Raw genomic sequence first — 72,089 nt, forward strand, 5'->3', positions numbered from 1 at the left:
CCTTGGCAGTTACTGCAATCTCTGGTGGGAATTTCATGCCTTTTCCCAGCAGTAGTCTGGCTGGCCCATATCCCTCAGTATTACTACTGAGTATCCCTCACCTGGGGAAACGTGGCCACCTTTCCTTCAGACACAAAATCCCAGTAACCCTCAGGGATTTGTTTAACTTCATCTGCGCTCTCAGGAGTGCCCCAACAGGGATTCGCAGCCACAGTCAGAGCCAAAGTCTGGTCTGCTATGCTCTCAGACTGACTCCCAAGCCCTGCTCAGGGTTAATGTGCCCCAATAAATCCCACAGGTTTTTCCTGTAGCCACCAGTAGTTGGCCCGGACGTTTCCTACCTTCCAGCAGTTAAAACACACAGGCTTCTCGGCTTCACTTTTCAGTTCAGCACCAACCTTTTTATCCTGAGGAGGGCCCCCGGAATTTCCCTCTCTCCCATGGATGCTCAGTTTCCTATCATGCTCCCTCCCCTCTATCCTTCCCAGTTGGATGGGGGTGACTAGGGGAGGGTCTCTCCTGGAACAAGGGTTTGTAGATCAACTCATGATGGTCGGCCAGTGTGGCTACTTGCCTAGCCCCTGTGACTCCCTGCTCCTCTAGGTGTGTTCTAATTGGGAAGGGTAGAGACTTTTTAAACTCGTCAAGGAGAATTATTTCACAGAGGTTTTCGTAAGTGGCTTCTGTTTCAAGTGCCCGCTCCCACTGGTCAAAAGCAAGTTGCTTAATCCTTTCAAATTCCAGGTACGTCCGGTCAGGCCATTTCCTGAGGGTACGGAATTTCTGATGGTTCACCTTGGGCACTAACTGATATGCACTTAATATAGCCCTTTTTACCGCCTCATAGTCAGTGACACTTTCTTCAGGCAGGAGGGAGTAAACCTCGTGAGCCTTTCCTGAAAGCTTACTCTGTAGTAATAGAGACCACTGTTGGACTGGCCACTTGGACTGCTGTGCTAACTGTTCGAAAGACATAAAGAAGGCTTCCGCCTCTGCTTCATCAAATTTGGGGATTAGATGAGCAAACCAGGTTACCTCGATCCTCAAGTCTGAGCTAGTGGCTTCTTCAAGGCACCCAGCAGGATGCCTGCTCAGTTCAAGCTGTTTTAGTTGAAACTCCCTTTCCTCTCTCTCGAAATTCTCTCTTCCCTTCGTGCCCTTTCCTGAAATTCCCTTTCCTTTTCTGAAATTCTGCTTTCCACTTCACCAGTTTTAATCTCCCTACTGCTATGCTATCCCTTTCATTGTCCTCAATTTCCACCTGTGGACCATTGTCCACCCCTTTTAAAATTTCAGGATTTCTGGCTTTCGGCCGAAATTCAAATCCTAAACACCTCGCTAACTCTTTTAACTGTTTGAAGGACAGAACTTTTAGATCTTCCGAAGTAACTGCTGCTGGTTCTGCTAGAAAAGTACTGGCATCAAAAGTGGACATTTTAACACTTCAGTGGTATAGACTCAGGGCTGTTTTGCAGTTTCTAAAAAAATTGATTTCAAAAGGACAATTTACTTTACCCCTCTAATTCGTTTGTTTCGTCTGTGGGGGAAAAATATTCCAGACTCTGAGCCCCCAATTTGTTCAAATCCCAGACGAGCACTCCAATTTGTTACAACCAACCCCCAGGTGACGTTCCCCAAAGTTGTTGATCCAGGCGAGACCCCTCAATTTGTCACCGTCTGGCTGGGACACCCCCAAATTGTTATGCCCCAGGTGAGGCAGATGAACTGGCTCCCTGTCTTTATTCAGCCACCTTCTGTTGGGGGCAACAAGATTTAATCTAAAAAGGGTCCCTTTCGCAGATACCTTTTCCCCAGACCCAATCGATCTGGTTTTTAAGGAGCCAATTTGATCTAGAGTTAAAGATAAGAATAAGTTTATTAACTACTAAAGGGAAGAAAGGATAAAACACATGCATGGTCATACAGGTTAAAAGAAAGAATTTAGCTTGAAGTTAGTGAATATATTTTATATATAATATATATATATGTATATGGTAAACAGAACAGTCCTTGACTCATGGGGAGTAGGAGAATGAGCCATTGAGATTCGAGACTCCAACAGAATTGACCTCAGTAGGCGGTAGGTTGAGGTTCCAGAAGTGTTGACTTCGGTAGAGGGGGAGCGAGATCGGGATACCTGCAAAATGGTGATTTACAGGGGTAGTGTGTGTGGCTGTTACTTCCGAGTCAAACTTCCAGCACTTGCTCTCTGAGCACCCATCAACAGAGACACTGGGGCAGCTTTTCAGCTCACTTTTAACCCTTTCTTTGTATATTCTAAGTGGGAAGCGAATTCACAAATCCATCCAGGCATTGCTCACAGGATTTCTTGATGAGATGATACTCATCTCCCATTATCTCTACCGGAGAGAGCAATTAGTTTCTGGGCGTCTTTAGGAGCACCTTGTCTGTCAACAGGGTGGGGTTCCATTACCTCTTGGGGAGTCACCCTGCAGCATTCCAGCCAGTGGCTTGTGTGCATTTTTTAAAAACTCAGGTCCTGTTTTTAAAGTCCAATGTTTCCGGATGTAATGTGGTTTTTTTTTTCTTCATTATCATGACAGATACTCACCAAGAGTGCACTGGAATAATCAAGTCTAGGGGTAACAAAGGTATGGATGAGGGTTTCAGCTGCAGATGGGCGAAGACAGGGTCAAAGTCAGGTGACATAATGGAGGTGGAAATAAGAGTATCAGCAATGCATGTGGCTTGAAACTCGCCTTCAGGTCAAATATGATGCCAGAGTTACAAACTATCTAGTTCAGCCTCAGACAGGGGTAGAAACCTGCTTGAAGGAATTCACACATGGAAGTCTGAGAAATATGGGCACATATTTGGGGAGTGACAGCACATTCCAGGACTTTGGAGAGAAAAGGGGAGTTGGGATATGGGTGGTAGTTTGTGAGAAGGGTCAAAGGTTGGCTTTTTGAGGAGAAGGATGATGACTGCAGATTTGAAGGGGATCCAGTCTAGCCATCCTGGGAATAAAAATAGTACACATTTTGGCACAACTTGCAGTGTTATAAATGTGTTTTTTTTTAAAAACAGGACCGCAGCAAAATGGCCTTGGATTTATTCAATTTAAGTGCTAAAGATAATGATTAAACGGATAACTGATCATTTTCATCAACATGAATAAGACTACTGCCATTAATGTCAGCCAGAAACCAACGTGATTGCAAATGGAGCTTTAAGTGCAGAGTGAATAAGAGCACTTGTTGAAGGGATCTTGCATAAAGTGCAACTCTCTAAGGAACAGTGTTTCTCTCTCTCTCTCTTCTTGAGTCCCCCTCTCCTCAACCCCCGGTTACATTAAAGTTGAATAAATGTAGAAGAATGTTTGTTTCCAACCTGCCTTGCCCAGTACTATTAAATAGCTGCAAAGGGTCATTGAGTCTACACAAACTTCATTTTACAACATTTAAACTCAGAAGCAACTCAAATGAGTAGTATTCTTTTTAATTGACAAATAAGGTGAAATACACATAAAAGTTTACTACACGCTAAATCCCAGGATAAATGTACCGAAGAAAGGATAAAGCGAATGAAAACTTCACTTTAATGTAATACCATGGAGACATTTACCATTACATACAAATTAAGCAGACTGAATACATAAAATAAATAACTTCTATAAAATATCTAACTTTTGAGTTACAGATTAATGCTCAACAAAAGTGATCTACAAATGATAATTGTATTTATTGACATATTTATAAACAATTGTAGAAATAACAAAAGGCAATAAAACTGAACACAATAGTTTCTAAAACAGCAAATCCAAAAAAATTCTTGTGAACCAGCCAGAAATTGAATTTGGCAAAAAGGCATTATAGGGATGCATGTCAGATTGGCAACTGACTATTCCATATTGCAATGTCTTAGTATTTGGTCCCAGTGGTAGACAAAGCTGCCTTTATTATTTTTACAATATATAAAAAAAAATGATGGGCCGCTTTAAATTAGCACTTTGTATAGAGTATTTCATTTGCACTAAAGTGCTTTGGGAATTTAGTAAGATGCTTGCTGTGATACTGTGAACATTATTAACAAGCGCATAAGTCACAGGAGCTTTTCTGCAGTCCGTCAATCAGATTAACCGGCTATACTGCAATGGGAAGGCAATTATCATATCCCTGTTCTGTATTAGCACAGCACTGATTAGGTGTCCAAACTTTTGAACTTCCAAACTGCTCATCTCCTACTTTCGTTGCTGCCTGCCCAAGGTGGAAATAACTGTCTACAGTATCTTCCCTACTATCAGCATTCATAAGCTTACTTTCGTAACATTTTATGTTCTGGACCACTATTAGGAAACCATCTACACAGACAAACATCACAATGATTTCATCTTAATAGCGGTCCAGATTAATCTAGTGCAAAGAAAATACCCTAGTGTTTATACAGGATAGGAGGACCCACAGCAATAAATTCTCAACTGACCCATTCATCTGCAATTGAAGTTCGCACATACACAGAATTGACCAGGTCTAGGGAAAAAATCCCATCTTCCATTTCACATTCATGTTTTATAAATTCAAGTAAAGCACATTGTTGCAAGCAGTGTGTCATTAGGATTTTTAGTAAAGCATACTGGTGGGCATGAGAAATTTTGATCCCATGTCCATTTAAACTGTACAATAATCGATTGCGTTCTTCCAAATGTAGTTTTCCCTCCAGAATGCACTTGGAGCTTTATAACAGTGGAAAGTACAGATGTTGAAAGTTCAACTGACAAATCAAATGTACAGCACAACATTAATGCATCTTGGCTCAAGTGTAATTATTTTATAGTGGGCTCACACCAATGTGCTAAATAAGCCTTGTGACAACACTGATTGCATTATTGTTTTTCTTAGAGTGGAGGATTTTTTAAAAACTGGAACAGAAGGGAAAAGGCACCACTACTATCATGGCTTGAACATATTGGTACTGGATTTCTCGGCTATCACAACTACACATGAAAAAAATCACTCTCGACATACATCAATAGTGAAAATTAATTTATTTACTTGATCTGATGTTTATCAATTAAATTAGCATATGTGGGAAGCTACTATTGAAAAAACTGGTACACATTTTCCCTACAATATTTTGGTTTTTAAACCACATTTCCAGAGTAAAAAAGCAAATAGGTGAATTTATTAACAAGTTTAAAAATTAAGACAGCAAAAAATGTGGAATGTGATTTTGTATAATTTAACAGCAATTTAAATAAAAACTCAAAGCAGTACCAGCAGTTAATATAATGTTAAAAAAATCATTTTAATCCACACAGCATTTGCCTTGACATATATTGTATTTTTTAAAAAGGGGAACTTGAGCAAATAAAATAATTGGAGAAATTCCTACTTTAAATTCTTACACAACATTCATCTCATGAATACTGAAGTCTCAAATGATCTAGTGAACAGATAAATTATCCAAAAGGTTTTATGTTCAGTTCAGGCAGAAAAAAAAGACACAATCAATAATATTCTAAGCAACGTATTTCATTAATGGAGCAATAAGACTTCTCAATAAAGACAACAACATAACAATTGCAGGGCCTGCTTCTTCAGGGGTATCATAAACCCAATGTTCCTTTGGAATATAGTAGGTGAATTTTACTAAGTGATAGTTTCTTTGTATTCCTGGCTCTTAATTCACAGCACTTACATAGCACATATTTACAATAGGTACAATTAATTAGACTTCGATGAAATCTAATTTCTTTTACATATAATACATGAAATGAACACAGGTCGCCAGGAGTTCTTGTGCAGTCAAGCTAGAAATCCAGAAACCAACCATGAGTGTGAACTATGCCAGTAATGAAATGAGTGGTCTCAGGATTTTGTCTATATTCAAGCATACCATGGAGAAGGATGTTTGGAGTTAATCTAAATCTCTGCTCAAACTTAATTAAACTTAGAAATTAAGTGCGTGAAGAGGTCAGTTAGTGAAAAGATAACAGGGCTAAGGCTGTGGCTGAAACCAAAGTGACCACTTCTCTTTCATTAAAAATGTGCATGGAGTACAATTTCAGCTCATGGGACAGAATCATGATTGTCCCAATTCATTTAGTGAAATCACAATGAAGGGGAAAACAATGACAAAATGTCATAAGATCAAAACATCTGATACATGGCAGAAGGTTATTTGAAACTATGCATATTGAGGATTGCATGTGAAATGTGTTAAGTTTGCACTGCATCCCACGACTTTATGTTTTTGTGACCGCCCACAGAAGTTTCAAATTAATATTGGCTCTACATATGTCAAGATGCAACTTTTGACCAATTTCAACAAAAGTGAAATACCAAAATTATTTACCCACATACAAATACTAATGATGACAAGAAATCAGGTGAATTGTATTTTTTGCTCCACTCAGCAGCGCTCCTTTAGGCAGAATACAATAAAGCCATCATTTTAGCCCTTCACCTTAGTTCCGTAATCGCATGAACCCACTTCAGATAGATGCACCTGTGTCAATTGCTATCAGAGACAGTTTCACTTCAACATCAGTATTATTTGAAGCAGCATGTGAGTTCCAATTTACTGGTGTTTAGGCTACACTGGGAGAAGCTCACTGATTCAAACCTGCAAGCTCATAACCACAGACCATAAACTACACATATTTTTACAGTAATCTACACTGCTTATAGTACACCCTAGTATCATTGGTAATTGACCATTAAAAACTCCAACTCAAACGCTGATAATATAGAACCTTAATTGCTTATGGTGTGGATGGTTTGGCAAATGTAAAGGAGCAGAAATTAAGACTGTTGAGAATTTTTAATGGCATTTTTGATGTGTCTTGTCAAACTTCCTTTACACTCAGCAATACAACAAGTAGCCAGATTTTATGTTCATTAACAAGATTTCTAACTGGCCAGAAATTCCTGACAATGTTTGGTCTCTAAAGAAAAATAGGTTTCCGTGGTGAAGAAAAATCATGCAAAGAACTGGTTACATTAAAGAAACATTAAAACACAAACCACTGATGTATGAATTGCTTTTGCATATCCACACTGGTCCACCAAACCCAACATTCTGTAATGAAGAGTATTTTCACAGCCGAAACATAATTACATTTATCACACATGCAGTAGCTAGAGAAAGTTTTAATTTTCACCTTTGGGAAAACAATTAGGAAGGTACTAATTTCAGTCGGTATCTACCATGAAGTAGCTATTACTGGTCATACTCAGGGTATGACATTCATTTTGAGAAGCCAGAGTGATTATTGATGGGAAGTTATGAATTTAGCTCCCGGCAACTACTTACCTTGCCCTATCTAGCTCCACATTTATAACTCATAGTGTCTTCTAATGATAGCAATGAATTCCCCTATCTCACCCCCTCTCCAAAAAGAGGACTGTGCCCAGCGTTAGAAAGCTATTTTAAAAAAAATTCATTTATGGGATGTGGGCATTGCTGGCTAGGCCAGTATTGCCCATCCCTAATTACGCTTGAGAAGGTGGTGGTGAGCTGCCTTCTTGCATTGCTGCAGTCCATGTGTAGGTATACCCTCAGTGCTGTTACAGAGGGAGTTCCAGGTTTTTGATCCAGTGACAGTGAAGGAACGGTGATATACTCCTAAGTCAGGATGGTGAGTGGCTTGGAGGCAAACGTCCGGGTGGTGGTGTTCCCATGTATCTGCTGCCCTTATCCTTCTAGATGGTAGCGGTTGTGGGTTTGGAAGGTGTTGCCTAAGGAGCCTTGGTGAGTTTCTGCAGTGCATCTTGTAGATGATACACACTGCTGCCACTGTTTGTAGGTGGTGGAGGGAATGAATGTTTGTGGAAGGGGTGCCAATCAAGCAGGTTGCTTTGCCGTGGATGGTGTCAAGCTTCTTGAGTGTCATTGGAGCTGCACTCATCCAGGCAAGTGCAGAGTATTCCATCACACTCTTGACTTGCGCCTTATAGATGGTGGACAGGCTTTTGGGAGTTATGAGGTTGAGTTACTCGCCACAGGATGCCAAGCCTTTGACCTGCTCTTGTAGCCACAGTATTTATATGGCTAGTCCAGTTCAGTTTCTGGTCAATGGTAGCCCCCCCAGGATGTTGATAGTGATGAATTCAGCAATGGTAATGCCATTGAATGTCAAGGGACCATGGTTGGATTCTCTCTTCTTGGAGATGGTCGTTGCCTGGCACTTGTGTGGTGCATATGTTACTTGCCACTTGTCAGCCCAAGCCTGGATATTGTCCAGGGCTTGCTGCATTTGGACAGGGACTGCTTCAGTATCTGATGAGTCGTGAATGGTGCTGAAAATTTTGCAATCTTCAGTGAACATTCTCACTTCTAACCTTATGATGGAAGGAAGGTCATTGATAAAGCTGTTGAAGATGGTTGGGCCTAGGACACTACCCTGAGGAACTCCTGCTGTGATGTCCTGGATCTGAGATGATTGACCTCCAACAACCACAACCATCTTCCTTTTTGCTAGGTATGACTCCAACCAGTGAGAGTTTTCCCTTGACTGCCATTGACTCCAGTTTTGCTAGGGCTCCTTGATGTCACCTTTGGTCAAATGGGGCTTTGATGTCAAGGGCAGTCACTCTCACCTCTGAGTACAGCTCTTATGTCCATGTTTGAATCAAGGTTGTAATGAGGTCAGAAGCAGAGTGACCCTGGCATAACCCAAACTGAGCGTCAGTGAGCAGGTTATTGATAAGCAAGTGCCACTTGATAGCACTGTAGATGACCCCTTCCATTGCTTACCTGACGATCGAGAGTAGACTGATGGGGCTGTAACTTGACATTGCCGGGTAGATGCCAGTGCTATAGCTGTACTGGAACAGCTTGGCTAGGGGCACAGCAAGTTCTGGAGCACAAATTTTCAGTACTATTGCCAGAATAGTGTCAGGGCTCATGGCCATTAGGTTATTCAGTGCCTTCAGCCACTTCTTGATATCCCATGCAGAGAGTCAAATTGGGATCTGTGATGCTGGGGACCTCCAGAGGAGGCCAAGATGGATCATCCACTCGACACTTCTGGCTGAAGACTGTTGCAAATGTGTCAGCCTTACCTTTTGCACTGAGGTGCTCCTCCGTTATTGAGGAAGGGGATATTTGTGGAGCCTCCTCCTCCAATGAGGAGGTTGATTGCCCACCGCCATTCACAACTGGGTGTGGCAGGACTACAGAGCTTAGATCTGATTTATTGGTTGTGGAATCGCTTACTGCTTATGCCGTTTGGCATGCAAGTGGTCCTGCGAAGTAGCTTCACCAGGTTGACACTTCATTTTTAGGTATGCCTGGTGCTGCTCCTGGCATGCCCTCCTGCACTCTTCATTGAACCAGAGTTGATCCCCTGGCTTGGTAATAATGGTAGAGTGGGGGTTATGCTGGACCATGAGGTTACAGATTGTAGCTGAGTACAATTTTGCTGCTGCTGATGGCCCAGTCTTGAGTTGCTAGATCTGTTCGAAATCTATCCCATTTAGCACAGTGGTAGTGCCACACAATGCGATGGAGGGTATCCTCAATGTGAAGGCGGGACTTTGTCTCCACAACAACTGCGTGCTGGTCACTCCTACCAATGCTGTCATGGAAGATTATGGAAGATTTATAAAACTGAATGATTTTTAATATACTTAAAAGGATTACTTCCACTTTGAATGCTTAATATTGGCAAATGACTATGTAGCAAACTGATAAATACTAGACAATAAGCAAAAGGACACAAACATAGAGTGTGAGCAAGCTATTATTCAACTAAGCATAAAAATATCAGAACATTAAAGGACCCATGTTACAAAATCCTTCTAAGGGACTCAAGCTATTTAGCCAGTTTCAACTACCAGTGCCATTTGAGGGGAAAGAAAGACTGCAGACAAAATTTGCTGGCAAAGGATGAAACTGCATCTTAAGTTATGCTTTTCTGATGTGCAAGAACAATGGCCTTTTTCTTTAGATATTTTCAAATTATATTAATATATAATTTTCAACAATTTATATAGTGCCATTAATGCGGAAAAGCTTTCCATGGTGCTTTACAGAGAAATAATCAGACAAGAACTCACACTAAACCAAAAGTTTAATCAAAGAGGTTGATTTTAAGGAGATTCAAATCATTGAAATTTACAGTGCAGAAAGTGACCATTTGGCCCATCATGCCTGTGCTGGCTCTTTGAAAGAGCTATCCAATTAGTCCACTCCCCTGCACTTTCCCCATAGCCCTGCACATTCTTCTTTCCTAAATAAATGTTCAATTTCCTTTTGAAAGATGAGCCTGCAACCACACCTTTTCAGTTAGTGCATTACTGATTTTCACAACACACTGCATCACTGCATGAACAAAATTTTCATCTCTTCACTTAAAGGAGGAGAGAAAGGGTGAGGGAAGGAATTTCAGAGCACGGGACCTAGACAACTAAAGGCAGGGCTGCCAATGCTGAGGCATTGGAGCGGGAAGCACAAAATGCCTGCCAGAGGAATGTAGAGTTCAAGAGGACGGTGAGGCAAGTTGGAGGGCTAGAGGAGACTAGATAGATAGGGAAGGGTAAGACCAAGAAGGAATATAAACGTAAGAATAATAATTTTACTTTGGAGATGTCAAGGGTCCTGGAGTCATTGTGGGTTAGCAAGGATAGGGGTGAAAAGTAAGTGGGACCTGGTGCAGGAATATCATAAGTATGAATCTACATAACAGTACTATCTACTGCCCTGTGTCAGAGACAAATGCCTCACCAAAGTATGGCACAGCTCAAACTAATACACAAAGAATTAGAGGACAAATGATCTTCATTCAAAACAGTTGTGTTTTGAGGATGGACACAGGTCTGCACCTGCAGCTCCATTATTGGGTATGGTGGCTCTAATACCCTTGAGGAGGTAAAGACTAACCCAGCTGCAGAATGACAAATTGAAGAGAAAGTCATCCTGGGCTGATGTTGTACACATACTACAACTGAGGTCTGACAACAGGTCACCTGCTTACCCACCCACTCAGCCTGGAAATCACAATCACATGTGAAGATCTAGAGGAAGAAAATAAATGCAGTTTTAAAACAGAAATGAAAATAGGTTGAAAGAAGCTATGGGTTTGTTCAAATTGAGGTTATTGCTTGCATACATTTGGTACAGCAGCAACTCACAATAATATTCACAGCCGACTTACAATACCATCATTAATTGAACAATCTCTCCTCTTTCATCTCACCCGTGATACCATTAAATTAAAACGGGCAAATTTGAAAATGGGCTAATTCTGCTTCTAATTATGGCTGCTTTTGGGATACTCATTAAGGGCACAACCACAAACTAAATTCATGATCACTTATTTGGACTTGCACGCCTAGGTTAATGAAAGGGCAGAGTTAGGTGATGCCACAACTGCAGAGGGCGCACTCCATGCACATGCCGTTGCAGTGCCTGGGATATCACTGCCAACGATGTCCCAGGTAGTTGTCAGCATCAAAGATGGTGCAGGCCAAACACAGCCAGAAAAAAAATTACACCTTGAACTGGAAACTACAAACAATGCTATACCTTCTTCTCTAAAAAACACCTGCATTTTTTAAAATAAAAATTGCAATGTTTAAGCAGATTGAGTATCAGGTAATTATTGCAGGAGATCCATGTTGTATCTTTCCTAGGAAGCGTGCAGTGGGACAACGTGCAGGGAGTTTCCTCCGTGTTTAACTGGTGCTGTAAGTGCAGGAGAGGGGCAGCAAATGAGGTCTCCAGCAAGGGCACTGGAAAGGATGGTAAGGGCTCAGGCGAGAGGGAGGCACTGAGACCTCGGTGAAAGGCATCACAGGATGGCAGTCGGGAGGCAGTGAGTGAAGTGATAAGGGCTCAGACCAGCAGCGGACAGGATGGTGCAGATGCAAGCCATATTGCCACCACTGTCAACATGGGGTAAATCCAGGTTTGCGCCAGTGGACACTGCGTCAGGAGTTATAGTGTAACAGAAGAAATATTGATGAAGTGCACATAAAGTTAGTGTATGCAGTGATTGTGATTTTTGATTTTCTAGGCTCAAGTGGCTTATTAAACAATTTACATATGTAACAAAATATTTTTGCTGAGAAAAACTGAAGGAAGCTCAGCCTTTTCAGTGTTGAATGCAAAAGAAAGATGTGCAACTGTAAGAAAGAGTTTAAAACATAGAAAAAGTACAAGTTTGTAAAAAGTTGCCTTAGTCTACATCAAACTTCAGACATTTCCTTGGCAGATTAAGTATCCATTATGCACATTTGAGTCAGAAACTTTCATTCATATCTTGGATGTATTAAAAACCAGTAATGGTTTTTTTGCAAAATGGGAGTCAACGTTACCAGATTAATGTATTGAAAATAGTGTATATAGAGAAGACAGCAACACAATTACAAACACAAGCTTATAAAACTGGAATTAACTGGAACTTATGAAATATAACCAGCACATCAAGGCTCAACATTTCTAGCCCTTTTTAGAGCAATTTTAGATATGCCAATCAAAGTTTACTCCTGTAAATGGCCCCATTATGTACAGTAGTCATTTAATCATTTACATTTAGCTAATTTAATTAGAAAAAGTCTCATTGGCTCAATATTTTCCACTAGAATTTTGAACATTGGTCAGTTTTATCTTCTGAGGGTTAGCAATTAAGCTCGCAGTAACATTTGGAAATGAATTCAAGCAATTTTTTTTCTTTTAAATTGGCAGAAAGTGGTTTGTGTAAACTCTCCTGAATCCACAATGGTCAACTTGCTGTTGAGAGATACATGAATAAAAAGTGCACAGTGGAAGGCAACGTTGTGTAAAAATGCTCCAAGTCCTTTTCAGCCCTCGTACTGCTGTTGGTACCGTAAATTAAGCTCTCGCAGTTCCCGCTCTCGTACTCTCCGCGACTTGTTGGACTTTGTGGACCTACTAGATCTTGTGGACTGGGCTGACTTGGTGCTTTGGCATCGAGATGAAGCTCTCTTCAAAAGGTTCTGAGATATAGAGCGATGCAGGTTCTTCATAGAGGAGGAGGCTGCCATGCTTACTATCCAGGGGTGCTTCAAGGCCTGGCCCACAGTCAGTCTTTCACTGGGATCCACAGTAAGCAGTCGGTCTATAAAGTCCTTGGCTAGGTTTGAAACACTGGGCCATGGCTAAAAACAAAATAAGCAAAAAAACATAAAATCATTACAACTGCAGGATAAGTCTGACAAGCCACTAAAATTATATTAGCATTTTGATAAAATTAAAATAAGTCAACAATGAGAAGAGAGCACTGGATACTGGTGTGAGAAGAATACCAGGGCTGTTGGGGGGGGCCAGGGGGGTGGAGGTGGAAGGAGAGCATCAGGAAAAGCAAGATTTATGCAGTTACTCATGAAGTTTAATGAACATATAACATGCTTTGTTACTTAGGTGACAATTGAATGTTCATGAATGGACAAACAGCATAACATGAAATTGTACATGTACAAGGGAACAAAATTTCCGGTTAAAATATATTTTTCTCAGGAAAATGAACTATAGTGCTTGGTAGTACAGAACTTGAGTATTGCTGATAAAAGAGACATGTTGTCAAAGCTTTTCATCTTGCACTCATCAGCACAGACACAAAAATGCCAAATTTCAAAGGGAATACCAAATTATAGTGCATGAGAAAAGGGCTGCCAACCAATCAGCATTTCACAACATGGAATTCTGAGTGTTTTACTGCCATTTTGGACATCACGTTTCACAGTACAAATCAATTATTTTGTAAACTGTAAAACAATGCCCTTCTGTAGTATACTTAGCTTTGGGACATTTGTGTTGCAGAATTTGGTGTGAAGTTCTAGTTTTGGCGGTATTGGATACTTAGACCTTTACAAGGCTTTTTTAAAAATTAATGTACAACAACACTAATTACAACTACAATCTGTCAGTATTTCACAAAAGGAATGAAGTTTGGTAAATCATGAGTGGGTTCATTAAAAGGATGAAACAGTATTCATTTGTCTACATGTCTAAATAAGCCGAGTGGCCTACATAACAGTCTTCAACGCTAGTTTATTGTCTCAAACTCTGAGATACTATGACTCACCAAGGCTCCTTAGACAGCACGTTGCAAACTCATGACTACTACCACCTAGAACGACAAGGGCAGCAGATAGATGGGAACACCACCACCTGTAAGTTCCCCTCCAAGTCACTCGCCATCCGGACTTGGAAATATATCGCCATTCCTTCACTGTAGCTGGTTCAAAATCCTGGAACTCCCTTCCTAACGGCACTGCGGGTGTACCTACACCACATGGACTGCAGCAGTTCAAGAAGGCAGCTCACCACCACCTTCTCAAGGGCAACTAGGGATGGGCAATAAATGCTGGACCAGCCAGTGAAGCCCATATCGCGTGAATGAATAAAAAAAATATGCTACATGAATACAAATATTTGTTTTACACGTGTAATTCTGAAAAAAAAGACTTTTTCCCGCATTCACTCCCAAGCACTATAATGCCAAAACCTACAGACACACCAATTCTCTACATCAGAATGAACTATGATGCCGAGTGTGTGCAATTTTGTCTGCAACACTGGGGAAAATGTAGTCCCTATGGCAGCCAACTCAACAACGATAAGGGCAGAGTTTTTCACCCATCCTCTCTGGAACAGTGCACATTGCAGGGCAATGACAGTCAGATATCCTGCACATTTTGTTTTCTATTTTTAACTTACTTACCCCAATCCCCCTAGCCTAACCTACTTGTCCCTGCGGCTAGGAAATTCTGGGCTTTGCACCTCTCAATAGCCATATAATCTATCAGCCTAGCAACAAGTAAGCAAATCCCATATCTCTTTCCCAATTAGATCAACAGCCATTTACCGTAGCTCCTTCAATACAATAAAACTCATTAACCCACAGTTTCATGGTGCCAAGTCCACTTATTTGCTTTGTTATGCCTATTCCAATTTTAAAGCCAGCAGCAACGGGGCACATTTTGATTCCTTAAACATCTTACTATGTGTAAATCTAAGATTTATACAGTGTTAATCGAAGTTAACTTGAGTTCAATATAATAAGTCCTCTATGTATTTGGCACTTGGGCATTAGCTTACTTATCAAATAAATAGTTCATTAACAGGGCCAATACCAGAAAGGTTCTGGTCCAAACCTTTGGTGCCCTGGGACGGCAGAGTTTCTTTTCAAAATTCGCCAGTGCAGCTAGATGAGGGTCAATGTCATTGCTTGGGCTTCAAATTACACAGCTGTCTGGTGGAAGTCCAATTCTTTGTAACTTGAGCTGCTAGATCAGTTGTAAAGCTTTGTGCCAACTGCTCAATGTTAATCTCTTCTCCAAAATGAGCACAGAATCTGCACAGCCTGCTAGTGTAGTATCAGGACACAGCCCAGGATTTCGAGCAATGGTGTAGAGAAAAGAGTGCTGACTGACCTAGGAAATAGCCTGCTGTTTCTGAAAACCATGGGATATAGTCAGAAATGCATATATATTTGACAGTGAAAATGTTGGATTCTCCAGAGTGATGAATTAATGAGGCAAAACACATGTTCCATTCCACACCTCATTTCCTCCAGTTCTGCAAACTCAGCAGATGCCAATTTTCTGGTAAAGAATGCAGATGCTGATTCTATAAAATTAAAATACAGCCAGTTAAAAAGTACATATGCACGATTCATTGATGTTGGGGTCAAAATTCAAGATAGCAAAATTGAGGCAGGAGAAAGTGAAAACTACAAAAATTCACCCCTGACAAATGTGCCAGTATTCAGTTGGTATTACTCACTTTAAGCATAACTGATAATTCTTGTGTTACAAACAGTCTTTAATACTTTTCACTCAGGTCTAAATATTTGAACTTTACTTTTCCACCAAAGTGGCTCAACTATAATGCAATAAACAAAAAGTTTATAATTGCTGCAAAAATATTTTTTGGAGCGAATAGTTGCATAACTTAAAGCAACAATAAAATAAAACTACAAAATATGTTAGACTATTACTGATGGTCTCTTTCAGGAGGTATTAGAATACTCCAATTGTACCACTGCATATTTTTATCAATTGCACCAAAATATATTGCATTCTATTTTTACATTTGCCATACTAAATATGTGGTTTCCTTGGACGCACTTACAGCAATATGATTACACAACTGCACAACACAGACATCTTATCACAGGATTGATTTAAGTTTCTGCCCAGGATCCAAATAACAGAAAACGTTAACACAAGCAGCATTCACTCATTTTTGGTGTGCATGTTTGAGATTTTAATTTCATAGAATCAAAGAATAGTACAGTACAGAAGGAAGCCATTCGGACCATCACATTTGCATTAATTCTTTCAAAGAGCAATCCAGTTCGTCCCGCTCCTCAACTCTTTTCCCATATCTCTGCAAACTTTTCTCCAAGTATTTATCTAATTCCCTTTTGAAGGCTATTATTAAATCTGTATCCAACACCTTATCTGGAACCCTATTGCTTGTTGGAATATCTAACTAGGTCAAGTAACTTTTCGCAATGTGACATAACACACACACTGCATTTGGTTGCACCATTTTACAGAAGATACCCTGGAGGCAATGAAAACACTGTTTGCAGAGGTGATGCATATTCAAAAACTTACAAAAAGCTTACATTTCAGATAGCTTACTACAGCTCTCACAGCTGGAAATACTGGAAACAAATCCAAGATTAAAATGAGCACATAACTAACAACACACTCCACACTGGAGTGATTCTGCAGAAATGCGAGGCTGATCATGAAGGATAAGAGCAAAACCCCGATGAATACTGAACACACCATATTCTAAACCATTGCAAAAAATGTTCCGTAAACTGTGAATAGTTTAAATGTTTGCATGGATTTTCTATTTCCAGAGAAATAATTACCGGGTATTCAAAGATCAATTATTGGTTTAGCAAAATCTGTTGCTACAATATGTTTAAGTACCATTTCTGTAGTTAGTATAATGTGGCTATTTTTGAATATAAGATTGCTTATTTGTGCAAGCTGTCTTGGATTCAAGATGTCTGGCAATGAATATGGAGAACAGGAAAATAAACCATATGTTATCTAGTTAGTGAAAGTTCCATATTATTTCACTTCTTCATTGAATGGCTCATGCGAAACACAGCACCTGACAGTGCAGAATTCCTTCAACACTGCAATTAAGTTTCAATCTAGATTACGTGCTCAATTCCTGGGGTGAGACTTTATCCCATGACTAACTCAGAGGCACGAGAGACATCACTGAACCTGATCAGGTGGATGCAAAGATCCCATGACACTACTCCAAAAGAGTGGAGTGGTCTTCCCAGTGTCATGACAAACATTTACGCTTCAAACAAATTAACTGAACATTTATTTCAACGCTGTTTGTGGGACTTGCTCTATACAGTATATAGTATTACAGCTGAATATTGCTGTATTATAAAAGGTTATATTTAAGTACTTTAGTGATAATGTGGTTTAATATCAATTTACTTTCAAATTCTGCTACCAGAAAGATCTTATTTTACAAACAATTGGGAAACATTGCTGTGATAATTCCCAATATATTCTGGGACCTTTGATTAGCAGCACATTTTTTTTCCCTGTTCTTATTTTAAAAACTAAAGCAGCTGGACAATTTTCAGTTTATTAAAATATCACTTGTCAACTCTGATACATTTTAAAATTAGGCCAACAAATTGTTTACTTCAAAGGGAAAATTAGTAATGATTGTATTTAAAAGCCGCATTTTTAACCAGAACAAAACTAGAAAAATAATGAGGCTAAATTTGATTTGCAACCTGCTGCTATGAAATACTTGCTAGGGTGGCTATTTAATAAGAACAGAAGTACTTAAGGACATAAACTTTGAGGTCAGAGTTCATTCCCTTTTCTACTTTTCACGCGATTTTTTTCATGGCAATGATACTGAAATTATAATGATTATTTACACTCAGGAGCAGAGCTGGATCAGAAGGGCAATTGAAGATAGATGATGAGAGAGTGCATTGATGGAAGGTGCTAGACAACAGTCTCCTATAGGGATAGATGTTCCTAGATATTTACCATTAGATTGTTTGTCACGCATTGCATTGGACAGCAAAGGAAATACTTTCGCAATGGACAGCATTTACAAATCACCCAAGATAACTTTTGAAGGTTGTGACAACCGAAGCAGTTCTATCTTATTCCTAGTCATACACACAGAAAGGCACAGGGACTGATAGTCATCTAATATGCATTGAAACAGCATTAAGTGCCCCTTTTTCAAATCTCTCTGTCTGACAATCAGAATCTACTGGCCTTTATTCTCCATCAAGATTTAGAAAGAATGTCTGTACACCACTTGAAGAATAATGAAGTGAATCCTTTTTATTAAAAGTGAAAGCCTTATCTTTTCACAGCATACAGCTCTATTTCAAGTTATCTTCGAGTATCTCATTCTGAAAAGGTCAAAAATACTCAAAAGAAATCCTATATGCAACATTGTTATTCATCAGTCTCAGCTTTCCTTACGCCCTTCCCATTTCCCAACAGAAGTTTTGTCTCTCAGATTCAGCTACTTTTGATGATTGGATCATTGTAGAACAATGTAAATTGAAGATAGTGGGACATTGGAGAAACCTTTACTGAATTTTAAAGGAAACTGGGGTAAAGAACAGGGGTGCCTCAATGTACAAAGCTGTTAACTGAAATGTCAGACAGCTCCATCACTAACTTCAAAAAGTAAGCAGCCAGTCTACGAGGAAATTCACTTGTAATACTTGAATAACTTCTGGATTTACATCAGTTTCAAAATTTTGGTGCAGCAAGATATCCAGCATCTCCATATAATAATTATTTTCCACAATTACAACCAGATTTCTTTACATTTAATTTTAAAAATTAGCCAATATGATCAGTGCTCTGTTAAGGAGACACTATTCTGTGTATGTAATACAATTTATAGATTTGACAGTACTTGTCATATGGAACTTATAAACTAAATTACACCTGCTAGACAAAGCTTACAAAATATTTGCATATCTGGCTCACTGAGAAGAATGCGTAATGAAGGAATCTGCACTGTGTGGCAATTTGGCTTAGCACAATCTCCTTTCAACTTTCAGGTCTGAAATTGAATTCAGCTTAGGCTGATTAAAATGCTTCTCTGCCAATTAAAGGGTCCCATGTGAAATTAGTGCAGAATTTAAACTCTTTGAGCCACCAGTGAGATGAGCTTTCAATGCCACCTGAAGTGGGATAAATTAATTGATTTTATTAAGATTGACATTAAAACGTGCATTTCTGGCTTTAGAATAGACGGATGTAGTTATGAGAGGTCTTTCTAGGCATGATGGGAAATTTAGCCAATACCATAGGCATGACGGGATCCTTAGCCCAAGATAGTTCCGGAGGCAGTTAAACCAACAGTTGTAACAATAACAACATTCACAGACATTCATTGCTGAACAGGACAAGGGGGAGATAAGGGGGAACTGAAGGCTGTACCCAGGGGTGAGATAATAGGAACATCTGCTGATAGAATAGTATGGTTAGTTAAGAAATTAATTAGAAACATTATTCTTCCTAGTTTTCATTATATTTCATTATATGTGCTACGAAGCCCATATCACGGAGAGGCGCATCATAGCAGGCTGTGGTTCTCTCTCTCCAGCGTATGCTTGAATAAAACTCTGCTTACTGGAAACTCAAAGACTTGAGTGGTCTTTCACACTGCAACATACCCTAGCTTGCAGGTTAAACCATAAGACGTAGGAGCAGAAAAGGCCATTCGGCCCATCGAGTCTGTTCCACCATTCAAAGATCATCCTCAACTCCACTTGCTTGCCTTTTCCCCATAACCCTTGATTCCAATTAAAAATCTGTCTGTCTCAGCCTTGAATACACTTAACGACCCAGCCTCTACAGCCCTCTGCGGTAAAGAATTCCACAGATTAACTAACCTCTGAGAGAAGAAATTCCTCCTCAACTAATCTTAAATGCGCGACCCTCTTACTCTGAGATTGTGCCCCCTGGCCCTAGACTCTCCCACAAGGGGAAACAACCTCAGCATCTATGCTGTCATGCCCCTTAAGAATCTTGTATGTTTCAATAAGGTCGTCTCTGATTCTTCTAATCTCCAATGAGTACAGGCACAACCTTCTCAACCTCCCCTCATAAGAAAATCCCTCCATACCCGGGATCAACCTAGTGAACCTTCTCTGGACTGCCTCCAATGCCAGTATATCTTTCCTTAGATAAGGGGATCAAAACTGTTCACAGTATTCTAGGTGTGGTCTAATAGTGCCTTGTATAGTTTTAGCAAGACTTCCCTATTTATATGTTCCATTCCCTTTGAAATAAAGGCCAATGTTCCATTTCCCTCCCCTACTACCTGAACTTGTAGGCTAGCTTTTTGTGGTTCATGCACGGCTGAAGTTTTAGAATGTGAGGTGTAAAGAAAATTTGCATTTTTAGATAAATTAGAGTAGTTTGAATTTCAAAGAGATGATAAGATGTTACACCTAACCAGAAGAAGCCAAGCCAAACTGTGTGTTTATTTTTCCCAAAGGCTGCTGATAAAATTAGTACTATGAAAAGATTTGTATTATGAGAGCGGTAAAGTTCCAAAGACATATCAGAACAAAGGAATTTGCATTAAAAAGGGAGAAACATGTATAAAGGAAATGAGGCTATGTGTGAGGAGGAAGGAATTCTAACATCTAACACAAGCGTGAAAAGCTTCCAGCCTCTGTGCATTAAATTGTTGTCTACAGGAACCAAAGCCGAGAAAACTCATTTTGAACTTACTGTCCAGGGTATCGTGTTGCTTTGCCTGGGTCTGTTTAAATCTATTTGTTTTTACTGTTGGCCTTAGCAGAGATGTAACTGGGAGTCAGATTAATTAAGGGTTTTAGGAGTTATTATAGTAGTAAATTGTAGATCTATGTACGTGCTTGAAATCTTTTCTTTTATTAATAAATCACAGAATATCACAGTGCAGAAGAGGCCCTTCGGCCCATCGAGTTTGCACCGACACTTGAGAAACACCTGACCTACCTACCTAATCCCATTTACCAGCACTTGGCCCATAGCCTTGAATGTTATGACGTGCCAAGTGCTCATCCAGGTACTTTTTAAAGAATGTGAGGCAACCCGCCTCCAACACCCTCCCAGGCAGCGCATTCCAGACCGTCACCACCCTCTGGGTAAAAAAGTTTTTCCTCGCATCCCCCCTAAACCTCCTGTCCCTCACCTTGAACTTGTGTCCTCTCGTGACTAACCCTTCAACTAAGGGGAACAGCTGCTCCCTATCCACCCTGTCCATGCCCCTCATAATCTTGTATACCTCGATCAGGTCGCCCCTCAGTCTTCTCTGCTCCAACGAAAACAACCCAAGTCTATCCAACCTCTCTTCATAACTTAAATGTTTCATCCCAGGCAACATCCTGGTGAATCTCCTCTGCACCCCCTCCAGTGCAATCACATCCTTCCTATAATGTGACGACCAGAACTGCACACAGTACTCCAGCTGTGACCTCACCAAGGTTCTCTACAACTCCAACATGACCTCCCTACTTTTGTAATCTACGCCTCGATTGATAAAGGCAAGTGTCCCAAATGCCTTTTTCACCACCCCACTAACATGCCCCTCCGCCTTCAGAGATCTATGGACACACATGCCAAGGTACCTTTGTTCCTCAGAACTTCCTAGTGTCATGCCGTTCACTGAATACTTCCTTGTCAAATTACTCCTTCCAAAGTGTATCACCTCACACTTTTCAGCGTTAAATTCCATCTGCCACTTATCTGCCTATTTGACCATCCCATCTATATCTTCCTGTAGCCCAAGACACTCAACCTCACTGTTAACCACCCGGCCAATCTTTGTTGTTTAACTTAGTTTTCTAAAAACCTCTGAAGTAGTGGTAGTCTTATTACTTCTGAGTTCAAGGCACTCATCTCTAAATAAAATACAAATTACAAAACAGTTGTGACCATGTGATCAAGTTTCCCTCGTGGACTTGATCTGCCTGGCACACATCAGCTGCCATGTTATAACAACTACATTCAGTTCTGGTCACCACATTTTAGAAAGAGTCCTTGAGAGGGTGCAGAGGAGATTTACCAGATTGGTTCTAGTGATGAGGGAATTTACCTACAAGGTTAGGTTGGAGAAGCTAGAGTTGTTCTCCTTGGAGTAGGGAGATTAAGGGGAGATTTGATAAAGGCCTACAAGATTATAACAAATTTGGATAAGCTGCTCCCATTAGTTGATGATACAAAGACTTGGTGCACGGATTTAAGGTTTTGGGTAAAAGATGCAGGAGGGATTTAAGGAGGAACTTTTATATTCAGTTAATGGTAATGACCTGAACTCACTGCCTACAAGAGTGGTGGAAGTACAGCCGAAGAACGTTTACAAAAGAAAACTGAATGGGCACTTGCGGGAATAAACCTGTAGGAATACAGGCCAGAGCCGGGGAATGGGACTGGTTGAATTGCTATGGGGTGAATGACTTCCTTTTGTGTCATAATGACTCTACAAGTTTTTGCAATTGCTTCACTTCCTGACCCCACACAGTTGTCTCTGGTGTCCCCCAAGGTCCATTCTTGACCCCCTTCTTTTCTCATATACATCCTGCCCCTCGGCAACGCCATCCAAGAGTACAGAATTTGTTTTCACTAACAGCTCTACCTCACTACCATCTCTCTAGACCCCATCACTGTTGCTAAATTATAAGACTGCTAATCTGACATCCAGTAGTGGATAAGCAGAAATTTTCTCCAATTAAATACTGGGAGGACTGAAGCCATTGTTTTGGTCCACACTCCAAAATCCACACCCTGGCTACTGATCCATCCCTCTCCATGACAATAGTCTGACACTAAATCAGTATGTTCATAATTTCTGGTGTCATATCTGATGAACTTCCGACCACATGTTCATGCCATTACTAAAACTACCTAATTCCAACTCTTAAGATCACCCAATTTTGCACGTCTCAGCTCATCTGCTGCTGAAGCCCTCATTCATGCTTTTGATACCTTTAGACTCAACTATTTCAACCCACTCTTGGTCTCCTACATTTTGCCCTTTGTAAACTTGAGACCACTCAAAATTTTGATGCCCGTGTCTTAACTCACAGCAAGTCCCATTCACCCAATCACCCCTGTGGTCTCACCTATACTGGGTCCCAGTCAGTCAACGTTTTAATTTCAAATTCTCATCTCTGTTTTCAAATCTCTTACCTCCCTATCTCTGTAAGCTCCTCCAACACCAAACCCTCCGAGATATCTGCGCTCATCTGATTTTGGCCTTTTGAGCATTCCTGATTTTAACTGCTTCATCATTAGTGGAATCCTTCAGTTACCTGGGACCTAAGCTCTGGAACTCCCTCACTATACCCCTCCACCTCACTTTCTTCCTTTAGGACACTCTTAAAACCTATTTCTTTGGCCAAGCCTTTGGTCATCTGACTCTATCTCTTTATTTGGTTCGGTGTCATATTTTGTTTTATAATGCCTTGTGCCTTGGGGCATTTTATTACGTTACAGGCACCTCAACCTGGAGGGCTATGGACCAAATTATGGAATGTGGAATTAGGCTGGGTGGCTCGCTCTTTGGCTGGTGCAGACACGATGGGCCAAGTGGCCTCTTTCTGTGCCATAAACTTTCTATGATTCTATTTTCTGTGTTGTTTCAGATTTCCAGCAGCTGCAGTGTTTTGTTTCTTGACTAAAAATCTGCCTTAGTTGTACAAAGCCTTTTGCAAAATCACATTTTTGTTAGTCTAACACACTAATATGCAGGAAAAAGAAATATTGACATGCTGCCATACTGAGAAGGCAACAAGGCTTCATTTACTGTGATTTTTTCCATAGGAACAGATATTTTCTCATTGTGAAGTAATATGCAATGAATGCCAGTAATTTCAGCACGCAGATTCTATAATAATTTAAGCTCACATTTAACAAACAGTAAATAGCAATGCTGACAATGAGGTTTCACTGTTATTTTGCTTATGGAAAACCTTCATAACTATCAATAGCGCTTGTAATTTATGGTTTTTACATAAATGTCAAGCACCAGTCCATCAAGTTTAGGATCAAACCATTAAGATTTAAAATAAAAACAATCTAGAATATATTTTACGTGTTTCAGTACTATAGAGGCACTGCTGCCTGTGCTGTAATGTTTTTTCTCTCAAGAAAGTCCCCTTCAAAGTTTGTTCAAATTAATATGTAAACTGGCATATAATAAGTCACCTTAACTAGATAGGGTATATTAGCTGAGACTAATTAGACCTGTAGGAACAATGATTGGTCAAAGAATCAGTTTAATTGTCAGGTGTTTTGATTATCTGGTTTGAGAATAACCTCAGTTTATTCCCCCAGCGACTCTCCACGATTTTTGGCAGGGAGTTTGTGGACAGTTAATGATATTAATATCATCATGCAGCTGCTCATCTCGCCAGGCTCATAATGTTTTTGTGAAACCACCCAATTTTTAAAGCTATGTCTCTGGTTCTGCAACTCGAAACCTCAGGAGCTTGATCCAATCATTTTTCTGTAACATCTTTTATGTTCTGGATTGCCCATTTTAGTGATTAAAAGGTGACCATCAGGCTGGTTCAACTGATGGTTCAATTTGCTGCACCAGAATAGAAATAAAACAATTAACCTACATACTGTGATTTTTTTTAAAAACTGTACTGTAGCCTTTGCTATAACCTTCTTTCCATGTAGCTCCCAAGGACTTCTTATACACAGTATCCGGCAGTACGTGCAATAATTCTGAACAATTAAAACACATACCATGTCCACATCTGGAATATAAACCAGTGTCAGACTGGTCAAGCCCATTTCCCTTTATATGATAACTGTCAGGGTTTTAAATTTGGAACTTAATCCCCATCTTCACCATAAAAACTTTGTGATCACCTCTTGTAAATCGCCCTTTAACATTTTCTGTTGAAAGAATAACCATCCCAGCTTTTCTAGTTTCTCCATATAACTGAAGTCCTTCATCCCTGGTACCATTCTAGTAAATCTCCTCTGCATCCTCTCTAAGGTCTCTCTTGCTGTGCTGTTTATCTCATTGCTATTTGCAGGGTCTTGCTGTGCATAAACTAGCTGCTGTACTTCAAAAGTAATTCACTGGCTACAAAGTCCTTTGCATGTCTTGAGGGTGGGAAAGGTGCTAATTAATTCCAAATTATTCCTTTCTTTCTAATCCATTGTGTTTCCCCAGTACCCTAATCCATGCTTTCAATAAAAATAATTAGGGATCGCCACCTTTCATCAATGTGCACCAATAAAATCCTGGATCTTGTGCCTCTGGTAGCGAGTCAGTAAAAACAATTTACTCCTATATTTAAGGAAAGGCCCCAGCAATATCACACTGTTCCCCTAAAATAAGTCAGGTTTGGGAATGTGCATGCATCACATCAATGATGTCAGCTCTTCTGCTGTATGATCTGCTAACCACGAATGCAATGTATGCGCATCTGTGGAACTGATTTTGTGGTTGCGGGGGGTGGGGGTTTGGAATCTATGCTGGGCAATTTGGAGTTTATTAGGGGAGACTGAGGTAGTTATGAGGACTATATTCCACTACATATGAACATGGAGCAGGAACAGGCCATTCGGCCCCTCAAGCCTGCTCTGCCATTTAATAATCATGGCTGATCTGATAGTAACCTCAAATCTGCATCCCACATACCCACGATAACCTATTACCCCTCGCTTTCCAAAAATCTATCCACCTCTGCCTTAAAAATATTCAAAGACTGCTTCCACCACCTTTTCAGGAAGAGAGTTCCAAAGACTCACAACCCACAGAGAAAACATTTTGCCTCATCTCCATTTTAAATGGGTGGCCCCTTATTTTTAAAGGGTGACCCCTAGTTCTAGATTCTCCCACAAGAGGAAACATCCTCTCCACATCCACCCTATCAAGTCCCTTCAAGATCTTACATGTTTCAATCAAACCGCCTCGTGCTCTTCTAAACTCCAGCAGATACAAGCCTAGTCAGTCCAACCTTTCCTCACAAGACAATCCGACCATTCCAGGTATTAGTCTAGTAAACCTTCTCTGAACTGTTTCCAACGTGTTAACATCCTTCCTTAAATAAGGTGACCAATACTCTACACAGTACTCCAGATGTGGTCTTACTAGTGCTCTGTATAACAGAAGCATAACTTCCCTATTTTTGTATTCAATTCCCCTCGCAATAAATGACAACATTCTATTAGCTTTTCTAATTACTTGCTGTACCTACATACTAGCCTTTTGCAATTCATCCACTAAGGCACTCAGATCCCTCTGCATCTTAGAGCTCTGCAATCCCTCACCATTTAGATAATAAGCCTCTCTTTTATTCTTCCTGCCAGAATGGATAATTTCACATTTTCCCACATTATACTCCAGGTGGAAACATCATTTTTTCATGCCATGGCATCTTGGGTCAGGGACTTCCAGCGCTAAAGGTCAGCCGCAGTCGGCGAAGTTCGTGTCAGCTCGAGTCAGGGACTCCCTGTGCTAAAGGTTGATGAGGTTAAAAAAAAAGTGGTTTTTGGATTTACAGATAAAGGATACTTGACTTGTATAAGCAATATGGTAACCGTTTCCCTGTGTATAATCTCCAATGATTTCCATTATGCAATTAATATTGGCCAGAGACACAACATAAGTTTAATTTCATTTTTAATTAGGAAATATAGATAAGGTTATTTGAAAATCAGATGGTGCTCATAAACTTTGTAAACAATTGCGGATTGTAATTTTGCATCGCCTTGTTGGCCAAAGAATCCCACGCGCACTCCAAGACATGACCACCAGTCTTGAGAGCAGCAGCGCCAAGGTTGGTCCACATATAGGCTACAAAAAGACAAGTGTGGCAGCAGACACTACCACCTGGAAGTTCTCCTCCAAGTCACACATCATCCTGACATAGAACTATATCGCTATTGCTTTACTGTCACTGGGTCAAAATCTTGGAACTCCCTTACTAACAGCACTGTGTGTATATCTACACCACATAGACTGCAGCAGTTTAAGGCGGCAGTTCAGCACCACCTTCTCAAGTGTAATTAGGGGTGGGAAATAAATGCTGGCCTAGCCAGTGGTGCCCACATCCCATCAAAGAATAAGCAAACAAAAATCAAGACAATGACGGATGAACGGCACCAAGGCCCTCCCATCACCACTGGGCAACAGAACATCGAGGCATCGACCACTTCGTCTACCTAGGAAGCAACATCTCAAGGGAGGGCAATGTAGAGATTGATGTCCACACAAGAATTGGCAAAGCAGTATCAGTCATCCAGCGACTCCATATGGTCTGGGCATCCAATACTATCAACACCACCATGAAGCTGCGACTCTATATGAGCATAGTAGTATCCACTGCAATATCAGCATAGTAGTATCCACTGCAATATGAGCATAGCAGTATCCACTGCAATCTATACCAGCAAGACAAAGAAGAGAAAAGCAAAGGTTTCATGTAAGTTGCCTACATAAGATCCTGGGCATCACATGGAGAGACAGCATCACCAAAGAAGAAGTGCTACAGAGAACTGGTCAGAAGTGCCTGTGGGACACCGAAATGGAGAAATGACTGAGGCTGGCTGGGCATGTATTTCACCTCCCAGACGTATGTCCTGCCAGAGTGACAGTAGAATGGGCACCACCGTGTGGAAAAAGGTAGCAGCGCTGCAAAGAAGACCTGGCAAAGTACATTTAAGGAGAACCTTCAAGAGCAGAACACCACCTGGGCTGGAGCAAAATGAAATTGCGATGGACCGGGGCAGGTGGCAGAGTCTTGCTGCCCGGTTTCCCCGGTCCCGTGCCAGACAAAATCTAAATCTAAGTAAGTAATTTAGCTTTTCTGTAATTTTAAATCACGTCTTAGTAATGTTCCAAATAAAAACATTTCAGAAAACAGAAAATTAGCATTAAAAAATAATGAATTAAACCTATAGATGACTTAAAAAGAAAAGCTGCTAACATTTCTAACTAAAATCAAGACTGAGTTCACAAAATAAGAAACAAGCAGATGTAGCTGGAAAAAGATTTAGATCTTCCCAACTCTATTTACTTGCATGGAATTAGGTGCATAACAATTCCTTGTTATACCAGGAATTAGATTATGGTGCCTCTAGTTAACTGCAGATTATAGAACCTCAGTTGCGTAAACTGAATACAAGACTGGCAATAGTTAGGAATTGTCAGACATTTCAACTTTGCAACCTCAACAATATCATGAAAAACAATTATGGCATAGATTCATTACAAGGCAATGATCTAACTGAAGACCCAAGGAACTCTGAAGAACAAGTGCTGAAATGTTCTGTAACAACAACAAAATGAGACATCCCAAAATCACTCCTAGTCATCCATTTTCAGCTTTCACTTTGAAATTGGCTTTTCCCCAGTTCAGGGTCTTATATTCTGATGTAATATTGAATGGATGACAGTGACATAAAATGAAAAGAATTACCCTGGTCATTATTTCCAACTACATGATAAACACATTCAAAAGAATGGCTTTATGATTTCACTATTCACAGATCTGAGCAATCTTTCATTAGCCTGCTCTTGCTAATCAAAATTCAATTAATTCAAACTGAGTCAAAGAATGTCTTTGCTATTTTAATAAAATTACTCAATTCGAATTTCTGCATAATTTGAATTTTGGAAGTAAAAACTTCAAATTCTCAGGAGTAGACTTCGTTAAAACTGTAAAGGAACAGCTTTCCAGTTTAATACAGAAAAAAATGTAATCAATTCCTTGTAATTCTGCTGGTGCTGCAAAATAGCTCTTTTACAGCTGCCTCTGCAACACATAATAAAACATACCAGGGATCCATAGTTTACTGACAATAAATTGATAAGTGTTAGCCAAATAACTTTTGAGCACATGCGAACAAGTGAGCTATGTTAACCATGACATATGTGGCTTGTTTATTGTAAAACACTGGTCCCTGATGTACATTACAAATGGACAACAGATGGTCATTTTAACATTGAGTTAAGATTAATTAAAATTTTACACCATAGATTTCTGCTCAATTTACAAGGATAAGTTTAGTCCAAAACTGTAGACTGACATCATGAGTCAATATTTAAATTAATATTTTTGTTACACACTAAAAAATTGGGGAAAAAGTGAGGACCAATTTGCTAATAAAAAATTTACTTAATTTTGTTTTCTTTTTTCAGTGCCTTATACAAAGAACTGACGGAGAGTTCATTAGACAGAATAAGAGCATTACGGTGCTTAAAAAGATGCCATATTCTTCCCCAAACATTCATCCCACTTCATCCCTCAAAGAATTTCTATGTGTGACAGCTGTCCTCCTGTGAGTCACACTAAAACATTCATGTCTACCTCGACAATGTCTATTGGCACACTGTTCAACGATGGGTGAGGGGAACACAGTCAAACCCAATCCCATCCTTGCCAAATAAGCACATTTGCAACCAAGAAGCCACTGATTAATGATTCAAATGAAGTGATTCAAATGGAAGAAACAGAATTTAAGAGCATAGCAGGAAACTGTTCAGTTTATCACATGTGCATTGTCTCCATGAACTAAGACCCCTCTGTCGTAGTCCTCTCTTTGCCTGCAAACTTTAACTTTTTATTTTTCAGATGTCTTTTTTTAAGAGAATATGGATTCAGTTTACACAATTGGTTCTGAGAGGGACATTCGATGTCTTAACAATCTTTTGCATTTAAAAAAATCCCTCCTACGTCTCCCTAATTCATTTGATGACATTAAATTTGTGCCCTCATTACCAACTATTGGACCAATTAAGAGCTTTTCTTATTAACTTTACATAAACCTTTCACATAATTTTGAATCCTTGCATCACATCTCCCCTTAACTTACAATATTCTAATGAAGAGTCCCTGTTTTCCCATTTTCTCCCCATTACTAAAGTCTCTCATGTCTAGGATCATCTTGAGGACTTATCTGTATTTTTTCCATGGTGTTGGCATCCTAAGCTAGAATGCTTAAAACTGAAAAGTATACTAATTGCAATCAAACTTATGATTTATGTGCCACATTACTTATGTACTCAACTTTGTTTATAAAACCATCCTCTGGATCTAGCACTTATGGTCCTCTTCACAATAACCACTCTCTCTAATCTCATGACTTCAAATTTGCGATTGTGCCCCCAACTGAATTCAGGCCATGAGTGACTCCTAAAATACTTGAAGTGGCTTAGCAAGCCACTATGTTGTAGACAAAGCAACAAATTTCAATCAGAAAACTGGACATGTCTATTGTCAATGATCCAGTCAACGTATCAGGACAATAGTGCTAATCCCAGGGCATTTAACCTTGCAAAGTCCTCTCACCAACCCAGATATCTCATATAAAAACAAAAAGCTACTGCGGATGCTGGAAATCCAAAACAAAAACAGAATTAGCTGGAAAAACTCAGCAGGTCTGGTAGCATCGGTGGAGAAGAGTTGACGTTTCGAGTCCAACATGACCCTTCAACAGAACTGAAGTATAGTTAGGAGAGGGGTGAAATATAAGCTGGCTTAAGGGGGGGGGGGGGGCGGGGGGAGAGAGAAGTTGAGGGTGGGGTGGTTGTGGGGACAAGCAAGCAGTGATAGGAGCAGATAATCAAAAGATGTCACAGACAAAAGGATCAAAGAGGTGTTGAAGGTGGTGATATTATCTAGGAAAAGTGCTAATTAAGAATGGATGGCAGGACACTCAAGGTACAGCTCTAGTGGGGGTGGGGTGGAAAGACTAACAAGGTATTAGTTGTAGATTTTAAAATAATGGAAATAGGTGGGAAAAGAAGAATCTATATAAATTATTGAAAAAAAAGGGAGGGGGAAGAAACGGGGTGGGGATGGGGGGGAGGGGGAGTTTAAGATCTAAAGTTGTTGAATTCAATATTCAGCCCGGAAGGCTGTAAAGTGCCTAGTCGGAAGATGAGGTGCTGTTCCTCCAGTTTGCGTTGGGCTTCACTGGAACAATGCAGCAAGCCAAGGACAGACATGTGGGCAAGAGAGCAGGGTGGAGTGTTAAAATGGCAAGCGAAAGGGAGGTTTGGGTCTTTCTTGCAGACAGACTGCAGGTGTTCTGCAAAGCGGTCGCCCAGTTTGCGTTTGGTCTCTCCAATGTAGAGGAGACCGTATTGGGAGCAACGAATGCAGTAGACTAAGTTAGGGAAAATGCAAGTGAAATGCTGCTTCACTTGAACCCAGATATCTCCATCACCATCTCTGGCTATGTCCTGTCCCATCAGCAGGGCAGATCATCCAAAGGGTGGAGGCAGAATGATATACAGGTGGAAGTGACCCTTGGTCATCTCTTCTGTAGGTTCATGCTTGATTCTTCAATTTGACTCCAGGCCTGATGAAGTCTTTGGTTTCAGATCTAAAAATGTTAAGGAAATCTGATCACCATCTGCCACCTGCCTTCAACTGAAGTCATGTTTAATATTATTTGGTGGAATGTCTGGGAGAAACAAGGGCACAGGAGGTAGTCTTGGTGGGGGGACCTTCAATGCCCATCACCAAGTGTGGCTCGGTGGTACCACTAGTGACTAAGATGCCCGCATTTTGACAGACAAAACTGTCAGACTGCACCTCTGTCAGGTTGCGAGGAAACCAACACAAGGAAGTAACTAGCTCAACCTCATTCTCACCAATCTATCCTTGGCGATGTCTGTCCATAGTAGTATTATTGAACTAACAACTGCACAATCCTTGTGAAGGCAAAGTATTCTCCATTAAAGGACATCCTTAAGTATGTAGCATGGCATGCCCATCATGCTAAGTGGGATAGACTAGGGGGCAAGCCTAGCAGTCCATAACTGGACATCCATGACTGTGAATGGTGACCTACAAGATATTGGTGATTGGGTGACAAGGCATTTGAGATGCCTTTCACCAACTGACACAACTTCCATTTCCAAGGATGTTTGAAAGATTGTGGTGAAATCTCTACCATCCCCACACAAACTTACATCAAAAAGTGCCATCATTTATTTTCATTACTACATCCTTTATCCAATAACTGCTACACTTTGCTCTCTTGTTCCCTTTTTTCCCCACTAACATACTCTTCTGTGAAAAATTAGGCAAAATACTAAATTTATTATCCCCACCGTTCTTTTACGCACAAATAAGATTTCCTTCTTCATAACTAATTGACCCTATCTTTTTGTTTTTACACTATTTCCATGCATTATTTTATAAAAACCCTTTATTATTTCACTTGATGCTACCTTCTAGTCTTTCTTCAAGGGGTCTCTTAGACTATTTAATCTTTGTTGCTTTCATTTCTGTCTACAAACACAACAGTAAACAAGAAAACCATTAAATATTAAAATGGTGCAATGTATTTGTTACTTATTTAAAAAATCCCTTTATAACTTCAGTCCTTAACAAAGTGAAGGAAATAAGAGGCAAAAAAGATGGATTATTTTCTACTACATCTGACTTACATGTTCAAAGCACGCTATTGAAAGATATAGAATTTAAAACACAACACAGAAAAATAAGTGGATCGTACATTGGCTTTTGTTTTGAAATCTCTTTGGAGTTAAGTGAAGGTCATCTCAAATTCTTGGATTAGGCATTACTTGAGTGCAATAGCGCCTTTACATAATCAAACTTACTATCCCAAATTATCCATAAACTTGGTTACACTGCTCCTGCATCTATTCAAAATTATTCATTAACAGAAAATTAAAGTCAGGGCATTGAAACTACATGAGTAGGGGCTCCCACAGGTGCACCAGAGCATTCTTAGGAACTTAATTTTTTTTTAAATTAACAGCCAAGCTCTATAGGTCTTCCATTTTTAATATCAACAATAACTTGTATTTATATAGCACCTTCAATATAAGGTCCCAAGGCACTTCACAGGAGCACTATCAAACGAATGTTGATACCAAGCCACATAAGGAGAAATTAGGGCATATGGCCAAAAGCTTAGCTTTTAAGGAGTGCCTTAAAGGAGGAAAGCAAGGCAGAGACGTTTAGGAAGGGAATTCCAGAGCTTAGGACCTTGGCAGCTGAAGGCACAGTTACCATTGGTAGAGCAATTAAAACCAGATGCTCAAAAGGCCAAAATAGTGGAGCACTGATATCTCAGAGGGATGCGGGGCTAGAGAAGGTTACAGAACTGGTGTGGGGTGAAGTCATGGAGGGGTATAAAAACAAAGATGAAAATTTGTTTAATCTGGAGCTAATGGAGTTCAACATGCAAATGAGTGATGCTATGGTTGATCAGAACTTGTTAGCTCAAGGGCAGCAGGGTTTTGGATGACCTTAAGGAGAATAGAACATGGAAGGCCAGCCAAGAATGTATTTGAAAAGTCAAATCTGGAGATAACAAAGGTATGGATGGAGATTTGAGCAGCAGAGAAGATGAGGCTGGGGTGAAGCTGGGCAATATTATCGAAGTAGAAATAGGTAGTCTTAGTGATGGTGGGGATATGTAATCCTGGGGTCAAATATGAGACCAAGGTTGGAAATAGTCTGGTTGAGCCTCAGACAGTTGCCAGGGAGAGGGGTGGGGTCAGTGTCTAGGGAACAGAGTTTGTGATGGGGACTGAAGACAATGGCTTCAGTCTTCCCAGTGTTTAGCTGGAGGAAATTTCTGCTCATCCAGTACTGGATATCGGACAAGCTGTCTGACAATTTAGAGTAAGTTGAAAGATTGAGGGAGGTTGTGTTGAGATAGTGCTGGGTGTCATCAGCGAACATGTGGGACCTGATTTGTGTTTTGTAGTAAATATATGTAAATAAAACAACAAAAATCCCAATAGTTAAGACAATTCAATGTAGACAGCAAAAGTGTCCTGCAAATTACAATTCTTTTATTTTTCCAATCTTTCAAAGGAGATTTCAGTGTGCATTTTAAAACTATTAATTCTCTGAATATCAAAGGGAGACAAGTGCAGAAATGATTAAAACACCAGTCACATATAATAAACAGCAATCTAACAAGTTCAAAGCATAGCAGAGCATTCTTTTTATCTAGCCAGATAATGCAAAAGTGATCAAAGAATAGTCCAGGGAGTTCATTCAAAAAAGATAGAATTATGTACCCAGTATAGTCATCTTCGTTTTGCAAATGATATGCATCCTCCAGACACTGTACAAATATATCCTAGCTATATCTGAGGAAGCCACTTGTGAAGAATGGGCATAAAAAGGTCATGGCTTTGCAGATATAAAATTTCATTCCTTGTTTTCAAATCCCTCAATGTCCTCAACCCTCCCTATCTTTGTGATCTCCTCCAGCCCGAAATCTCTTTGAAATGTCTGCACTCCTCTAACTCTGGTCTCTTGAACATCCCTGATTTTAATTGCCCTACCATTGGTCATTGTGCGTACAGCTGTCAAGGCCCTAGGCTCTTTTCCTAAACCTTTGAGCCTCTCAACCTCTCATTCCTCCTTTAAGATACTCCTTAAAACCTGCCTCTTTGACCAGGCTTTTGTTCATCTACCCTAACACTTCATGTGGCTTGGTGTCCAATTTTGTGCTATAACACACCTGTGAAGTGCCTTGGGACGTTTTAAATGTGCTCTTTAAATAAAAGGTTGTTATTGTTACTGCATATGAACTCCTACTCCCACATCATATAAAACACAAGTTGATGCAACAGCACAGGTCCTATTAGAGCCAGAAACTAACCTTCATCATCAAAACTTTGCTCCCATAAGGTCTGGAGGGACAGATGGATAGGATTAGGTTGTGTGGAGGATGCATATAATCAGATGAACGTAGAGATATATAATTGACTTTTCTATTCATTCTGTTTTCTCCACACATAGCATCATACCGAATCAGCAGGAACTTAGGCATCAGAGCTATGACACCACCATGGGGCACATGCAATTGGTGGGCCGGGCAGTGGACACGATATGCGCTTCCATCTGTGGTCACAACTGACACGCGATTTCAAGCTGACTGGCCAATTAACTGGCAGCCAGTGTGAAATGTGAGCTGAGAGGAGCTCAGTGCTGCCTGGGGGTGGCGGGGGGGGGAAAATGTTGGAGCATGGGCAGAGAGAAAAGTGAGGGTGTGGGCAGGCATTTCCAACAAACTCCCTGAAGGCAGACAACTGCTGTGGAGCTGCAGTATTGTTCCAATGAAATTTGCACAAAAAGTGCCACAAACTCTCTCTGCAATGCAAATTTAAGCAACTGACAGCAGAACTCATAACACCTCACCCTCAAACATATTCTTTTATTTTATTTCATCCTGGACATTTTATCCTGCCCTAGATCGAGCATGAAGTGAAGACGTGAAGATTGGCCTGTGCGCCAACCGTAAAAGTGCACCGGCCACGTAAAATCTCTATTAATTGCCTCCTTAATGGGCTTAATTGCTGGCGGGCGCGTTCCCAACTCCCGCACACGCCTGCCGACTGTAATATGGCATGACAGTGGGATGGTGTCAGGAAGCGCTCCAGAAGTTTCTTGTGTGATTTCACGTGAGGTCTGGATGGGCACGCGCCTGCTGGAGCTCCGTAAAACTCTAGCCCATGATTCTACCTGATCGAAAACCATTTTAAAAATATATTGGCCGACTAGTTGTGAAACGTGGATATGATTCATGTGCCAAAATATTAGACATCCATTATAAGATACGTTAGCAGTGGTTCTGTAGGATCTAATCAAAGAATATATCTCCAGAGATGGAAGACTCATATCCATCAACCATTGCATGTCAATAACCAACTGGAATACCTCTAGGTTCAGGCATAATATTTGACCCTTGCAATTGTGGAATCCTGTTCTAATGCCCAATTCTCAAATTGCAACCAATAGTGAGTTACTAGTATAATCTTTGCTCTTTCTGCATATATCATTTGCCAGGAGCTCAGGGAGAAGGAAATCTACAGCAAACTCTATCCAGGAAAGGCAGTCCAAGCTCTATTCTTAAGCAAAAACACAGGAGCTTATGATTATTAGGGAAAAATAAGTTTATCTGCTGGCAGCATAACTCCTGAAAATATCCTGAACCATCTCCATGTGGATTGTCACCACATAAAGGTGAATTATGAAATGACACAGTATCTCCTGCTGTTATCTACCAAGAATAAATGCTAAGGGAAGTACTATCTAAACAAAACGCCACCCTCTGATAATGCAACTACAGGCGACAGTGCTATTGGCTGAACAGACACACACTGGTTTACTCTATACCATAATTGGAAGTAATTCAGAGCTACTTTTAGTTGCAACTAACAGATGAGGCATGTGCTCAATCCTTCATTTGCCCAAAGTCCACTATCCCCTTCCACCCCATTCTCATAGGGATCTGTCACTTAACCAAAAAAAATTGTCTTGTAATATTCCATCCTCCTGTAACCACATGACATCCAGGGCAAAGGCTGTTTAACCTTTAGTCATTGGGAAATGAGTCTACACTGTAGCTGACAGGGACATGATCCTCATAGGGCTTTAAGGACAGGCAAGAAAATTCATGCAGCTGATTTCTCCCTTACTGGTCAGCACACTTACCACCAAGTCAGAATATCTCTGGATTAAGTTTCACTCTAGGCATAATCTAGGCTGACATTTCACTGCAGCACTGAGGTATTAAAAAAAGGCACCAATTAAAGAAAAATAAGAAGTTCTCCCAGTATCCTTGCCACATTTTACCCATAGCCAACACCACCAAAATAAAATAATGAATCATTCATAAGTTCCTGCTTTTACAAAACAACTGCCAACTCCGTCTTCATAATAACACTGATTCTAATTTAAAGTATTTCCAGTACTGTATTCAACATAGTTTGCCACGTTTTGGAGACAATGATAAGGAGCCATATAAATGCAAGTCATTCTTCTTTTTAAGTTATATATTGATGAACCTATAATGTGTTACATGCATAGCTTTATGTAACTGTAGTATATGACAGAAACAAATTTATCTCCCATGCAAAAAGAAAACACTATTTAACAATGTAAGAAACATTTAATATCTTTCACCTCAACCTCAGCACATCCCAAAGCATTCCACTGAAATCGGATTATTTTTGAAATAAGCGGCTTTGCAGGCAAATGTGGTAACCAAAGTGCATATAGCAAGGTCCCACAAAGGAGAATGCGGTTATTAATCAGGTGGCTTTTTCTACTGGGAGTGGAGGTGAGAGCTGAAAGAGGCAGAGAGAGGAGGGAAGGAAGGTACAAGAAGTTTTCAAATAAATCGTGGCTAGGGGAAGAATTCCCTTCATTCCCCAGAAGTATCAAAAAAGAGTTGTCCAAATATTGCTGAACATGTGTTTTAATTAGAGGTTCCCCCAACATTTGGGGACAGTGAACTATACATACAATATATACTTTGTAGTATCTATTTTAGTGTTGCAGTATCTATTTCACCTGGCTGGGGGATCTAGAACCAGGAGACAGTATCAGGATAAGAGGTGGGTCATTTAGGACTGAGATGAGGAGGAATTTCTTCACTGAAGAGGGTGGTGAGTCTTTGGAATTCTCTATTTCAGAGGGCTGTGGAGGCTCAGTCGGTAAGTGTATTCAAGACACAGATCATGGATTTCTAGATATTAAAGATATCAAGCGATATGGGGATAGTGCAGGAAAATGGCATTGAGGTAAAAGGTCAGTCATGATCTGGCTGAATGGTGGAGCAGGCACGAGGGGCTGAATGGCCTACTCCTCACCCTATTTCCTATGTTCCTAATACAGGTTACAGCAGATCAGTGCTGCAAAAACTCTTTTGGGAATCCCACCTCTGCCCCACAGTGACAAATGCAATGTTCCCAGTCATTACACAAAGCTGATTTTAAAATTATTTTAAGTACAATGACTGCTTTTAGAATTGTATCATCAAGTCATAGATCTGCTTTCAGAAACTACAGGATGGACAGTGCTGTGGATAACTCCATTGGAGGCAGAACTGGGAGATCTCAGGGAAGCATGATTTAGCGTTGTCGTTTTGGAGACAGGATGGGAAGGCAGTGGTAAATAAAACAATAGAATGAATAATCAAGTTGAAACATGACAGGCAGGCTGACAAAATGGCACAAGAGGAAAGTGTTAAATTACATTTATATCAAGAAAGCACTTAAGCCCTTAATTGCCCTCAGGGTGTGTGCCCAAGCAGGATACACTCCAAGTTACCATGAGCAACAGCATGGGCTGTAGAAATGTTTTCAGCATTCAGTACTATAACGTATCACGGAGGAATCAGCAACTCAGCATGTAACTGCCCAACTGAATCCATGGGAAAATTAATTTATAACAAAGAGTCAAATTGATAAAAATCACAAAATAAATCATCCAACACCAGATATGCACAAAGTCATCTTGTCCAGGTACTCACTGGTCATTTAGATGCACTGGTGCAGAGCATTTCAGTCATACAATCATGATGTTGTGATCAGATTTCACCAGTACGGGTTCAATTCTACCACCTCACAAGGCACCAAAGTTCACTACTCTCAGAGTAATTTCTTAAATAATCCCAGATCAATAATTCCAGATGTGCTATAACAAGTAATGCAGAGCAAGACATTTCCTAATCATAATGCTCAGTACAGTGATACCCACAGTGAAATCTCTGCAGTAAATGTTGCTTTTTTCTCCCAAGGCAAATAAATATGTTCCCCATAATTCAAATCAATAAAATCCTCCAAACTACTTACGCAACACTTAGAAAACCAATAGGCAGCTCCATTTATTTAACTAGCAAAATTACAGGATTACACAAGATAGTTTTTAAACAAAAACTTGCGTTGCACCATCAATCTTTTATACTTGCAAATGATACCCTGCTGTACTTCAAATATGTTGCCAATATTTACATACATACAAATTAGGAAGAGTAGGCCATTCGGCCCCTTGAGCCTTCTCTGCCATTTGATAAGGTCATGGCTAATCCAATTGTGGCCCGAACTCCACATTCTGCCTACCCCCAATAACCTTTGACTACCCTGTTAGTCAAGAATTTATCTACCTCTGCCTTGAAAATATTCAGTGACCCTGCCTCCACCACTCTCTGGAAAAGAGAGTCCCAAAGGCTCACAAGCCTCAAAAAATTTCTTCTCATCTCAGTCTTAAATGAGAGACCACTTATTTTTAAACTGTGTCCCCTAGTTCTAGTCTCTCCCACAACATAAGAGCTAGGAAGAATAGGCCATTTGGCCCCTCAAGCCTACCCCACCATTGAATAAGATCATGGCTGATCTGCCCCAAGCCTCAAATCCTCTTTCGTGCCAGCTCCTCATAACCCTCAACTCCCCAATATTTCAACAATCTATCGACCTCCTCTTTAAATACTTTCAGTGATCTAGCCTCCACAACACTCTAGGGTAGAAAATTCCAGACATTCACTACCCTCAGAAGAAATTCCTTGGCACCTCAGTTCTAAATGAGTGTCCCCTTCTTCTGTAACTATGTCCCCTAGTTCGAGCTTCCCCCGCTAGTGGAAACATCTCAACATCTATCGTGTCAAGCCCCCTCAGAATCTAAGATCACCCCTCATTCTTCTGAACCTTGATGAATAAAGGCCTAATTTGTTTAGCCGTTCTTGGATAAGTCAACCCCTTCAACCTAAGGATCAACCTAGTGAATCTCTTTTGAACTGCCTCCAGTGCCAGTATATCTTTTCTTAAATATGGGGACCAAAACTGTACACAGTACTCCAGGTGCGGCCTAACCAACACCCTGTACAGTTGTAACAAGGCTTTCCTATTTTTAAATTCCAACCCCCTAGCAATACAGGCCAAAATTCCATTTGCCTTCTTAATTACTTGTTGCACCTGCATGCTAACTTTTTGTGTTTCATGCACAAGAACACCCAGATCCCTCCGCGCTGCACTTTTTTGGAGTCTCTCTCCATTTAAACAATAGTCTGCCTTTTGATTCTTCCTACCAAAGTGTATGACCTCACACTTTCCTACATTAAACTCCATCTGCCAAGTTTTTGCCCACTCACTCAACCTATCTATAATCCCTTGTAGATTCCTTATGTCCTCATCACAACATGCCCTCCTACCTAATTTTGTATTGTCAGCAAATTTGGACACTTTACACTCTACCCCCTCCTCCAAGTCATTCATATAGATAGTAAATAATTGAGGCCCTAGGACTGACCTTGTGACACTCCACTAGTTACGTCTTTCCAACCTGAAAAAAGACCCAATAATCCGGACTCTCTGTCTTCTGTGTATTAATCAATCCTCAATCCATGCTAATACATTACCCTCAATACTGTGAGCTCCTATCTTGTGCAATAACCTTTTGTGTGGCACCTTATTGAATGCCTTCTGGAAATCCAAAAACACTACATCTACCGGTTCTCCTTTATCAACTCTGCTTGTTATATCCTCAAAGAACTCAAGCAAATTTGTCACAAGTGGAAACATACTTTCAGCATTCACCCTGTCAAATCTCCTCAGGATCTTATATGTTTCAATAAGATCACCTCTTAATTCAGTCTATTTGTGCATTTTCTTCCCACCTGCCCGAACATTACTACCAATGTAGTAATTATTTTGGATACAGCAAAATCTCAGCAATGATTGAACGACCATTCTTTTATTGGTGCTGTTTGAGGAAGATCCACCAGCTGTTTATGTCCTGAATTTTCACTTTCTGAAATATGCCTGGCCCAGAACTTAAGATAATTTCAACAATTTTCCCCAGGTCTAGTCTAAATTACTATGCAACTTACATTTATGTGATGCATTTAACATAGTAAAATATTCCTAGGTGCTTCACAGAAGTGTTGTCAAACAAAATTTAACACCAAGCCACTCATTAAGAAGGACAAAGAGGTAGAGAGACAGACAGGGGGAGGAAATTCCAGAGCTTATGACCTTGACAGACTTGTTTTCAGGTGCCTATTGTGGAAAGATTACAACTGGGGACATAACTGGTGCAGTGCAGAGATCCCAAATGGTTGTAGGGCTGGAGAAGGTTACACAGGTAGGGAGAGGTCAGGCCATAGGGCAAGTGAAAAACAAGGATAACAATTTTAAAATCAAGATGTTGTCTGACCAGGAGCCAATGTAGGTCAGTGAACACAGGGGCGATGGGTGAACAGACTTGGTGCGAATTAGGATAACGGTAGCAGAGTTATGGATAAGGTCAAGTTTATAAAAATATTGGAAATACATAAAAAATATACAAAAAGGGTCAGTATGTCAGTGCCTCCAATAGTACAAGGTAGCGGAAAATAAATAATTGAAAGTTCACACAAACATTGTGTACACAGAGTTAAAAGGAGGCTCAAAAATATTTTATAGCTGTCACTTTAAGTCAGAGCTACAGAACATAAACTTTTAATTCATGTGCAATGACATACCTTATAGCAGGCCTTAAGTATATATAGGCAGCTTGGGGAAGGGTTACAGAAGAAAAATTTATTTACCCTAAGATAAGGATCAACCAAACTGGTCTTTATTTAATACCAAGGCTAAAATTCAGGTTAGCCAGCTAACTGTACCAACATGGAGGTAGTGAGTCACCATTCAGATAATACTATATTAAAAAATATATTTTTTATTATTTCACTTGAGTTTATTTATTCAATATGTAGGAAGTGCTAAGCATCTACTTTATGCCTTTTACTGACAGGGCTGGGAATGCAACAGGAACAGGCTTTACATCCTCTAAATGAACAATTCACAAAACTATTAAAACTAATTTCTCAGTCCAATTTTTAAGCTGTACATTCCCCTAATTTTCAATGTGTAACACTAATAGTGTGAATGCAAAGGTCATATTGAATTAGATTGAAGCATGTTAGATTGTAGCCGAAGAAGATTACAACAACCTTGTATTTAAACAGAAATGTAGGAACAGTAGCAGCCAATTTAGTCCCTCAAGCCGATTCCGCCATTCAATGAGATCATAGTCGATCTGTGACCTAACTCTGTATTCAAACCTATCTTTGCCTCATATCTCTTAATGCCTTTCATTAATACAAATCTATCAATCTGAGATTTAAAATTAACAACTGACCTTGCATCAATTGCGGAAATTTCCAAACTTCTACTATCCTGTGTGAAGAAGTGTTTCCTAACTTCACTCCTGAAAAGCAGATAATTTCCTTTCGTTCGAGACTCCACAAGCAATAGTAATAGCTTCTCTATTTATCTGTTTTGATCCCTTAATATTTTAAACTTTGATTAAAGCAATCCTTAAACTTCTAAATTCCAGGGAATCGAGCACTGCGACCTTTGTATAATCTCTCCTTGTATTTCAACCCTTGGAGTTCAGTTATCATTTTGGTTAATTTACACCACACTCTTCAAAGCCGATATACCCTTCCTAAGGTGTGGTGCAGGTGCCTTTAACATTGCAAAACATCCCATGGTGCTGAACAAGAGTGGTATCAAAAAAAAATGCTTCCTTTGAGCCACTGGTGCTGGTATTAGGGCAGGTAACCAAAAGCTTGATCAAAGAGGTAGTTTTCAAGAAACATCAAAAAGAAGTTTAGAGAGGGAAATCCAGAGATTAAGGTCAAGACTGCTGAGTTGCCAATGGTATAGCAATAAAATCAGGAATGTGCAAGATGACAGAATTGGAGGACCACAGCAATTGAGAAGGCTTCAAGGGCTGGAGGGGGCTACAGAGATGGGGAAGGTGCATAAGGCCATGGAGAGATTTGAAAATGAGTATGAGAATTTTAAAATTGAGATGCTATCTGACTGGGAACCAGTGAAGTTCAGCAAATAGGGTAATGGGTGAACAGGACTTGGTGTGAGTTTAGATATGGGCAGCAGAGTTTTGGGAGAGTGCAAAGTTTTGTAGGGTGAAAGATGGGAAGCTGGCCAGGCAAGTATTGGAATAGTCAAAGCTGGAGGTAATAAAGACATGGATGAGGATTTCAACAGTAGGTGAAACAAGGCTGGGTTGAAATTGGTGATGCTAGAGGTGAACATATTTCTGATACATAGATGATACGTTTGTGATCATTGAATCTGCAGTTGCATGCAAGGAACTCCTTACACACCTTAAAATGCTCCATCCCACGCTCACATCCACTTTTCAGGTGGAGTAGTCTAACAAGCTCCCTTTCCTTGATGTGCTAGTTGAAAAATCTGCTAATGTGTTCTCCACTAGTCTATTCAAACCTACCTTCACATGTCAATATACACTTTGGGATTTGTATAGTTCCAGGAGCTAACAGATAGGCTTTATCAGCAATCTTGTAAATAGGGCTCTAGCCATTTGCTCACCACCAAGAATTAACGGACTGACCTGTAGTTGCTGGGCTTATCTTTACACCTTTTTCTGCCCAAAAATCTTCCTTGGCTGGTTTAATAAAGATTTCCTTTAACAGGATACCAATTCAATCCTTGTACATTAGTACAAAGACTCAGAAGAGGACCCTCCTACCAGCGCCAAGAGTAACATTTTACTTCATACAAAATATTCCCCTCATAACCAGTCTCTTCAAATGAGAAAACTTAAAAATTTACTGGTATTACTCTATTGAGAATTTCATGTGTTAACTGCACTGCCAAATTTAAAACTTCAGTGCTAAATTTTAGTTTATAAACTCAGCTTGAAACTTTTTTCTGCCTAGTTGTGCCCAAGATTTCAATAACACACTCTTGTCAGGGGCCATTCATTTTATTGTGTGTGAACAGCTAGCTTTGTTTACTCAAGGAAATCACAGTGCTTTGCCTTCACATGGAATCCATCCCACTACTCCACAGCAACAACCCCAGGCAACTGTCAAGAGCACTGACACCAAGACTCACTCATCTCAGTTTTTTGAGCCCATGCTCTATATTAAAAAATCCAACTGTTTTCATTTTGTTTTATTCATACATTTTCTTTTTGAACTCCTTGTTAAACTCCATTTTCCCTGGCACTAAGACAGACAAGAAATCTGCTCCCAGTCCTCTATTAATGCTAGCCTTGTGTGACTCACGCTTCAGTCAGCCTTACTCCATACTGCTGTGGGACTGGAGTCACATGTAGGCCAGACAGGTAAGGATGGCAGATTTCCTTCCCTAAAGGACACAGTGAACCAGATGGGTTTTTATGACAGTCGATGATAGTTTCATGGTCACTATCACTGAGACTAGCTTTATATTCCAGATTTATTAACTGAATTCAAATTCCACCAGTTGCCATGGTGGGATTTAAACCCATGTCCCCACAACATCAACCTGGGTCTCTGGATTACTAGTTCAGCAACATCACCACTACGTTTACCACAACATTACCACCCTTTCCCCCCATCCAAGAGTTATGAACCAGTGGAACTAAAAGTAATCTTGGAATCAAGAAAGTGAGTTCTGATGAAGAGTCATATGGACTCGAAATATTAACTGTTTCTCTCTCCACAGGTGCTGCCAGACCTGCTGAGTTTTTTCAGCATATTCTATTTTCATTTCAGATTTCCAGTATCCGCAGTATTTTATTTTTATTAAGAAAGTAGTCTGCTCTCATTTCTTTACTAATCCATAACATGAGGCGAATTGATCAGGAACTTGCCCAGTTTGTCAGGGCTACAAATCTCCAAACTCCATGCTGCACAAATCAATGTTTGTAGGGATGTGTACAGTGTAAGAATAAAAGGTCCTAGGAAAATATTCAATCAGGATTTTGGCTGGGGAGCAGAAAATAAACAAATAGACACATAATAACACATTGATTTACACATGATGAAACCTGTTCAGTTATTTTCCAAGGGCTAAAGACGTGAGAATCTTGCCATCATGTTTATGCCATGTTTAGTTGTTTCTATGTGCAATTGTCATAAAATACAGAAACAGCCCAACATATAAAAGGTTAGCTGAAAAGTTAATTTACAATTTACGGTTTACGTAAAACTCCCAATGAACTGCACTTTTTTAAAATCTGAAAATATGCAAAATTATATGTTTAAAAGCCCTACTTTAAGGCAAAGATCTAATCCTATAGCCATCAAAAAAATCATTGCATTTTAATAACTGGTTTGCCGACCAGCACAATCACCCATGTACCACGGTGCACTCAACACTTCATTTTGGCAGTTAGTCTCAGTAATACTCACGACTCCATCAAAAGCAATAAGCAGTAAAAGGTCCCTGAATGTCAAGCTAAGAGCTGAAACATGATTAGAAAAATCAGCTAGTTACATATTTTCACCAGTGCATTTTTTAAATTAAAGACAAGGGATATTTTATGGTCAAATACTTGAGAAAAAGATCACTCCAGGACCTTATCAAAGGAAATTTCTTTAACCAGTTGTGAGAGATATTGTACTGGGACATGAGCTATGCATCAGCTTTAGTATCTAAACTGTTGAACATGATAGATCATCCCAAATTTAGAACTGCACCCAACATTCTTGGCATTCTTGCCAAAACAATGTGTAGACATGAGGGATATCATGTTGACAACAGTGATTAGAATATCACATTCTATAAAGCAAGGAAATAAATCTGAACGGCTTGCTTCTTTGTCAGAGAACCTACAAGATTAAATAGCTGGCAACAGGAGACTACGCAATTCAGTTAGTGGTGACTGGTTGACATAGAGTTTGGGCTTTGAATCCCTTCAGCTTGTCGTAGAAAGGAAAGTTTGAAAGAAGTAAAAAATTTGACAGTTGAGGTCTTTTGGGACAGTTTGAATAAAAGAATTTCTGTTGGCGCGCACACCGTAAAACATGACTGTAGGCCAGCTGGTGAAAAGTCAGTGCTGGATGGTGGAAGTTGATCAATGTCTGCACATGATGTTGCCAAGAAACAGCACGTAGGTTGGAAAAAGTTACGAGTAGGACAAAACAAGGACTTTCCCACTGAGATAGACAATGAAGCACAGGCATAAAGAGGGTGATACGATCGATCATAGAGGGGGCTGCAGTGAGGTTAATGAGGGATAATGTACCATTGCCACCAATGGCTTATTTGTGATTGTGTCTATGGGTACTTCCATGCTGTGTTGAGCACTGATGCTGAATTGGTAGATTCAAGGAGAGCTTTGGGACAGATGGGCATAAAGCTAGTTGGGCCTTGGAAAGGATAGAGTTTTGGAGACGGAGCTGAATTGAAAAGGCAGAGGAATGGAGGGGAGGCTGATAACAATGGTCTTTAAAGTATATGAGGCAGTGCCTGACAAGACAGAACTATTTACAATGTCAGCTAGGAGCAGACATGAAAGGAAGCTGGATAGTCAGGAGTTTAGCGGAACTAAGGTCAAGGGAGCAGGAGATAAGTCATATGGGTGAGCTGAGCTTTGACAGGGAGTGAGGGTGGAGGGGAAAGAAAGCTATACGGAAGGTATGAAAAGCTGATATGGGGTTGGAAGGCCAGGGTAAGAGGGGGACTGACCTATGGGACAAGGGAAAATGGTGACAAGCAGCTGAACAAATTGTCTTGATCTTTGGTGACAATAAAACAATGGGCTCCTCAAATTTATTGTTAGAGAAGATGGAGTAGGCAGATAAAAGACTCAGTAGTAGGGAAAAGGAGCCTAGGATGATCATTGCCCTCCGGGGTAATGGTGGAATGGAGAACAGATTTAACAAAGGCCAGCAAGGCCTGAAAGAGCTTGATTAGGTCAAGCCGCATTATATGTGGATGACTTAATCAATACTGCATCAGGTACACTCATTTGTGTATCTCGGACTTAAGGGAGCAAAGATGGGGCTGTACCAGGAGAAATAATAAGGATGGACAACAGTGCAGGTTTTGCTGGGGACAAGTGCATGAAAAGTAAAAATTCTGCTCAATCATTGAGCAACAGACACACACTGACACCATCTTCATCTTTTGATGTGTATTAAATATTTCTGAATGTTAAAAAAACTTAGTTTGCTTCCTCTATACATTAACAAGCTAATTTCGGAGTGAAATTCATTAAACAAATGCAACTATAACATATGTTATAGTTGAAAAGTCAGTGCAGCTGACTCAGGAAGGTCTGTCCCCACACAGCAATCAGCACATGTGGAACAGTAGCCCTGTGAGGAACCAATGCCTTCAGGCGAGGATGAGAAAATTGATGAGGTAACATTTTTTTTTAAAAGACTGCACTTTAAGGAATTTGTTTACTGACCATCCACTCCACTTAAATACCAGAGAGAAAATATAATTAACCGCACAATTCAAAGCAAAAGGAATGGAAAATGATGCACAGGTTTACACTGTCAAGGACCTAAGAGAATGAGAAAATGTGGGCCCCAGGCTGACATAAACAGAATATTTCTGCATTAAACTTTGCCAAATCAACCTGGGGAACTCTAGTAAAATATGAACTTACCTGAATAAATCATTGGAGGCAATCTGAAATTTACAGTTTCGTCAAAACTATGCTATTTATCACATCAAATGGCAAAGACCGTTTGTATGTTGGATGTTTCTCAGCATCAAAACTAGGAACGGGCCTAAAACTCAACAGTGGTCTCAAATGGTTAAGAATATATATAAATTCTGAATTCCAAAATGACAGGGAAATAGAAATTTAAACTAATCGCCACTAAGATAGAAGCTAAGGTTCTGGATGTACCCATTATTTTTTATTTTAATCCTAGCTAATGGGATTTTCAACATAGATAAAATCTAGAGAGATGAATGTTACTTTACTAAAAAAGACAGAGGAAGTAATGAAGCATCTTCTGTGCTTAAGAGCTCTGCAGGTTACAATAATTAAATAATGTCCTCATTTTACACTTGAGATAGAATGAACTTGCATTTCAAATGCTGCAATTGAAGAAGAGCTTATTTCAGGAAGGATCTGTACAGTTCGTGCTCAGTTGTGGAATAAATTTATCAGCAAAAAAAATCTAAACGATCAAACAATCGACTGAAGGAAAAAATGGTAAATAGCCACAAAACCTCCTCATGAAATAGTGAAGACAAACCATTTCTAAAACAGAATTACTTCAGAACATGTAATAATTTGCTATGCCAAGTATAGTCAAAACGGATCAAAGCAGATCACTCTCTTTAGATAGTGCTTTAATGATTCCTGCCAGTACCAGTTCTATAAACAATATTTTCTTTCTTTAAAGGTAGCTTGTCATTCAATAAAACAAAAACTCAAGGAACAGTTCCACATTTTTCAATTAGGCACTTTACACCATCCCGGCATCAACACCGAGTTCAACAGCTTTAGAACAGCTGTTCCCGTTTTCTTAGATGGCAGATGATGGTAACAGTTCTGCTGTTACATTTACAGCTCTTCTCGGCTCATCCTTTGTTTGTTTACTTGTCCCATTCCCACATCTTTTGCCTTGCACCCTCATCCCTTTTGTCATTTGTACACTCCTGCCCTCCATCAAATCACAGGGTCCTTTGTTCTTTCTTCCCCACTATTCCCTGATTCTGTACTTGCTAATAAACTGTTAAACATCTAACTTCTCCCAGTTCTTATGAAAGATTATTGACCTGAATCTTTAACAGTGTGTTTTTCTCTCCACAGACTTTGCCCAACCTGTTGAGTGTTTTGAGTATTGCCTGTTTTTATTTTATATAATATTGATGGTTCAGTACAAACAAATCCTGACTTGGAAATAAATCACCGTTCCTTCACTGTCACTGGGTCAAAAATCCTGTAACTCCCTCCCTAACAGTACTGTGGGTGTACCTACACCACATGGACTGCAGTGGTTCAAGAAGGCAGCTCACCACCACTTTCTCAAGGGCATTTAGGGATGGGCAATAAATGCTAGCCTAGTCAGTGATACCCACATCCCATAAATGAATAATTAAAAAATAATGTAATTCAAAAGCAGGGAGCTGATTAAAGAGATAATTAACCACTGCAACATGCTAATCAGAATTACATAGAATATACAGCACATATCTGCCCAACTAATCCACACCAGTGCTCCACTTGAGCTTCCTCCCACCTTTTCTCACCTAACTCTATCAGCATTACCCACTATTAAACTTAACTGGTCCATCCACACAAATCTTGTGTTACAAGAGGTCAGAGATTGGGTATTGTGACTAGTGATCACCTGACTCCCCAAAGCCTGTCCACCATCTACAAGGCACACGTCAGAAGTGTGATGGAATACTCTCCACTTGCCTGGATGAATGCAGCTCCAACAACACTGAAGAAGCTCAACATCATCCAGGACAAAGCAACCAGCCTTGACTGCACCGGACCATCCATCTTAAATATTCATTCCCTCTACCACCAATGCACCATTACTGCAGTGTGTACCATCTACAAGGTGCACTCTCCAAGGCTTCTTTGACAGCATCTTCCAAACCAGCGACCTCTACCACCTAGAAGATCAAGGGCAACAGATCCATAGGAATAGCTCCACCTACAAGTTCCCCTCCAAGTCACACATCATCCCAACTTATAGCTATATCACTATTCCTTCATGCTGTTGGATCAAATTCTGCAACTCCCTTCATAACACCGCTGTAAGTACCTAGGGCACATGGACTGCAACAGTTCACCACCACCTTCTCAAAGGCAGTAAATGTTGGCCTTGCCAACGACACCCACATGCCCTGAGTGAATTAAAAAAATTCCCTTCTTCATATGCTTATCCAGTTGCCCCTTAAATGCATCTACACTATTCACCTCAACTGCTCCCTGTGGTAGCAAGTTCTACATTCTCACCACTCTTTGGGTAGAAGATTCCTCTGAATTCCCTTTTTGATTTCTTGGTGTCTATCTTATATTGATGGCCTCTGGATTTGCTCTTCCCCACAAGTGAAAACACTCTCTCGGTGCCTACTCTATCAAAATATTTCATAATATTAAATGCCCCTATTAAATAACCCTTGATCACCCTCAGTCTTCTCTTTTCAAGATTAAACTCACCCGGCCTGATCATCCTTTCCATGTAGATGAAACCTTGGAGTTCTGATATCATCGTTGTAAAACTTTTTTCCACCCTCAGTGCCTTTCTATTCTTTTGATAATATGGCAACCAGAACTGCACACAGTACTTCAAATGTGGTCAAAGCAAGGTTTAATACAAGTTTAGCATAACTTCGCTACTTTCTTATTCTATCCCTCTTTAAAAAAAACCCGACTACATGGATTACTGTTTTGTTTCCCAAATGATCTTATTAACCTGAGTTGCTCTTTTCAGTAATTTGTGTATTTGTACTCCAGGTCCCTTTGCTCCTTCACCCCATTTAAATTCTTATTTTCCGAGTAAATGCAATCTCATTTTTCTTACCAAACATTCATACCTCACGCTTCCGTGTTGAAATTTATTTGCTAGTTATATTATTATCTTATTATTATTTTGCAAAGTTTACTGACGTGTTCTTGTAATTTGTTGCACTCTTCCTCAGTATTGACTACCCACACAATCCCCAAATGTGGTGTTGTTCACAAGTTCCAAAATTGTTTTCAGTTTCAAAGTTCAGATTGTTAGCATAAATTATGAACAAGGGTCCTAGCACTGATCCTTGTGGGATCTCACTTCCCAGTTTCTACCACCCTGGATCACAAAAGTCAGTTTTTATTGACAATTTTAAACCCTTGCATGCATTTTTTTAGGTTTTATTTTGGCGTAAAATCAGTTGGAAAAAAATTTGGAAGAATTTCGAAATACAGACTCCACTAGGAGAAAAAGTCAGTCATTTCAATAAATATTTTAAACATCACTGAGACTCAAGAAAACAAGTAACTTTAAAATGGCAGTGCGGCTAAATGGCAGTTCATAAATATTTACAGTACACTGATACTATTGTTCAGAGGCTCATCCTTAACACCTAGATATTTTTTGAATTAAAAGTGAAATTGAAGAGTTTATGATTCATCTTATGGTACCATACACTTATCTGTCACTATGAGGAGAGGACGCTCATATCATTGGGGATTGTGCAAAAAGAAACAATTGCAATCTTGTTTTCAGTAAACAAAGTCTTAGTGTATGACCTGAGTCAGCCATTCATTGATGACTTCATTAATTTTACAGGGAATTATCAGTGTGGTATTTCACGCCCAATTAGGAATTAAAGATTGGCATTTGCTGCTATATAAATTTAATAATAGTCTGCACAACACTACCTAAAGATGGTCCAGCTACCCTTCAAAGAATACAAATCGTGGTGCCTTTGTTCATTTGTTGTCAAAAATCAGGCCCAGAATTGCATGCATATCGCATTTATGATTTCAGCACATGCTGCGTGCAACTTTTGTGCCATGATGTGGTCATGCCCACCTGCCCACACTAAAACGGGCAAAATAAAGTTTGGGCTGATGCGTTTGGGAGTAAGCATGTTTTTAATGGTGTGATAAGTGATAACTTGCCAGTTAGCTTAGGCGGTTAGCGTCCGGATCAGATTAACGCCAACAGCAAGGGGTTCAATCCCAGTTCCGGCTGAGATAAACTTGGGCCCTGCCTCCTTGCCTCACCTGTAGGAAAACAATCACAGCACTTAGCCGTGGTTCAGCGATTTTTTTTAAAAATTCACTCACGGGATGTGGGCTTCGCTGGTTGGGCCAGCACTTATTGCCACCCTAGTTGCCCTTGAGAAGTGGTAGTGAGCTGCCTTCTTGAACCGCTGCAGTCAATGTGGTGTAGGTACACCCAGAGTGCTGTTAGGAAGGGAGATTCAGGATTTTGACCCAGCAACAGTGAAGGAATGGCACATATTTCAAAGTCAGGATGATGAGTGACTTGGACGGGGAACTTCCAAGGGCATCTATCTGCTGCCTTCGTCCTTCTAGATGGTAGTGATTATGGGTTTGGAAGGTGCTGCCTAAGGAGCCTTGGTGAATTCCTGCAGTGTATCCTGTAGATGGTACACACTGCTGCTACTGTGCATCTGTGGTGGAGGGAGTAAACGTTTGTGGATGTGGTGCCATTCAAGTGGCCTGCTCTGTCCTGGAGGGTGTCAAGCTTCTTGAGTGTTGGAGCTGCACTCATCCAGGCAAGTGGGGAATATTCCGTCACACTCCTGACTCGTGCCTTGTAGATGGTGGACAGGCTTTGGGGAGTCAGGAGGCGAGCTACGCATCGCAGGATTCCTACCCTCTTGACCAGCTCTTGTAGCCACTGTATTTATATGGCTAGTCCAGTTCAGTTTCTGGTCAATGGTAACCCCCAGGATATTGATAGTGGGGGATTCAGTGATGGTAATGCAAAGGGGCAATGGTTAGATTCTCTCTTGTTGGAGGTGGTCATTGCCTGGCACTTCTGTGGCATAAATGTTACTTGCCACTTGTCAGCCCAAGCCTGGACATTGTCCAGGGCTTGCTGCATTTGGACATGGACTGCTTCAGTATCCGAGGAGTTGCGAATGGTGGCCATTGTGCAATCATCAGCGAACATTCCCGCTTCTGACCTTATGATAGAAGGATGGTCACTGATGAAGCAGCTGAAGATGGTTGAGCCTAGGACACCACCCTGAGGAACTCCTGCAGTGATGTCCTGGAGCTGAGATCACTGACCTCCATCTTCCTTTGTGCTAGGTATGACTCCAACCAGTGGAGAATTTTCCCCGATTCCCACTGACTCCAGTTTTGCTAGGGCTCCTTGATGCCACACTCGGTCAAATGAGGCCTTGGTGTCAAGGGCAGTTACTCTCACCTCACCTCAGGAATTCAGCTCTTTTGTCCATGTTTGAACCAAGCTGTAATGAGGCCAGGTGCTGAGTGGCCCTGGTGGAACCCAAACCGGGTGCCAGTGAGCAGATTATTGTTAAGTGCCGCTTGATAGCGCCCTTGATGACCCCTTCCATTACTTTACTGACGATCGAGAGTAGGCTGATGGGGCGGTAATTGGCTGGGTTGGATTTGTCCTGCTTTTTGTGCACAGGACATACCTGGGCAATTTTCCACATAGCTGGGTAGATGCCATTGTAGCTATACTGGAACAGCTTTGGCTAGCGGCGAGGCAAGTTCGGGAGCACAAGTCTTCAGTACTGTTGCCAGAATATTGTCAGGGCCTATACCTTTGCACCATCCAATGCCTTCAGCCATTTCTTGATATCATGAGGAGTGAATCAAATTAGCTGAAGACTAGCATGTGTAATGCTGGGGACCGCCGGAGGAGGCCGAGATGGATCATCCACTCGGCACTTCTGGCCGAAGATTGTAGCAAACACTTCAGCCTTATCTTTTGAACTGATGTGCTGGTCTCCCCCATCATTGAGGATGGGCATATTTGTGGAGCCTCCTCCTCGAGTGAGCTGTTTAATTGCCCACCATCATTCACAACTGGATGTGGCAGGACTGCAGAGCTTAGATCTGATCCATTGGTTATGGGATCGCTTAGCTCAGTCTATCACTTGCTCCATATGCTGTTTGGCACACAAGTAGTCCTGCGTTACAGCTTCACCAGATTGACACCTCGTTTTTAGGTATGCCTGGTGCAGCTCCTGGCATGCCCCCCTGCACTCTTCATTGAACCAGGGTTGATCCCCTGGCTTGATGGTAATGGTAGAGTGGGGGATATGCCGGGCCATGAGGTTACAGATTGTGTTCGAATACAATTCAGCTGCTGCTGATGGCCCACAGCTCCTCATGGATGCCCCATCTTGAGTTGCTAGATCTGTTTGAAATCTAACCCGTTTAGCACTGCGGTTGTGCCACAAAACATGATGGAGTGTATCTTCAATATGAAGACGGGACTTCGCCTCCACAATGACTGTGCGGTGGTCACTTCTACCGATACGGTCATGGACAGATGCATCTGTGGCAGGCAGGTTGGTGAGGATGAGGTCAAGTATGTGTTTCCCTCTTGTTGGTTCCCTCACCACCTGCTGCAGACCCAGTCTAGGTTTAGGTCAGCTCAGTCAGCAGTGGTGTTACCGTGCCACTCTTGGTGATGGACATTGAAGTCCCCCACCCAGAGTCCATTCTGCGCCCTTGCCACCCTCAGTGCTTCCTCCAAGTGGTGTTCAACATAGAGGGGCACTCATTCATCAGCTGAGGGAGGGCAGTACACTGTAATCAGCAGGAGCTTTCCTTGTCCATGTTTGGCCTGATGCCATGAGGCTTTATGAGGTCTAGAGTCAATGTTGAGGGCTCCGAGGGGAACTCCCACTCGACTGTATACAACTGTGCTGCCACCTCTGCTGGGCCTGTCCTGTCTCACCAGCAGGGATGGTGGTGGTGGTGTCTGGGACATTATCTGTAAGATATGATTCCTTGAGAATGACTGTCAGGCTGTTGCTAGACCAATCTGTGAGACAGCTCTCCTAATTTTGGCACTAGCCCCAGTTGTTGGTAAGGAGGATCATGCAGTGTTGACAGGGCTGAGTTTGTCGTTGCCATTTCTGGTGCCTAGGTCTGTGGTGGTCTGTCTGGTTTCATTCCTTATTTGAGACTTTGTAGCGGTTTGGTACAACTGAGTAACTTGCTAGGCCATTTCAGAGGGCAGTTAAAAGTCAACCACATTGCTGTGGGTATGGAGTCACATGTAGGCCAGACAAGGTAAGGACATCAGTGAACCAGATGGGTGTTTGCAACAGCCATCATTGATTGCATGGTCATCATTAGACTTCTAATTCCAGATTTTTAATGAATTCAAATTCCATCATTTGATGTGGCGGAATTCAAACCCAGGACCCCAGAGCATTACCCTAGGTTTCTGGATTGCTTGTCCAGCGATGATACCTCTACCATCGCCTCCCCTCGCCAGGGACTTGACCTCAGGAAGAAGAGGCAGTAGTGATAATTACTGCCAAACAAGCCATCTGGCCCCTCCAAAATAGTCTCATTCACTCTAAGATAATTAATGTTGAATTCCAATTTAAATTGTTTTTCTTTTTTATCTGTTAATCGAGTCTGTATTTCAAAATCTTTATTTTTCATTCTGTACATGATTTAAATCTAATTAATATTTCCTGGTTTATCCTCTGCTTGGCGAAATGAGGATTCTTCAATCTGACTGGTCGAAGAGCCTCACTGTTTCTTGCCCGGCTTACATTGAATAAGATGCTGGATTAGAGCAAGTCTGTGCATTAAAGCCAGGGAAAACTGCATGGGCAGCTGTCGGTAAAGTGCACAGCTGTTCCTTCGTCGCTGACCACAAAATCCAGGCCAATGTGTCTAATGGAATAGCAAAACAATTGCCTGTGTTTTTCTTTTCATATTATAAACAGTACTCCTTTAAGTGGAGTTTAGCCTTAATAGTAAAACTAAACTGGTTAACAAACAGCACAATTACAGCAAACTAAAAACAAAACAGACCCTTCAATTGGTTAATTACACGCCTGCCCAAACTGACCTCCTGGGACACAGCAAATAGGTTGGTTGCCAGCTCAAAAAAGAACAAAGAATTGAATACTGCTAATCAGTTAAATAATACTAAGGGCTGAATTGTGCCGTGAGCATCAAGAACCCCACGTCAGGGCCATTTTCATATAGCAACCCAGGGTGTTTCAGTAGTGCATTCACAGGCTTAATTTAATGGGAGGCAGCCAATTATTAACCTACCTCTGCGTTCACTGTCCAATTAAGAGCAACAGGTGAGCTGAGAAGATGGGGGTGTCTATCAGAGCACCCTAAGTGAGGGACAGCCATTAGCCGCACTGTGATGGGGTGTATGCTGCGATCTGCATGGTGTGAGAGGGCAGCACAAGATGGAGGCATGATAATGATGAAGTGACTGACAGCCAATCTCCCCCACCCAGCCCCATCCCCGGCGGAGGTGAATCCATTTGCAAGCCATGGCCAGAGAATTGCCAGTTTGGTCCTTCAAAGTTAAAACTTGATATTCGTCGCATGGCACTTTGACCTTCCGCACTGCTCTCGCCTCCTGTGTGTAGGCAAGCTGCAAACAAAATGGGGTCCCATGTGCCTTTGGTAAAATTGCAGCCCATTTGAGAAATTCCTGCGAATTATATCAATGATTGCCTTAATCTGCCCGCCATTGCCGTGTGCATTGCTGTTACCACTGCGCTCCTGCCTCTGGGAAATGCATGAAGAGGGAGCACATGTTGGGGAGCTGCCACCTTTTTTAAAAATTTCCTGCCCCCACCGCCTCTGTCTCCACCCTCCAAAGGGCTGAGAAAATTCTGCCCTAAGAAGCTGAATTGTGATACACATTCTAATTGTAACAAGATTTTTGATCCCAAGCTTACTTCTGTCTCCTTTCTAAATGGAGAAGAGACACTTTGCACAAAAATGGACCTCCCTCAATGCCTTGATCTCCTCAATGCTCGGTTCTTGGAACTGTATCAAAAAATATGCTTTTTGCAAAGCACCCTGCAACAAATGCAAATCTAAAAACTCACTAGCACTACAGAAAATAGTTTTGAGATCATTAATGCTGCTTGCTGTGGAGTGGAATGAGCACCAGATCATCAGGAAGTCAGACTGAAAATCCCAAAAAAAAGGCTTCATTACAATATTGAAATCACTAAACGAAATACAAATGTAACCGTGCATGTAATTTCCTGTGATTTTTCTTACTTCTAACATTTTTATAGAATGCACTGTTTTAATGCCACTTACCTCCCCTGAGTAACTGTATTTACCCTTCAATATCTGTCTATATAATCGTGTACGATTATCATCTTCAAAGGGCATAGTTCCACTTAACAAAATGTAGGAAACTACACCCAACGCCCACATGTCAACAGAGTTTGTGTAAGGCTTCCTCACAAGGATTTCGGGAGCAATATACTCTGGGGTGCCACAGGTAGTCTTCATGAGACAGTCATCACCTTTCTTTCGAGTGCTTGCTAATCCAAAATCTGTGATCATAATTTTGGAGTCAGCACCTGGGTGATAGTACAGCAAGTTTTCAGGTTTCAGGTCTCTATGCGTGATGCCTAGTATATGCAAATATTTAACTCCTTCAAGAACCATCTGCAGCACTCTAGTGGCATCTCTTTCAGTAAAGGAGCCTTTGGCTATGATCCTGTCAAAAAGTTCACCCCCAGTTGCTAATTCCATCACCATATACACTCTCTCTTGAGTCTCAAATACTTCAATGAGCTGTATGACATTGGTGTGTCTCACTCTCCTGAGGACGTTGAGTTCGGATTCACACACTTCTCTGCCTTCTTTGTACTTAGTTTCAATCAGTTTTATTGCATAAGGCTGTTTAGTGCTTTTGTGCTCCACTCTGACCACTCGACTAAAACTTCCTCGACCAATCAGTGCCTTGATGTCATATTTTGCAGTCACTCTTGGGTCAAACTTTGCACGGTATTTGGCCACTTTATTCCTCCTAGGATCATTCTGCTGGTCCCAGTGTCCAGTTTGTTGGTACGCATTTGTCTGATGAGGCGGTGGTTGGCCTGTCTTGCCGCCACTCTTGATGGCATCATATTTAATAAAGTGCTTGTACTTATCACTGTGTTGACCAGTGTATGGCTCCACAGTTTTAACTAGATCCAAATGGACATCTTTAGGTGGCTCGGGCAGCACTTTGCTTGTCCCACAGCCCATCACTTTTTGTTGTTAGTGAGCCAAAAAGACATTTCGTCCTTTCATTATTCTCCCTTTCCTCATCCACTTGTACCTTGACCTTTCCCCTACAATAAGAAAAAGAATGCACAAATTTCAAACTGCTTTTAATATAATATTTGCAACTGGCAAGTCAGAAAGAATATTCTTCAAAGCTGCCAATAACTGGCTTTTATTTTAAAGAGATCGACAGCTACAAATATACGATAATGAAAAGTTTAAAAGATAAGCTCAGCTCAATGTGAGGCTATAAAAGCGAGGGGCAAACCTGATAAACTAATGAAACTCTGACTCCCCAGCCCCAGCTAAAGCTTTGAGCGGCGAATTCCTCTTGTCCGAGCGACCCCTTCCCAGTAAACGCCGTCCCAATCTAGGCACGGCCCTCACCTGACTCGGCTCAGACGCCCTTTTCCAAGCAAGCTCGGCTGCTCTCCCTGTCCCGCTCACCGCCGGTGCCAGGCGCAGCATCCCAGCCTCATATGTCGGGCCGCAGCGACACTGTTCCTTCGCGGTCCGCACACTCCCAAACCCTCCTGAACTTTCGATGACCTCACGCTCCCGACGGAATGGCGTCACTTCCGGGTATCGGACAGCGGTTGTCATGGCAATGTCAATCATTCGCCCTGCCGACCCGCCAGGAGATTTTTTTAAAACAAAAAGCTAAAAGCTACTGCGGATGCTGGAAATCCAAAACAAAAACAGAATTACCTGGAAAAACTCAGCAGGTCTGGCAGCATCGGTGGAGAAGAAATCAGTTAACGTTTCGGGGATTTTTTTATTCGTTCACGGGGATGTGGCCACCAGTGGCAAGGCCAGCACTTGCTCTTGCCCTTGAGAAGGTGGTGGTGAGCTGCCTTCTTGAGCCGCTGCAGGCCATGTGGTGTAGGTACATACACAGTGCTGTTAGGAAGGGTGTTCCAGGATTTTAATCCAGAGACAGTGAAGGAACCGCGATATGTTTCCAAGTCAGGATGGTGAGTGACTTGGAGGGGAATTTGTAGGTGGTGGATCTGCTTGCTGCCTTTGTTCTTTTAGGTGGTAGAGGTTGTGATTTGGAAAGTGCTGTTGAAGGAGTAAGTTGTTGCAGTACTTCATTGACAACGTCCTCAGGAGAGTGAGACACACCAATGTCATACAGCTCATTGAAGTATTTGATACTCAAGAGAGAGTGGTACATATTGCTGCTCCTGTTTGTCTGTGATGGCAGCTGATGGCATTGGTGGAACAGTTGAAATCAGGGATGCTCAAGGTGCTCAGAATTGGAGGAGCACAGATATCTCAGATAGTTTTCGGCTGGAGGAAGTAACAGAGAGAAGTCATTGAGACTTGCTTAATTGGAAGTCAATGTAGATCAACAAGCACAGGGGTGACAGGCAAATGGAACTTAGAGCGAGTTAGGACACGGGCAGCAGAGTTTTGGAAATTAGAATATAGGAAGCCAGCCAGGAATCCCACATTGGAATAGTTAAGTTTAGAGGTAACAAAGACACGAAGGAAGGTTTCAGCAGCAGCCTGGTGGAAATAGATGGTTTTAGTGATGGCTCAGATATGTGGTTGGAAGCTCACCTTGTTGTCAAATATGACACCAAGGCTGCGAATCATCTGGTTCAACCTCAGACTATTGCCAGGGACAGGAATAGAGTCAGTAACTAAAGAACAGGATTTGTGCCAGGGATTGAAGATAATGGCTTCAGTGTTCCCAATATTTAGTTGGGGGAAATTTCTGCTCATCCAGTACTAGTTGGCAGACAAGCAATCTGACAATTTAGAGATAGTAGAAGGATTGTGATTGAAGAGAAACGTGTGTCACCAGTGTACATGTGAAAACAGATGCAGTATTCTCAGATGATGTCTGAAGCATGAGAAATAGGAGAGAATCAAGGATAGAGCCTTGGGGGACACTGCGGGAGGAGGGCGTAGGTGATTCTCTCGCTATGACATGGATGGATAAGAATGGAACGAGGTGAGTACAGTTCCACCCAGCTGAATGACATGTGGAGGGGTTGGAGGAGGATGGTGTGATCAATATGGAGACAGTGCTATAGTGGTAAGGTTTAAATATTGCAGAAAAAAAGACACATCTAAGCCTTTCATCTTGCACTAATCAGGACACTCACAGGAGTATCAATATAAGGGGAAAACAACAATTTATACTGTATGTGAATAGTGATGATTGGTTGGTAATTGGCATTGCCATGGAGAATACATCACTAATGGAGACTGACAGTTAACTGCCAGGCATTGTTTGAAACTTAAACCAGGCAACTTGACCCTGATTGGTCAAGGCATTGCCCAGCGGAATGAGTTAGTGAATGGCATCCTTATGAAGCAGCATGCAATAGACAGAGTTAAGCAATCCACAACCAACGGATCAGAACAGAGCTCTGCAGTCCTGCCACATCCAGTCATGAATGGTGGTAGACAATTAAGCAACAAACCAGAGGGAGAAGCTCCACTAATATCCCCATCCTCAATATTGGGGAAGCCCAGCACATTAAAGGCAAGGCTGAAGCATTTGTAACTATCTTCAGCCAGAAATGTCGAGTGGATGATCCATCTCGACCTCTTCCTTGGGTGTGAGTTGCTTAGCTCTTTCTATTGCTTGCTGCTTCTGCTGTTTTGCATGCATTTAGTCCTGTGCTGCAGCTTCACCAGGTAGACACCTCATTTTTAGGTATATCTGATGCTGCTCCTGGCATGCTCTCCTGCACTCCTCATTGAATCAGTGTTCATCTCCTGGCTTGATGGTAAGGATAGAGTGATGGACATGCCAGGCTATGAGGTTATAGATTGTGGTTGAGTATAATTCTGCTGCTGTTGGTGGCCCACAGAATCTCATGGAATGCCCTGTTTTGAGCTGCTCAATCTGTGTATCATATTTAGCACAGTGGTAGTGCCACACATCACAATGGATGGTGTCCTCAGTGTGAAGATAGGAGTTTGTTTCCATAAGGATTGTGTGGTGGTCCCTTCTACCAATAGGACAGATACATCTGCAACAGGTAGATTGGTGAGGGCAAGGTCATGTAGTATTTTTCCTCTTGATGGGTGCTCCATCACCTAACGTAGGTCCAATATGGCTGTAGTTGTTGGAGGCCAATCATATCAGCTCCAAGACATCGCTGCAGGGGTTCCTCAGGGTAGAGCCCTAGGCCCAACCATCTTCAGTTGCTTCATCAATGACTTTCCCTCCATCATTAGATCAGAAGTGGGGATGTTCATTGATGATCATTTTACATCCAGTTTGAAAGGGAGAAGAGTGAGTCTAAGACCAATATTTTAAACTTAAATAAGGACAACTATGTGGGCATAAAAGCTGAGCTAGGCGAAGTGAACTGCGATACTAGGCTAGAGGATAGATCAATAGAGAAGCAGACATTTAAGGAGACATTTCAGAATACTCAGAATAAGTATTTTCCAACTACAAAGAAAAGTTCTAACCACCATCTGTGGTTAACTAAAGAAGTTAAGGAAAGCATCAAACTTAAGGAAAAAGCATATAGCTGTGCAAAGATGAGTGGCAGGTCAGATGACTGGTCAGAATATAAAGAACAGCAGAGAATGACTAAAAGGTTAATCAGGAGAAAGAAATGAGAATATGAGTGGAAGCTAGCTAGAAATGTGAAAACAGATAGCAAGAGTTTCTACAGGTACTTAAGGAAAAGAATAAGTAAAGTGGTGTTGGTCCTCTAGGTAGTGACAGTGGAGAGTTAATATTAGATAATAAGGAAATGGCAGATGAAATGAACAAATATTTTGCTTCTGTCTTCAACTATAGAGGATACAAAAAACATTCCAGTGATAAATCAGGAGGTGGAAGGGAGAGGGGAACTTTGTGAAATTACAATCACCAGGGAAGTGGTACTGATGGAGCTATGGGCCAACAAGTCTCCGGATCCTGATGGACTTCATCATAGAGTCTTAAAAGAGGTGGCCAATGAGGTAGTAGATGCGTTGGTGTTAATTTTCTAAAATTCACTAGATTCTGGAAAGGTTCCATCAGACTGCAAAGTAGCAAATATAAACCTTCTGTTCAAGAAGGGAGGGAGGCAGAAAATGGGAAACTGTAGGCCAGTTAGCTTGACTTCTGTTTAATTAGGTGCCACATCAAACGTTATTGCAGAAAATAAAAGCTCATGGTGTGGGGGGGTAACATATTAACATGGATAGAAGATTGGCTGGCTGGCAGAAAACAGCGAGTATGCAAAAACGGGTCTTTTTCTGATTGACAGGATGTGACAAGTGGAGTCCCACAGGAGCCTGTGCTGGGACCTTAACTTTTTACAATTTATATCAATTACTTAGATGAAAGGAGCAAAGGCATGGTAGCCAAATTTTCAGACAACACAAAGATAGGTAGGAAAGTATGTTGTGAAGAGGACATAAGGAGGTGGAGACAGATATAGATAGGTTGAGTGAGTGGGAAAAAATCTGGCAGGAAAATGTGAGGTTGTTCACTTTGGCAGGAAGAATAAAAGAAGGTTAATCAAGAGAAAAGAGTATTATTTAAATGGGGAATGGCTGCAGAATTCCAAGCTGGAGAGGGATCTAGGTGTTCTAGTGCATGAGTCACAAAAAGTTAGTATGCAGGTACAGCAAGTAATTAAGAAGGCTAATGGAATGCTAGCCTTTATTACAAGAGGAATTGAACATAAAAATAAGGATGTTATGCTTCAGTTATACGGGGCATTGATGAGACCACATCTCCAATACTATGTGCAGTTTTGGTCTCCTTATTGAAGGAAGGATGTAAATGCGTTGGAGGCAGTTTAGAGGAGGTTTACTAGATTGATACCTAGAATGAGTGGGTTGTTTTATGAGGAAAGGTTGAACAGACTGGGCTTGTTTCCACTGGAGTTTAGAAGAGTGAGAGGTGACTTGATTGACTTATATAAGATCCTAAACTGTATTGACAAGGGGGACGTGTAAAGGATGTTTCCTCTTGTGGGTGAGACCGGAAATAGGGGGCACTGTGTTAAAATTAGGGGTTGCCCTTTTAGGACAGAAATGAGGAGAAATTTTTTCTCTGAGGGTTGTGCGCCTTTGGTTCTGCATCCCAAAGCGGTGGAGGTGGGATTATTGAATATTTTTAAGGCAGAGGTAGATAGATTCTTATTAGGCAAGGGAATCAAAGGTTATCGGAGGTAGATGGGAATGTGGAATTCGAAGCATAAACATATCAGCAGTGATCTCATTGAATGGTGGAGCAGGCTCAAGGGGCCGAATGGCCTACTTCTGCTCCTATTTTGTATGTTTGTATGACTGCACAGTGTTCAGTACCAGCTCCTCATATACAACAAGACCTGAGCAAAATTCAGAATTGCGCTGATAAGTGGCAAGTAACAAAAATGGCAGACAATGACCATCTCCAAAAAGAGAGAAGAATCTAAGCATATTCAACAGCATTATCATCGCTGAATCCTCTATCATCAATTTCCTGGGAGTTACCATCAACCAGAAACTGAACTGGACTAGCCAAATAAATATTGTAGCTGGAAGAGCAGGTCAGAGATTGGGAATTCTGGCACGAGTAACTCATTGCCTGATTCCCCAAAGCCTGTCCACCATCTACAAGGTACAACTCAGGAGTGTGATGAAATACACTTCACTTGCCTCCAACAATACACACAAAGATCGAAACCATCCAGGACAAAGCAGCCCGTCTGATCGGTACCCCATCCACCACCTTAAACATTACCCCCTTCACCATTGAAGCACCATGGCAGCAATGCAGACCATCTACAAGATGCACTGCAGCAACTCACCAACGCTCCTTTGAAAATACCTTCCAAACCAGCAACCTCTACCACCTAAAAGGGAAAGGGCTGCAGAGGCATGGGAACACCACTACCTGCAGGTTCCCCTCCAAGCCATACACATCCTGACTTGGGACCATATCGCTGTTCCTTCATTGTCGCTGGGCCAAAATACTGGAACTCCCTTCCTAACAGCATTGTAGGTGTACCTACACCAGATGGACTGCAGTGGTTCAAGAAAGTCTAGGAATTATGTTTTTATTAGTTTGTAGAAATTATGTATTCCTGTACATGGTTGTGAACTAATGTTAAGGCAAGCTAATGTTAAGGTAAAAAGGAATCATGGGAAACAATGTCAAGCTTCAAAACTGTAATTCTGTAGTAACTCCATTGTATTCATAGTGAGAAACAGGATGCTTTAAACTAGGGCTGAGGAAATCAGATAACCAAAAATGTGTCAAAACAGAACTTTGGTCCATGGTTAAATATGGGAATTGTGACGGAAGGGTACACTCATTAACAGTTAAGTGCTACTCATGTGAACACTTCATGATTGGTCAAGAAATATAAAAGTGCATGGTGAGATGTACAATTTCAATTCTGGTTGGATGCCTCAGGAGCATCAGTTCGACAAGAGCAGCATAAAAAGAAACCAATAGATCACGTCTAATACAGCAAGAGGTAATAGAAGATAAAGAAGCAAGAAGACTGAAACGTAAAAGAGAAGTGCGCTCTACCGTTCGGATCTAATATGGGAAGTATATAACCTGGGTTAGACTCTAAATCACTACCTGAGTTTATTGTACTTATAAGCTTGTCCAAACTTTGCCTCAATAAAGTAGCTTCATAACTGAATTTTCTCTCCCACCCCAATCCTGTACCAGTAAAGGGTCAAACCTTACAAAGGTGGCTCACCACCACCTTCTCAAGGGCAATTAGGGTTGAGCAATAATTGCTGCTCTTGCCAGCTATACATCCCATGAAAGAATTTAAATACTGTGTCAAAGGCTGCAGACAGGTCAACAAGGACAAGGAAGGATAGTTTAAGAGCCATTAAAGAACTAGAAACCAGATTGAGGGGATTCAAACATGGAGTTTCAAGAAAGATGGACATGGATTTGGGAGACAACAGCATATTCAAAGACCTTGGAGAGGAAATGGAGTTTGCAAATAGGGCAGTAGTTTGCTTTTTTGAGGAGAGGGGTGATGACAGAAGATTAGGAGGAGAGGAGGACCATACCTGAGGAGAGAGAGCCATTAAGAACAACAGCTAGTTTGGAGGCTGGAAGGGAAGTAGGGTGTCAGCAGTTTAGTTGGAATTGACAAGATTCTCATGGACAAGATGAGCTCAGAGAGAGTATGAGGGGAGATAAGAGAGAAACTAGAGAAAGATGAGTTCAGTGCTAGGACAGGGAGGAACCTTAGAGGAAGTTTGGTTTGGTGAGCTAGAGGAAGGGAGAGAAGTGGCAGAGGCAACTGATCAGTGGTCTCAATCTTAGTGACGAAAGAAGTCCACAAGCTCCTTGCATTGTTGAAATGAGATTCGCCAAAGTTGATGAAAAAATTAAATACTGCAGATGTTCAAAATCTGAAACATAAAACAAGTAAAATGCAGCAGGCCAGGCAGCATCTGTCTCTTGACAGCAAAACAATTAATATTTCAATATATAAGCCCTCAGAACGGAAACATATGACCCACATTTAAGAAGGAACTGAACAAGAGAGAGGGGAAGATACAACAACTACAGAGGAAAAGTCACAGAAGACCTGTATAGTGCTTTGTGGGGATTCTACCTGGCTAGTTTGTCATATATTACCCATCCTACTTTTCTATCTCCTTCAGCTCTTCCCACTTTCTCAGTTTCTCAAATATATCTTTTATTTCTTTGATTATATTTCCTTTTGTCTCTTGCAAGTATCAGAAAGAGACAATCACCATTTAATGATCTCCTGTTTACCACCTTAGTGTTTCAAAAATCATTCTATGTCTTTTCTCGTGTATGTGGTCTTTGCATGTTCCCCTTTTCTCTTGATCTGTTCCTTTGTAAATACATTTCATCTGTAACACCTTTCAGTTCTGTGAAAGAATTCATACTTGAAATAGCAACAGATTTGTACTTTCTCGACAGATGCTGCCTGACCTGAAGAATGTCTCCAGCATTTTTTGAGAGCCAATGTAAGGCTGATTGGACGAATGACCTCACTCTGTGTTGTGATATTCCATTGTATTCATTATGTATAGGCACACCATTGCACATAAAGGAGCTGCCAATTACAGATCAACCTAACTTACTTATTCACCTTCCCAGGCTTTGGATGGGACATTATCTGGTTCTAATAATGTCAATAGAAATGCGTCTGCCTCCATTTGTTGCTCGCTTCATGAGATTCTGTTAATCTTTTTCTGTCCATTAATCTTACCCCATTCTCTCTTACTCCTTAAGCGCTTCCAGTGATTTTGTTTTACTCAAGTCGTCCCTAGACTCTCTCAACTGCATTCTTTTCTGAGCCCCTACAACTGCTAATTCCTCCTGAGATCTCTTTCAATGCCATAGCCTTAAAAGTGTACGTATAATATGACAGTCAAGGTGTTACATTCCCTGGGCTCCTGAATGTACTTCATATGTTTCTCTGACCTCTTACTGCTAATCGATGCACTGTATAAATTGCTCCTCCATTCTCCTGATCTCTGATGAGCTACTCAATGCAAGTTACTTTCCCAGTCTATGAACACTTGAAAAATTGACCAGTGCAGTGCATAAGTTGCTCTTCTGCTCCCCAGCCTCCTGAACATTTGATCAGTGTGTGGTTAGAAATTTAACTAGACTGAAACTCATTGACATTATATTTATCAGCTTGGCATCAGGGTGAATCGAGTCAGGGCCCATATGCAACAAACAGCTTTCAGCCTAAGGGAACAAGTGGAATCTTGGTTCTCCATCAATATTTTCACAAGCCCTGAATTTTCAATTGTGTTCCATAGAAGATTTCTACATAAATGTCTTATAGTAATGTTGAATCCCATTCTTACTTAGATATTCATTAATTTTCCACATAAATCTGTGAATCAGTGATTCATCAATTGTTTTTAATAGGAATCTGATTTACAAATTCACAAAATTAAACAAATAAGTTGTCTAACTTCTTACTTGAAACTTGCCAGATTTGCTTAAATTATGCAACACAATAACATCATTGTCAATGTTAGAAAATCTTTAAGACTGGATTTTAAAAGTAACAGGAGCTGATTAGTTTTCGAAAGTAACATAATTTTCAATAACATGCAAGAGGAAATCCCAGTGGCTAACCTGGACTACTTAGATAGATTAAATGTCAAACCTCTAAATTTAAAAATAAACCTTTTAACCAGCTCAGTAAACCTCCCAGTGCCATTCAACTCGTCTCAGGGATCAGAAGAGCTTCACAGTTTATAATGTTACGCTCCATAGTTCCGTTCATCAATAAATACACCATTTTCTACAACTTAATCTCAAACCTGTCATCTTCCAACAAAACAATTTTAAAAATTTCCTTCTACTTTTTGTTCTTTCAGCTATCACATTCTTGTTGCAAATCTATCCTGTTGCGGGAAATGCATATTGTTTATCCTTTGACACTGGCAATTCCTCTGAGTCAGATTGAAAGGAATATTTTTTTAATTCAATGCAACTTACTTGAGCTTGTACACATTGTGCTCTCGACAGGCATGACTTAACTGAAAGAGGTGATGGTACATTATGGGGAGAGATAGTGCATTGGGGGAGTAGTACATTATGGTGGGAGGTAAACAAGATTAGGTTTGTTTTTAAATGGGCTCAAGGAATAAAAGTGTAAACTAATGAAAGATGCAACTTTGATTTGCAACATTTTTGTAATATATTTTTGTCCAAATCCCTTGCACCTACTGCAAACATTAAATTTGACTGGGTTGACTTGGGACTAGATTTGTGTGTGTTAATCCAGAGGGTGTGTGAGTCAGACAAATCAATTTAGTTTGTTACTAATTACATCTCAGTCATGATTATAGATAAACTCTAGGGTTGCCATAACTTGTGTTGCTATGATTACTAGGGGAGATACATATAAAATACAGAATGTAAAAATTTACTCCACTAGTTAACATCATTCTCAATTACAACAACAACAATTTGTATTTATATAGTAAAGTATCCCAAGGTGCTTCACAGAAGTGTTATCAAAGTTTGACACTGAGCCAGATAAGGAGATATTAGGGCAGATAGCCAAAAGCTTGGTCAAAGAGGTAGGTTTTAAGGAGGAAAGAGATGGTGAGATAATGAGGCAATATTTAGGGAGGTAATTCAGAGCATCAGGCCTAGGCAGCTGAAGACTGATGGCGCATTGGGAATGCGCAAGAGGTCAGAATTAGTGAAGCATGGATATCTCAGAGGTTTTGGGCTGGAGAGATAAGGAGAGACAAGGCCATGGAGGGATTTGAAAACAAGGATGAGAATTTTTAAAATATTGCTTAACCAGGAGCCAATGCAGGTCAGTGAACATAATGGTGACTGGGTCTTGGTGTGAGTTAGGACACAGGTAATAGAGTCTTGGATGACCTCAAGTTTATGGAGGGTGGAAGATAAGAACCAGCAATGTCCCCTCTAAATCTTTTTCATTGTCAGTGGGCTGTCATTTGAATACGCAGTACATTTAAATTTTTTTCATGGTCGTGCAAGGGCGACATCTTAAAGTGGGCAACTTGTGAACAGTCTACACTGTACCTTCCGGGTTGCCACACGAACACTGGAGACTGGCCAGGAGTGTGTTGGAATAGAGAAATCCAGAAGTAATAAGGGCACGGATAAGGGTTTCAGTGTCAGATGAGCTGAGGCAGGAATGAAGTCAGACATTGTTACAAAGGTAAAAATAGGTGGTCTTAGTGAAGATAAGATATGTGGTTGGAAGTTCGCCTCATGATCAAATATGATACCAAGGGTGCTAACAGTCTGGTTTGACCTCAGACAATTGCCAGGGAGAGGCATGGAGTTGGTGGCTTGGGAACAGAGTTTGTGGATGAGACTGAGGACAATGGCTTCGGTCTTTCCAATATTTAATTGAAGAAAATTTCTGCTCATACAGTACTAGATGTCTGTCAAGCAATCTGACAATTTAGAGACAGTGGAGGATTCAAGGGAGGTGGTGGTGAGGAAGTCTTGGGCGTTTTCAGCGTACATGTGGAAACTGCATTGTGTTTTCGGATATGTTGTTAAAGGGCAGCACGTAGATAAGAAGGGGTCCTTGGGGGGGCTCACCAGAGGTAAAAGTGTGAGAATGGGAACAGAAACCATTGCAGGTGATTCTCTGGCTTAAACTGGATGCATAAAAATGGAACCAGGTGAGAGCAGACCCACGCAGCTGGACAGAGAGGGTTTGGAGGAAGTTGGTGTGGTCATTGTGTTAAAGGCTGCAGATGAGTCAAAAAGGATGAGGAAGGAAAGTTTACCTTTGTCAGAGTCACATAGGATGTCATCTGTGACTTTGTTAAGATCTGTTTTAGTACTGTGACAGGCACAGAAACCTGACTGGAGGATTTCAAATATGGAGTTCAGGGAAAGGCGGACCCAGATTTAGAAAGTGACAGGACGCTCAAGGACTTTGGCGAGGAAAGTGAACTTGAAGTCGGGGTGGTAGTTTTCAAGGATGGAGGGTTCAAAGGGATCCCCCCTATTGAGGAAATGGGTGATGACTGCAGATTTGATAAAGAGGAGGACAGAAGAGAGAGCCATTAACAATATCAGCTGACATGGGAACTAGGAAGGGAAGTAGGGTGGTCAGAAATTTAGTAGGAAAAGGGTCCAGGGAGAGGGAAGTGACCCCCTAGCCAAGTGAGCTGAAACAGGGCATGAGAAGAGCTAGAAGAGGAAGTAGAGAAATATGAGAGTTAGGATTAGGGCAGGGAAAACAGAGAAAGTTTTGCCTTTTGTCTCATGTTGGAACTATTCAGCTTGCCTAGATAATTTAATCATTAAAAATAGAACCGCAAATACATAATAAAACTGAATGGTACAAATTATATAATAAAATGTAAGGGAAAAAGTCAAGTGATCCTCAGATGTCATCTAAATCTTAAGATCATGCGGTACTGTTGAAATAATTCGTATAATTAATTAAACATCTTGATGTGTTTACAGTTTAATCTGTGTTGTTTCCTCTCCTTTTTATCCAGTTACCTAATAGATAATGGCTGGAACTTTACTGGCCCTTCGGAATTGAGGTGAAAGGCAGGAAAATTGGAAGAACCATGGTGGAAGGCGTCAGGAGGGAAGCTCAACATTTTCTTGATGCCGCAGAAAATTGTGAAAGGCAACAGTTCAACCACCTGGTGTCTGGATATGGGCGGCCAATTAAGATACTTAATTGGTCAATAAACAATCATTTCACACCTTCACTAGCATTTTACCAGCATCGACCTGGTCCTCACCATGTTGGGTGATGACCAGGTACATCGTGGCAGCCTCCCAGCTGGTTCCCGGGGTGGCGGTCTTTCTTTATAGCCACTCCATTTCCCACAGAAGGGAGGCCTGCCCCCAGCAGCAATGCCCTCCCCAATGGCTCTGAGGTACCACTGGAATGTTCAATCCTCCAATCACCAGGGTTTGCCTGCCTGGGCCCAGCACATTAAAAAAATTGGTCTCCAGCCCTTCAAGGGCGCCTCTACATGGAGGTGCCCTCTCTTTTGCCTTACAGCATAAGCAGCGTCTGTTTTTATCAGTGGGCCGCCAAGGCTGCCATACTTGTTCCTCTGACTGGGCCGGCAGAGAGGCAGGCCACTGTCCTTAAGGAGATGGCAGTCCTGGCTGTGACCTCTTAATTAACACCCTTGGTAAAATGCCCCCCGAGGTCCCACTGTTCACTCTTTCACTCCTTGGGCTTGGGTCTTGCATTTGATCCCAGTAGGGGCACCCATGGAGTGCCATTAAGATTCAGGCCATAGTCATATTGGACCCGAAATGTTAACTCTGTTTCTCTGTTCACAGATGCTGCCAGACTTGCTGAGTTTTGTAAGCACTCTCTGTTTTTATTCCATGAGAATGGAAGTTGGGATTCTATGATGTACAAAGGACTCTGACTGCCATGTTTAAACTCATGTGGGTGAGGTGAGCACCGTGCATGCTCTGACCAGCTTCAGGTGGTTGTTCAGCCAAAGAGGATCTCGAAGGTGAGTTCCTTCTCATTCAATCCAGCTTGGGCCACTTATACATCTCTCAATCTCCCAGGAATCCTACCTCTTCCAGCCCAGAGTTCAGTTGGGCAGTTTGCTGTTATGACAATCCAGAACCAGCAAGTTGCTCTGGAGCATTCGGTTTCCAGCTGCAAACTGCTGGCCCAATGCAAATGAAACTGGATCCGCAAAATGGACTAGACCTCTCGGAAGGACACAACATGTTCTACAGGGCAGCTGCCCAAAATCCATACTGGGAGGAAATCCACACCGGCAGGTCCTTTTGGTGGCACCCATGCAGATTCCGTCCAGAGTCCTAAGATTGCAATATGAAGTGATATCTGCAGGTGGCACTCTAATAGGGATGCTCGTGTAAAGCACTCAGTCCTTTGTCATGATTTTCAGTCACAAAAGATTGAGACTGCACAATTCCCAATTGGAAGGCTTGGTTTGATTGTCACCAGTGCCAAGCTCTGACCACTGGGTGGCTCTGCACCAATATGGGTTCTCAAACTCTTCAGACATTTTACTGAAGTGAGGAACTTGCGGCCCTTTAACTAATTTGAAAATATTAACAATTTAAAATTTGCAAACTGTTATTAATGTGGTTCAATGTGCCCGCAAATGCATCCTCAATTAGAAACTCAATTCCCACAGGCAACAGAGATTTTGGTCCTCTGATTATACCCCCTCCACCCTCCCAGCCCCCGCCACCGCAGACAATCAAGTTCCAACTTCCCTCAACAGCTTTGATTTTCAAATTCAACAATGAGCTCTCCTATCAAGTCACAACTTGGTGACTTCCCACTCCAGAGTAGTGGATTCTCAGTATCCTCAAAATGGAATCCAGTAAAAGTTGGGAAATATGGATACTGGTCTGAACAGTACTTCAGGTGTGACCAAACCAGAGCTTTATATAACTGAAGCATTATTTCTACCCCCTTATATTATAATCCTCTAGATATAAAGGGCAGAATTCCATTAGCCTTTTTGATTAATTTCTGCTCACAACATTTTAATGATCTATGTACCTGGACTCCCAACTGTCTTTGGAACATCTTCGGTCTGTCCAGACCTCCCTGTCGCTTGCCATTTCAACACACCACCCTGCTCTCATGCCCACATGTCCGTCCTTGGCCTACTGCAATGTTCCAGTGAAGCTCAACGCAAACTGGAGTAACAGCATCTCATCTTCCATTTAGGCACTTTACAGCCTGCCAGATTTAATATTGAGTTCAACAACTTCAGATCATGAACTCTCTCCTCCATCCCCACCCCCTTCCTATCCCCCCTTTTTTAATTATTTATATTTTTTTAATATATTTTTCTTTTCCCACCTGTTTCCATTATTTTTAAATGTATTCCCATCCATTGTTTCATCTCCACCTTTTAGCCTATTTCGATCCCTTCCCCCCACCCCACCCCCACTAGGGCTATCTGTCACTTTTGCTCGTCCTGCTTTCTACCCTTAATGTCACCATCCGCACATTTCTTATCTAATATCACCACTGTCAACACCCCTTTGTCCTTTTGTCTATGACATCTTTGGCAATCTCTTCTTTGCCTCCACCTATCGCTGGCCCTCTATCCAGCTCTACCTGTCCCACCCCCCTCAACCAGCTTATATTTCACCTCATTTCTAGTTTTCCTCAGTTCTGATGAAGAGTCATATGGACTTGAAACGTTAACTGTATTCCTCTCTGCAGATGCTGTCAGACCTGCTAAGTTTCTCCAACTATTTTTATTTTTATTTTTGTCTTTGGCTCTCGCTGTTTCTAGATTTTCACCATTTGGATGACTTCACTTTTGCCTACATTGAAGTCCACTTGTCATAGTTTTGCCCATTCACAAAATCTATCTATATCTCTGCAATGTTATGCTTCCATCTACATTGCTTACAATACTGCCTATCTTTGTCTCATCGGCTAAT

At 41.1% G+C, this 72,089-nt stretch overlaps 1 protein-coding gene across 1 annotated transcript; it reads right to left on the minus strand.

Moving 5' to 3' along the window:
* Positions 1–8,058: 8,058 nt before the first annotated feature.
* Positions 8,059–57,751, minus strand: pskh1 (protein serine kinase H1). Its single transcript, XM_078544167.1, has 3 exons — positions 57,611–57,751; positions 56,264–57,291; positions 8,059–13,085 (listed from the first exon to the last, which is right to left on the minus strand). Exons 2-3 carry the CDS (start codon positions 57,203–57,205, stop codon positions 12,768–12,770), a joined length of 1,260 nt encoding a protein of 419 aa, XP_078400293.1. The 5' UTR covers positions 57,206–57,291; positions 57,611–57,751; the 3' UTR covers positions 8,059–12,767.
* Positions 57,752–72,089: the final 14,338 nt, after the last annotated feature.

Source organism: Cetorhinus maximus, chromosome 6, assembly GCF_964194155.1.
Source record: "Cetorhinus maximus chromosome 6, sCetMax3.hap1.1, whole genome shotgun sequence".
Classification (NCBI taxonomy): Eukaryota; Metazoa; Chordata; class Chondrichthyes; order Lamniformes; family Cetorhinidae; genus Cetorhinus; species Cetorhinus maximus.

Coding starts and splice junctions, on each gene's coding strand:
- pskh1 (XM_078544167.1), bottom strand. CDS start 57,205: ATGGGCTGTGGGACAAGCAAAGTGCTGCCCGAGCCACCTAAAGATGTC. Junction 13,086..56,263: donor AATACAGTTACTCAGGGGAG/GTAAGTGGCATT, acceptor TTTTGTTTTTAG/CCATGGCCCAGTGTTTCAAA.